Consider the following 72,089-nt stretch of genomic DNA (forward strand, 5'->3'; position numbering starts at 1 on the left):
GAGCATGGGCTCGCCTATTTCCTAAATGTCATAACCAACCGAATGAATAAATTCAGTGGTCTTATGGAAAATGCAAGTTAATGGACTACCTAATATTCCGGATTTTGTACATTTTGCCTTCCACATCATCTCATCTTATTGAAACTGACCAATGGGACAGAATGGTCTGATCAAATTGGTGATGTCAAGGGGTGTCACTCAGAAATTGATGGAGTATAATTCCCCAAAGTGCGGACAGGGGCAGTTCCTATCTTGCCCACTTTCTTGACCCACCTTATGGTACAGAGACAGATGATTTGGACTTCCAGAAACTAACGCGAACTGAGACATACTGTGTTTGCTGCAGGTTGGCATACTTGCGTAAGGGGAAGCTCTCTGGCTGGAAGGTTGCCAACAACATTTGTGGCATTTGATGCTGCTAAACGGACAGAGACAGACGATTATATTGCCAAACTGGAACTGGTCATTTGGCGATTACTGAACTTCCAATCTAGGGTTTCTATGGGTTTTGTGTACTTTAAATGCTGATTTTTCATGATTTAACCTCCCTCTTGGGACAGAGATTTCCTTTCTAAAACTTGATTCCTATAGCTTATTGATGCACATTAAAATCGATAAAACTGTATTCAATATGGCAATTTTTTCCTATAGCTATGATAAAGATACCAATTGAAATAACCACTCTGCTAATCTTGTTTCATTCATTTACTAGGGTCATTGGTGTCAGTCTGCCAACATCATTTGATCTGGAAAGCTGTTGCCCGATCTCAACCATTTTGGTATAAAAATAAAGCAAACTATTATCTTATTTCAAGTTCTCATATGGTAATCGTTCATCCCCTTAGTATTCCAATCCCTTTCAGCACAGAACAAGATCCATTGGAAGACCTAAGGGAAAATACTAATTTGGTAGCTGAGGTTATTCTGGGAAATTCATGCAGTAGTAAATTAGTATATGAGGCCCAACACGTTTGCTTTACAACTTCCACCACTCTTTCGTACTTCCTTTCTCTCTGCTCTGTCACTTGTTAATGTGGGATACATTCTTATACCCTTGATTACATTCTCCCACCATTTTCGTTACTGAATGGAAAGAGAAGGTCCTCGGTGGGAGAATATGGCTCTGTGCATATCTCCACATATCCAACCGTGAAAGTCTGTCCATGATATGGTGTACACCCACAAAGTTTTAACTTTCTGGGTGCTTACAAACAACTGCAATAATTTGTCATCACTGATTGTGCTTCTTAAACCCTTCAATGCACCAGCCTCGGTCGCGCTGTGCTGGTGACGGAGTGGTTCCGTCACGACCCGCTCGGCGCGCCTGCGTGGCGCTGATTTCGCGCCTACGCGGTGCGTTCCACTGAGCGGGCGGGGCCGTGATGGAACCGCTCCGTCACAAGCACAGCGCGCCCGAGGCTCGTGACGGAGCGGTTCCGTCACGAGCATGGGAGCGCCGCGCGTCCTCCCCTCTCCCCTACCGCTGCGGCGGAATTGCCGCCGCAGCAAAGGTGTTAACAGAATGACAGAGAGTGAGAGAGAGAGAGAGAGAGAGAGAGAGAGAGAGGAAATGTGTGTGTGTGTATGTTTGTGTGCATGAAAGTACTCATCTATTCCTGTAATAATGTATTCATTCAACCAGTGATCATTTGAGTATTTACTTGCCCGTCAATACACACACATTCGCCAATCAATGAAGAAGGGCTTTCAATTGCTTTTTTATTTTATTTTATTTTTTAAGAGGGGGTCTGTTGGCTTTATCAATGAGTTCTATGATGGTTGCTACTATTTAGGAAATAATTGTTTTCTGTCTTGTTTCAGTGCCTAGCCTATCTATCCATTTTACATTTTACGCGTAGATTTCAATAGTTGTTCCCAAACTAGCACCCAGGTGTTTCCGCTGCACAGCTGGGCCCCAGCTGAACTCTGCATGTGCAAAAGGAAAGTAAACTGCAAGCGTCCTGTGAAGGCTCCACCCCTAGTGAGCAGCGCGTGTGAGCAGGAGGGGAGGGCACAGAAGTGCCCAGGGATGAAAGAAACTGCTGCTGGATGTCAGAGAGTCGCATCAGGAGCTACAGGGAGGCAGAGTGGCGGTGACCTCGCGTTGTTCCTTGGAGTGCCAAGCATCGCTGGAGCATGGGGCGGTAGCTCCAGCCCAGCCGTGGCTATGCATCTAACGGTCCTTCCAGCCGTAGAGACTTGTTTCCTGTGGCGCTGCTGGGAGAGGCGACCTGCACCAACATATGGTGACTGAGAAAATGCCCAGTGGGCTGTCGGCTGTTAGGTAAGACTCCTATAAGGTATTTATAGAATGTTAATGAGAAGGTTTGCCTGGAAATCACGGAAATTGAATTACCGCTCAGAATCTGCGAGAATCTTGCGGTATATGGACTTAGTGGTAGAGGATAGTAAACTACCAGACGCGCTGCACGTGAGTATGAAGGCGCTTAAATGCGAAGATTGGATAACGGAATCAGCCAGAGGACCGCGCGCTGGCGAAGACCTCGCAATACCTTTGTAAAAGTATTGAGTAAACTATGAATCAAGCTCCAAGTAGCCAAGTAGTAAGCGGAAATTGGGGTGGTCCCGCTCACCTTTTAAGAAACTTGGGACAGATTTACAAGCCCATTGCGCCACTTTTGCGTCATTTTTACATGGGGAAAGTGACGCAAAAGTGGCGCAAGGGGCTTGTAAATTTGGCCCTTGGTACATAAGAGTCGTAAGACGAACGTAAAACGAATGAAGTGGACTGTTTTTAATAAACAGTGACACAAATATAAGTCCCAAAACTCCGCGAGCACTCTTGAAAAGTCGCAGTTGTGACTTCATGCATGCGTTCATGGGGCCTTATTTATGAAGGACTTGCGCCGCTGGTGCGTCACTTTTAACATGGGAAAAAGTGACGCACCGGCGGCGCAAGTCCTTCATAAATAAGGCCCATGGCTTTTCCATTATCACTTCTTTACCCTTCCTCCCTTTATTTCTCCCGCTTGTAGGTTAGTTACAGTGACCCTCGCCCTGCTGGTCTTTCGTTTCGGAAAAGGTATGTGTAAACCCTTCACTTGTGGTCATGTGCAGGCCCTGGGGCAGTTGTAGACACCGGCTAACGGTTTCTGTGCTCTTTCAAGGGAGTGAGAAAGAGAGAGCGGTTTCTGTGCTCTTTCAAGGGAGTGAGAAAGAGAGAGCCGAGGAGGCCGCCCAGGAGAGACTGAACTCGACACACAGGAGGCCGCAGCCAGCCAGGGACGCCGCCAGCTTTCTGGAAGCCTTCAACGACCTGAACCAGAGCTCGGAGGGGAAGAAGCCGCAGCACCAGGGGGCGCTGCTCCCCTTCACGGGCCTTACACAGAGTGAGTGCATGCGGCACCCCCGCCAACCGCGCGCGCTACCCGCTCCCTGGCGCTATACTGGCTGGTATAGGAGCTATAACAACAACTTTGCCGATACAATACTTTGGAGGGTGGCATCCGAAAAATAAATAGTCGCAACCTTTGATTTTAGTTTTTATAAAAAATCGTTTAATGAAAAGGAGAGACTACTTTATGCCTGAAAGAAACCAAGTCCCAATAGTCACAAATCTTTTAAACACGGTGACATTGGCGATCAAAGTCTTTAGCTAAAAAAAAACCATACTTTTTAGGTCTTGCACTTATCACATTTCTGAATTTCCTGATAATATTGAATAAAATACTATGTAGGAAGCATTATACATTCATAAGTTTAGGGAGGTACATACAGCTGTGATTCGGCAAACCTTCCAAATCTTGTACATTGGTGACGAGGGTTTTTTTGACATTGACAGATAAGGTACGTTTGAATTTGGCATTTACAGTCATGTGAATAGATAAAAAAAAATTCTGAAGGTGAAAGCTTGAAATTGGTCCTTTTCTATTTATTTACAAAAAGGGGCTGTAAAACGAGGGAGCAGACACCCCCAATAAAAATGTTCTGAAACTGGGTGAAACTTGCACGCTGGTGGCCCGCATATACAATCCGAAGGATGTAACTATGCAACCCAACCATTGCACTGATTAAAAACAAATCATTGGTCTAATTAATATATAACAGAACACAGGTTAACACAGAACACGAAACTGAAGAATGTATACCGTGGTATTGTTAATATTTCAAAATGTTATCATCTTTGATGGCAAACCGTCACCAACAGTGTCATCCAGGCGTAATCTAAAATAGCGCTAACATAGGGAATGCACGTAGTCTAAGCACTTTATAATAAAACGATGAACATATCACATTATTATGTAGTAGCAATGTTCTGTGTCCTCTATTGCATTAGCCCGAGGGTTATATTCTGAAAAAGAGAGGGAGAAAGGAAGTAGTGGAAATTCCAGTTGACCAATTACAAGTGGTTCGTATTTAATACTGTTGCTAGTGCACGCTGAACTGCTTTGATGAATCCTGTAGCAGCCTCTTGGAACTGCAGTGCTCTTTTTGACTTCTGGTGGTATTTTTTAAACATTAGAACTTCTTTGTTTCTGTTCGACAGAACGATTATAGTCTAATGTCCTAACGTCCTTGTGGTACACTGGACATAACAGCATCCACTTTCAACTGTTTATCTTGAATTTCCTCCATGGAAATAAAAATGCTGAGATATATCGACATTTCTGGGTTAGGAGAGTCTTTCCGCTGATTTGTAAGAGCTATCATGTATGAAAATACAGTTTTAGAACTTTATATCAAATGCAGGCCTAGCCTTGAACTTTATGTCAAAATAAGTCAAAAATGTGAAGCTCCCCAAAAGATGAGGAAGGGCTGGGGTGTTTCCTCTTGGCCAGTTGCTAATCCTTAGTAGTTTGTATTTAATCCTAGAGTAAACAAAGCTGGCTTAACTGAGCAAACACTTGTAACAGGCAGCTAATTTGATTGCGGCAGAGGGCAATAAAACAAGGCCTCTCGGGGAACCCTGGTGGAAGGGGTGGGAGGGGCTGCCAAAATGTCACTGTGATGCGAAGTCAGCACTGCCTTCTTAGTAAAGAGGAACACATTTTCTCTGCAGGCAACAAATTGAACAGGCACTGTTGCCAGAATGGGGGCACCTGCATCCTGGGGACTTTCTGCGCATGCCCGCAGCACTTTACGGGACGGCACTGCGAACACGACGAGCGAAAGAGGTACAGACATACAGTGCGTGGCTCTGTCTCCTTTAAATCTATGTTTGACCAGTGTAACCTGGATTGTTTTCTTCCTTGTGACTTCTCGGGTGTTTGGGGATACCAAGAAAGAGATTGCGTTCTTCACAAGAATTATATGATTTTGTGTTACATTTCTATGCGATTTTAGTAACTTTTGAATGCAATTATGATTGTTTAGGTGACGTGAGAAGCAGGCATTAGCAGCTAACTTGTTTATGTGAAGGCCAGGGCGCGTGCCAACCACTGCGAGCGAGTTTCCATCAATACTTGTTGCCCGTGGGGAGGGAGGCTCACTCTTCTGTGTAGTTCATAGTTTTTTCAGGCAGGTCACAAATTGTGTACTTCTTATACGTTTTCTTGTATAGATAGTTGCAAAGCCTTTCATCTTTGTCTTACAGGATGTGTGGAGCCAAGATTGAGCATGGAGCCTGGGTGTTCAAAGGTTGTCAGTGGTGCAGATGTGGCTATGGGAAGCTGTACTGCTTCACAGAAAGTTCTCGGGACAATTGTGGTAAGAAATGTCCTCCCTGATTTTTTCAAGGGAGTTGTGTATTTGCTATATAGCCATAACCAGAAAGACCCGTTTACTTACTAGTATAATTGTAAATGTGGGTGTACTTGTAAAGCGCACTGCGACTCCATGGAGTATCCTGGCGCTGAAGACCGCTGGGGAACCCGTCCTGGTTTTCCCTGTGAGATGGACCCTTTCTGGGTATCTCCAAGGTGAAACCAGGCATCCGCGGCGTCTGTGGGGGGCCGTTGTAGAGATGAGGCAAGCTTAATGCCCAGTTCCCTGGTTAGAGTAGGCACCGAGGCGAGAATTATCGAGTCTGTTTTGACCCTGGTCCACGACCCTGCCGCGTCGGGAATTGAACCCTGGTCCCGGGCCGTTCTCTGCTTACGGGTCTGCCTCCTCTAACCAGTGAGCCACACCTCTCCACATTCGACCATTGATTTATTACTTTATTGCTGGCATTGCTTGGAAGTTGTCAACATTTCCAGATTAAATAATTCACTGTTGCACTGTGGAGAAAATATGTTTTTGGTACCTGATTGTTACATGAACACACTCTGTAAGAGAGGCTGCAGCAACAGAACAGAGAACATAATGTAACCAAAGCGGTGCAGTGTTAGCACTGTGGACCCCATTTCTGTACCCGCCAAAGGGAGAAGCTTGAGCGGGATCCCCAGACACAGATTCCGAAAATATAGATCTCACTTATGTGCTGTCACCCATCAAATATTTCCAATCCCTGAGTTAAAGGTAGAGGATGGTAACATTGTATGATGCTTCCAAGGACCTCCACTTCATAGCCAGTTTCTTCCTGGATAACGATTCTGTGTCTCTGAAGTGCGTGTGATCCCACCTCTCACATCACATATAATGGTAACAGTTTGGAAGGCTAAGATGCGATTTCAGAAGCTCAGCAACACAGCAATATCATCCAAGAAGGCCCAAGCAATGAAGACTGTGGCACCCATGGTGTAAATTATAGCTTTTTAAGATGAGAGATTATAAAATGCATAGAATTATTCAAAATTTGGGGGTCTGTAGATGTGTGCCTGGTCTTGCGCCCGTCCACGTGTGGGTTTGCGTTTCGATCGTGAGCCTTCCCCAGCCTCCGTTTTCCATAGTCCCTCACTTACTGGCGTCAGAGCAGCAGCCCCATGGAAGAGCATCTCTCGTACATGTGTCCGGAGGGATTGTGTGTTGATCAACGAATCATCTTGACAAAAGGGAGCTGGTGGCAGGGTTCAGGCAATATGAACATTACAGTAGTAGTTCATGGTAACTGAAGGGGGTATTGTGGAATGGCCAGAGGTTCCAGAGGGTGAGCATGAGGCTGCTGTGCGCTAGAGGGTTTTTTGGGAGCTACACCAGGGTTTATGTTAGGGCATATTTACATAACTTCTATTCTTCTTGAAGCAAGGAGGGGTAACAGGAGGAGGAATGGTGACAAAGTAACAGGGAAGCCGGAAAAGAAGAGAGGGAATGAGTGAATATGAAATTGGAATGAGGGTATTAAATGCCAGGTTGATGTTTGTATGCCACTTTGACCACCTTCCTAAACACTGAAGTGGAATAGATTGGGAGAAAAGGAGGGGACTAGAGCAAAGAAAGGAGATATTAGTGGAGAGGGGCATGGTGTTTTATTTTGGTGTTTGTACAAGGCTTATAGAAGCACTGAGATGCTTAAAAGTGCCAAGAGAATTGGAAGGAGCAGACATGAAACGGGAAGAAGAATCAGTGAAGGTGACAATGGAATTATATTAGGTACTCAAGAAGGCACAAAGGTAGATATTACACATGACATAGCAATGATTTAGGCCAACGAAAAGTATGACTCCATTAAAAAAAGTTAGAAGTAGAAAGGAAAGTATAGCTCGGGATGCGGACAGAAATGCCTCTAGAACCAGGTCCCAAGCACTATATAAAATAATATATTGGGTCCTCTGCACAGTATGCACTTGGGAACAACGGGGAGTGGGGAAGGTAACCTGCATTCATTTCTTGACCCTAAAGACTGGGGTTTTGGTCAGGGTGAAGTTGATGAAATTGATTTACTCGGGTCACCTTGAAGAAAAAATAGCTTCATGAAGATGGTTACTTTTTAGAAGAAAACAAGAGGTGATCCTATCTAATTAAATTAGTTTTTTGTTCCATAGTAAATACCAGATAAACGTCTTTAAGCAAGAAAATCTTCCAACAAAAATGGTTGCTGAATAATTCTCTTCCAAACCCCTAGTGCAAAGGTGTATGAAGGACATACATCCCACAAATTCATAAGATGCAAAAAATTTATGATTGCTTGACTAACTTCTAATATAACTGCAGTGCACCACATAGCCATACCTGTCATCCTATTATCATTTATCACAGTGCCAACCAAGCACACTGATATACACACTGCATCCTGTCCATATATGGGGCAGGTGGTAAGTCTCTTGTCTGCCCATAGAGACTTCCATGATAAAAACACACAATCAGAACACAGTATCCAGAGGGGCAGGAAGCCAAAGGTGTAGTGTAGGGTTATATGACCCCCTACAAAGACTGGAGCAGCAGGAGGTAGAGATTCTAATTTGACTTTAAGGGAGAAACACTCTTGAGGTCAGATCCCACAATCAAAATAGAGGTTTTGCCACAAAGGTACAAGATAAAGCTGAGGGTTGCAAGTTCTAATCCCCAAAAGGAGTACTTTCTTCTTTGGCTCATCCCATCCACAGACTTAAACATCAAAAGTGCCAAAGTGCCTTTAGAAATGATGAATGCTCCACTATATAAAAGTTCTGTGACAACATAATGCATGAAGACTTTGCAAGCAGACAGGGCTGACTATAGCTTGTGAGAATAGGCTGACAGAAGGCGTCAGTCCCGCCGTCCAGTACCCAGGTGCTCTGCCCAGTTAGTCGCAGGCTCCAAACCTGGTAATGGTGGAGTTGGGCTGGAGACATACAGATCTGGAAAGAATTGCTTCGATGGTTTGTGTATGGCAGACAGTTGTGATAAGGCCAAAAACCCTTGCCAATTGGCCCCAAAAGGTGCTCCAAATGTCTAGGTCCCAGAATAGTACAGAACTGTGGAACAATACAAAGAGCTTTCAGGCAGCATAATCTTCTTGTGTGTAAAGAACTAACTTTGTCTTTACAGCATAGAAATAGACTTCTGCCCTATTTTTTCCCGTACTCTACCTATTTAGGGTTTACTGAGCTCGGGCTTTCTCCTCAATAAGTATTTTCACAATGTGCGCTCTATTTATTTGATAAGACTACAAGCTATTTCTTTTTAAGTTCATGCTCTTCTTTTAAAGACGTTTTATAGCACGAACTTGACCCGAAGGTATCTACCAGAGCGCTTTACATGAGCACCAGTTGCGTTACACAAGGACAGATCCATTTTTGTTAGGCACAGTGAGATTAAGTGATTTGCTCAGATTCACAGGCACATTGCTGAAGTACTGACCAGTGAAGTGCTGTGTTATACTTTTCCTACATTATATCATCGCTGTTTAGATTTATACCAGGAAGAAGGAAAATATAGGCTTCCTGGTTTACCTTACTGGTGATGTTCCTACCTCTGAAGGCTTTCCAAGGACCGTGGGCAATCCTCTGCTGCCAATCGACAGCAGAGGACACACCTGTATGTCTCTGGGCTCAGACTACGCCGGGGAGGTGAGTGCGCATGTTGGGAAAATGAAATGGCAATGAAATATTTTCATTTCCATTATATTTTTCCTGTGAGGCTTTAACAGCTTAAGTGAGTTTAGGCACGGTACCCGATGGTCTGGTAATCTGGGTCCTGCAAAAAATTAATTAGTAGTGCCTTGGCCTCTTCTGTCTGCGGCTTCCAGACAAAAACACAAATAAGGCTCTAAAAGAATAACAGGGAAGGGCTGAGAGACGAGATTAATGGGATGGAAAGTGCATCAAGTTTAGTGAAGGGGACTGAAAGAAATGAAAACGTCTATAAAGGACAGAGAGCAGCAAATATAATGTATTGGGATGAGGAAGGTAAGAAAGAAAAAATGTGAGGAAAGAAAGATTGTCTTTAGAAACTGGAAAGGAAGAAGGGAAGACAATCATTTCAATCATTGTTTGCAGACACGTGCTCTCTCCCACTGTTACATGTGCAATCTATTGAGGAATGTATTTTAAATATTCTTGCTTGGTCTATATGTCCAGGCCCATGACGAATTATTGGAAAGGAAAGAGTTGTATGCAAATACTGCACACTGGTAATGTTTGGCATGCCAACTCCTTTCACATACAGTAAAGCAATCCGGGAGTATGACTGAAAAATTGGTGGAAGGAGGTGTGACCTCTAGCACAAGGGCCAGAGGGCTGTGGCCACAGATGGCCCAGCTTCAAAGGGGCTGCCACCTTAGATAGGCAAATGTGCATCACACTGGAGCTTTCCCCTTCCCCTGTACAGGCAGACAGATGGGCATCTCTTCTGGAGGGATGGAGAGGAGGATTAATTTCAGAACTGGAGGTAGGCTAATTATAATGGACACACCTCAAGAGCATGCCCATGTTGTGTCCCAGGGAAGAAGGGTCCCAACATCTTGGATTTGGGTAGAGATGAACTGTGGGATAGTTTAGTGCCAACCCCACAGAAAATGATCTAAAAGCAGGTAGGGCTGACCCGTAGGAATGGTAGGCCAATTGGCTAATAAATCATTCCCACCCTCAAACTAGAAATTGGCATAACAATGGCACCCCTGGCTTCCAGCCTCAAAATACTGCTGGACTTGGAAAGAAGAAAAGAAGGAATGCACCTGCAGAACCAGTGGGCTACAGAAAGGCTGCAGCCGCAGAACCTACTGATCCAAGACAGGATTTCAGAAAGAAAAGGGCTGCACTTGCTGTTGAACCGATGGAGAGAGAGAGACCCCCAAGGGGCTGGACCTGCTCCCAGTCCTGCCAAAACATATTGAGTGGTCTCCAAGTGCTATCTGTTTAGCCTTTTGTTAATCTTCAGGGACACAAAACCTGAGAAAGCCTGCATCTGCAAAGTGTCCAGATGACCAGTTTGCCCTGGACTTGCCTTGGACTTAAAATGTTTAGCTGAGAGCTCAATTTCTTGTCCTTAAGAGGCCCCTCTCAGGTCCCGGACCCTTGGCTAGTGCTGGAGTGGACTCTTTCTCACCACAATCAATCAATCAGGACATTTGTTAAGCGCGCTACATATCCGTGAGGGTCTGAAGGCGCTGGGGAGGGGGGGAGGCTGCAACTGATAAAAGAGCCAGGTCTTGAGAAGTCTTCTGAAGGCCAGTAGATCTTGGGTCTGCCATAGGTTGGTGGGGAGGGTGTTCCAGGTCTTGGCAGCGAGGTGGGAGAAGGATCTGCTGCCGGCGGTCGTTCTTTGGATGCGGGGGACTGTGGCGAGGGTGAGGCCGGCGGAGCAGAGCTTGTGGGTAGGGGTGTAGAAGCTGAGTCGTCTGTTGAGGTACGCTGGGTCGGCATTATGGAGGTCCTTGTGTGCGTGGATGAGGAGCTTGAAGGTTATCCTCTTGTTGATGGGGAGCCAGTGTAGGTCTCTCAGGTGGGGTGTGGTGTGGCTGCGGTTGGGGATGCCGAGGATCAGTCACACCGAGGCATTCTGGATGCGTTGCAGCTGTCTCAGGAGCTTGGTTGACGTTCCTGCATAGAGGGCGTTTCTGTAGTCCAGCCTGCTGGTGACGAGGGCCTGGGTGACTGTTCTTCTAGTTTCGGTGGGGATCCACTTGAAGATCCTGCTGAGCATTAAGGGTGTTGAAGCAGGAAGATGAGACGGCGTTGACCTGTTTAGACATGGAGAGGGTGGAGTCGAGGATGACCCCCAGGTTGCGTGCGTGGTCGGTGGGTGTCGGGGCTGTTCCCAGTGATGTTGGCCACCAGGAGTCGTCCCAGGCTGAAGGGCTGAAGCCGAGGATGAGGACCTCCATCTTTTCCGAGTTCAGCTTCAGTCGGCTGTTCTTCATCCATTCAGCGACAGCCTTCATTCCTTCTTGGAGGTTGGTTTTGGCGGTGTGAGGGTCTTTGGTGAGGGAGATGATCAGCTGGGTGTCGTCGGCGTAGGAGATGATTTTGAGGTCGTGCTGTCTGGCGACGTGGGCGAGGGGTGCCAAGTAGATGTTGAACAGCATTGGGCTTAGGGAAGAGCCCTAGGGTACGCCGCAGATGATCTCGGTGGCGGTGGAGCAGAAGGGTGGGAGGCGGACGCACTGACTGCCGGAGAGGAATGATGTGGTCCAGTCCAGGGCCATCTCTTGGATCCCGGCGCTGTGTAGGCATGTTCGTAGTGTGCGGTGGCAGACCGTGTCGAAGGCAAATGACAAGTCCAGGAGGATGAGGGCTGCTGTTTCCCAGTTGTCGAGCAGGTTTCTGAGGTCGGCGGCGGCGGCGATGAGGGCGGTTTCGGTGCTGTGGTTGCTGCAGAAACCGGACTGGGATGGGTCCAGGATGTTGTTGTCCTCGAGGTTGCGGGTCAGTTGTTTGTTGACGATTTTCTCTGTGACTTTAGCCGGGAACGGGAGCAGGGAGATGGGATGGAAGTTCTTGATGTCCTTGGGGTCCGCCTTGGGCTTCTTGATTAAGGCGTTGATCTTGGCGTGCTTCCAGCTCCCCAGGAAGGTTGCTGTCTTGAAGGAAATGTTGATAGCTTTCCGGAGATGGGGAGCAATGATTGTGCTGGCTTTGTTGAAGACGTGGTGTGGGCATGGGTCAGACGGGGATCCAGAATGGACGGAGTTCATGATCTTTATGGTGTCGTCGTTGATGTTGGACCAGGCAATCAGGCGGCTGGTGGTCGCGGGGGTGGAGGTCTCGGTGGTTGGCGGGGGAGTCGTGGCATTGAAGCTGTCGTGGATGTCGGCGATCTTGTGGTGGAAGAAGGTGGCAAGTGAATGAATGAAATGGCATTTATCATGCGCAGCTATGCCCAATGGGCGTCAAGGCGCCTAAATCAAATAACTAGCTGTCAGTAGTCAGAAACAGAACTTACTGGTATGCTCCAATAAAAAGCCAAGTTTTCAATGACTTCCTAAAAAGATCAAGAGAAGGCAATGCTTTGATCTCAAGGGGGAGTGAATTCCACATCTGGGGTGCCAGAATGGAGAAAGCTTTGCTCCCCCATCTAGCCTTCTTGGCTCGAGGGATTACCAGTTGATTGAGCTCACTAGAGCGCAGGCATCTCTTCGGGACATATCTGGTAAGTAGGGATCCAAGGGCATCAGCCGGGCCTGCACTTAACGCCTTGTATGTTAAACAGAGAAGTTTGAACGTAATCCTTGAGGGAATAGGGAGCCAGTGGAGATTCTTCCTCGCCAAGGTCATAGATGACAGCCAAGGCAGGGCCAGGGCAAAGCGTGCTGCCGCATTTTGTATAACCTGCAGGCGCTGCAGAAGGCCCTTGTTGGCCCCGGCATAGAGTGAATTGCAATAATCCAGCCTTGAGCCAACAAGGGCGATCACCACCTGTTTCCGTGCCTGTAAGGAAAGATAATGAACAATCCTTTTCAGGGTCCTAATGACACCCCAACAGGTAGCCACCGTTCGATTGACCTGAAGCTCCATAGAGAGCTGGGTGTCAAAGATGACACCAAGGTTCCTGGCAGATTGTGTAGGTGTGGGGCAGATGCCTAACAGAGGAGGCCACCACTCACCTGACCACATGCCCTGGTCCTTGCCAAAGACCAGGACCTCTGTCTTGTCCCCGTTCAACTTTAGGGAGTTGGAAATCATCCACTCTGCAACAAGTTGCATGCAGGCTCTAAAGTTTGACGCGGCTTCAGTCACAGAGTGAGTCGCACAGGTGCTACGAAGGGGGGATGTCGTTGGTTTTGGAGCTGAGGTTGGAGAGTTCCTTCACTATGCTGAAGAGCTCTTTGCTGTTGTGTGCATTGTTATCCAGGCGGTCCTTGAAAGCGGTCCTCTTGGTGGTTGTGATGAGTTGATGGGGTCTGCGGGTGGCGTTCTTGAGGGCTGTGTATTTGTCTGCTGATCGTTCGCGGAGCCAGTTCTTCTCCGATTTCCGGCATGTACGCTTGGAGGCCTGGAGGTCTTCAGTGAACCAGGTGGCTTTCTTGCTGGGGTGTCTGTTGGAGGATGTCTTGAGTGGAGTGAGAGTGTTGGTGAAGTTGTCGATCCACTGTCGGAGGTTGAGGGCGGTGGTGTTGGGTTCGGTGGGGTCAGCTGGTGGGCTCTGAGAGAGAGTGGTGACTAGCTTCTCTTTGGTGACTTTGCCCCAGCAGCGACGAGGCATCTGTTGGGTGCGGTGGAGTGTGGTGGGTTTCCTGAAGGTGAAATGGACGCAGCGGTGGTCGGTCCAGTGGGGTTCGGTGGTGTGGTTGAAGAAGACGTGAAGGCTTGCAGAAAAGATGGGGTCAAGTGTGTGACCAGAGGCATGGGTGGGTGTTGCCACAAGCTGTCTGAGTCAGAGGTTGGCGAGGTTGTCGATCAGGGTGGCTGAGTTGACGTTGTTGTTGTTCTCGAGGTGGAAGTTCAGGTCCCCGAGGAGGATGTAGTCTGTGGAGGCGAGGGTGTGGATGCTGATGAGGTTGGCGATGGAGTCGCTGAACTGTGGTCTGGGTCCAGGGGGTCTGTAGATCAGGGTTCCTCTGAGGGTGGTGTTGGGGTCGGTGTGGATCTGGAAGTGCAGGTGTTCGGCGGTGCTGAGGGTGTCGTCGGTGTTGGTCGAGACTCTGAGGGTGTTCTTGTGGATGATGGCGATTCCACCTCCTACTCCATTGGTGCGGTCTTTGCGGGAGATCTTGTAGTCTTCCGGGATGGCTATGGCGATGTCGGGTGCTGAGGCGGGGTTCAGCCAGGGCTCCGTTAGAAAGGCGACGTCCGTGGCGGTTGAGTCGAGGAGGTCCCAGAGTTCGACGGCGTGTTTGCGGGCAGAGCGAGTGTTGAGGAGAATGCATCTCAGGTAGTTGGTAGGTAGGACTTCAACTTGCCAACTTAAGGCAAAAGATAATGATTCCAGATCTGAAGCTCAAAGACTACTGTCACTTGGCCGTTTTTGAGTAACCTTAACGTTGCTGAGAACCAAGGCTTTCCTCAGACACCTGGCTTTGTCAATCCATCAGCGTCAAACCCAAGGCCAGACTCAAGCTACCGACCTCACTGTCAACAAGAAATAAGAACCAGAAAAGTTTTTAAGTGCAAAAGTAAAATCTTGATGGTGAGAGTATACATTTCCAGAAAGAAAATAATTATATTTACTAAGCTGTTAGGCCCAAAATGTATTCCAGTGTCTGCTCAGGTCTCTCTTTAAAGACAGGAACTTATCAAAACCATCACAATGTTAGCTGTAGATGAGCAAGCACAACCATAAAACTGGACTTTTAGTAAGTAACTTTTTTGAAGAAAAAACAAGCAGACCTGGTAGACGTTCCTAGTGCCAGAAGCTAAAATTCTGGGATTAAACAGCAGGGGAAGATGGCCAAGAACCTTGCGACGAATAAGGAAATCAATGCGTGCATTTAACCCCTTCAGCACGGCGTGAATTGCGCTCTGTGCTGAAGGTTCTATTGAGCGGGCGGGGCCGTGACGGAGCGGTTCCGTCATAAGCACAGCCCTACCAGTGCTCATGACGGAACCCCTCTGTCATGAGCACCGAAGGGGTTAAGGAAATGAATGCATGTGCACATACATCACTTGCAAGTGTCTACTTATAGGTTATTCAAACAAGAAATGACATCACAGGAAAAGACTCAACTTCCTCATATAGAATTAATTCTCTGGACAGACCACAATCTGGGCAAGGGCAGTTTAACGGGCCTCTCCATGCCCCTTTCCTGAAAAGCTTGGATTCAGTTTGGCAAATGAAGAAGAAGCCCAAGTTTGAATCATTTGCCCAGTGCTAAACTCTGCAGCCCTGCCACTGCCCTTCAAACTGGTGCTTCCTATGGCTAACAGAATATCCTTTTGGTTGACCATGAGTGTGGAAACACGATTGCAGTCTAGGCAACAAGGAAATGTAACCACATGCTGAGTGTGATGTCATGTAGCATGTTGCCTGTCTGCATGAGGAGCACACCGTGTTTCTCCTGAACACTTGCAATCTCTGGTTAGCTCTCTGCAAAGATGTAACAAAACATTTGAATGAGACAGACAACTGAATGGTGAATTATCCTTAGGGGTAAGATGTGTCTTGGAACACTCAACAGTGGTGTGTTGCCTACACCCAGATGGACCAGTGCCCGTTCAACACTTTTGGGGTTACCTTCTGATAGTGATGGCTTCACTTTGTGGAGCCCTGTCGGATAACGCCAAATGATCTTGGTCTTCTTTGCAATGTGTGGACCGAAACAGAGTGTATCAATCTAAAATCCTCTAAACTTGGTAACCTGTTATTAATATGTCCATATTAATTTTACTAAATTTACTGGACACAATTCTGCTTGCAGGTTCTGTAAAAATAAAAATGTGAGTCAGGTTCAGCTTGAGGTAAGCAATAGACATCCAGGCTTGAATGCTTGTGGGATTGTTCTTCAGCCATTCAATGGCATGGTCAGTGATGCGGAGTGTCCTCTGCGTATTAAAGTATTCAGACATCCAAGGCCATTAGGATTCACACAGGCTCCATGTTCGATTGAAAAGTCACTACTAAGAGGATGGAACCTAGTAATGTGCCATTTGGTACAAGGAATGGGTTGGAACTGGGAGAACTAATCTGGACCAGTTGGACTTTGTTCCACTAGTACATCTCAACCCACGACAGGATGATGCCATCAAAGCTCATGCGAAGTGTGAGAGTGTCAAGTAGGGTTTGATAGAAAGTAGTACTGAAGGTTAGGGAGAAGTCACACAGGAAGAGAATACATTGCCATTGTCTGATCTCAAAAGATGTCATTGGTTACTTAGATGGTCACTGTCTCCAAGCTGTAATGTTATCTGAATCTAAACTCATAGTAAGGCAGGAGAGCATTGCTGTTAATGTTATGGAGCAGGTTTGCTATTTCTTCCCAATAAATGCCAGATTTGTTAATGACAGGTTGTTTGTGAAGTCAAAAGGATCCTTCTGGTGAAATCTATTGGGTTTCAAGATCTTCTTGGAAGGTGTCCAGGGAAAAGGACTCAATGATGATGTTCATTAGTGATGTTTATGATTCTCCAGATACTTCCTTTAAAAGTGTTTGCCGGGTGAAATCATTCTCATAGGGTATGGTCTTCATGGAGTGGGGCACATTTATTAGATCTTCTTTTAAAACACTGCGGAAGGTGGGCCATTTGGGTGTGGCTCATGGTAGAATTATAGTGGGGATGTTAGGAGTGTGTGTGTGCAGTCAATGTGTTGTCAGAATTTGTGTGTTTGGTCCTTGAAGAAAACAGATATCAATCGCTAAGAACTTCTTTCTGGTTTCAGCGAGTGATTGACTGTATTGAAGAGTGTCCTGTGTTTGCAGGAGGTTTCCCTAGTGGTCTCTTTAACACCATTCCTGTAACACACAGCTTTAGCCTCTGTGATCAGCTGCCTCTGGGCGGTATGGAGCTATTTCAAAGAAGTTATCTTCTTTTCCCTTTGGGTGCTTCTTCACTTCTTTTCTGGCCGTCCAATACTTAATTTAGAGTTGATTTCCTGGTTTTACCAAGGTATTACTGGTTTAACTCTAATTGAGCGTGGCTTTGCCAGCGAATGGGTAACCACTATTGCCTGTGAAGTGTTTTTAAATCCAAGCAGAATCTTGACATCTTTGTCCAAGTCAAGTGAAGCTGCCGGGGGTGTCAGGCCATTACGGAGAGTGTGTGGGGGGAGTTCCTGAAGGAGCTGCTCACCTTCATCGTGAGCTTGGGTTGTCCTCAGAGAGATGGGTAGGTGAAGATCAGGTCAATGGAGATGGTGATAATTTGCCTTGATATCACAGGAAGTTCACTGCTTGAATTCTGCCTGTGGTTGGTGAATGGTACAATTACTGTAATAAATTAGTTTGACTGGGTTTTGTTTGGGGCAGGGATTTCTCTGTGCATTACTATGTCCATGCCCTGATCACTAAAATGAATTTTACCTATTTCAAATTAACTATGAAATTCATTTTGGACACAATTAAAAGTATGGTTTATGTAAAAATAAACTAAGTGCATTAAAAGAGTAACATGCGTGCATGTTCTGGCTTTGGCGAAGTCACACACAGGGAAACCTAGTAAAATGATCCGTCTGTGATCTATAATAAGAAGTCTTGTGATAGTTCCAAAATGCTTGTCTACTCTGACTTGGTGGACGAGTCATATTCGTAATACAACCTCCTGGAGCATCATAAGCTTCAACTGAAAATAGGGAATACAATGGCTACTCATGACTTATTTTCTTTGTTTGCAGCATTTGTAATGTGTATGTTTATTTGCTGAACATGCTACATTTTGGCTGATTCCGTGTGCTGTGCATATTGAAGTATCGTGTGGAAAAAGTAAATTAATGATTATCTTGCGTGCATCAAATCTATCAATCTAATTGTGTTATGATGGGATTTCAGCATACTGCACTGCTGTTTTGTTGTAGATAAGACCATATGAAACATCCTGCAGAGGTGCTGATGGGTCAACTTGTGAATTTCAAAATAACCCAGAGTTTCCCTACCGCAGGATTACTTTAACTTGTAAATTTAGTGGGCCCTTTAACGCTAATGATTAGCGGGATGGGGGTAGTACTGGATCAGTTACCAACTCACTCGTAATAGGGTTCTTACTGTGGGAAGGAGAGGATTTTAGATGGGTGAGTAGGAGAATGTGTTTTGTTTGTAGGAAGCCCTTGTTTGCAGATGTTTTGGGGCTTTGCCTCCTAGGCAATTATCAAAATCTTTGAGGGCTAGCAGTTAACTAGCAAGGTAAGGTTTCTTTCCATAAGACATGGAAGTAGTGATTCGAAAACACCAGTGCATGTTCTTGATGGATCCTACAGTCTGCCCCCTCCCTAAAGCCAGTGTATGGCATCCTGATGGTGCAATAGTGGAGTAAGCAATCCTGCTGGATTTAGGCATCATGGAGGCTTCAGGCAGGATCACTTTGTTTACAACCCCAGGTGATTCTTGTTGAAGGGGAGCTGTTTGGAGTGGAGTCCGGAAATTTGATTGTGTCACGTTTACTGTTAGCATCAGAGTTGAGCTGTGTTTTTTAATTTGAATTTTACACATAAACAATAAGTAATGTGGCTCCCAGGGCACACGTCCCACAAAAACAAGTGGGGGAACTGACCAAGTTAGGCAGTATGCAAGTGACATCATGATGCGTGTCAACACAGCACATGACGTCACAACTTGTGAATGGCATCACAGGAAGTGAGTGACCTCACTGGAAGACTCTGCATTAGGATGAGTAGCACTATAAAAGAAATAAAATAGTGCTATTTATATTGTTATTTGGGTAAATTCTGGGACAGGCCACCCCATCTGACATTCTTACAGTGCCTTCACTTATATAGATGTAAAAACAGGTCAGGGACAACCAATATTTGCCCTGCGGTATCGCCTCTTTAACCCACAAAATATTAATCAATGAAGAGGCAGGCGCTGGAGACTGGAAGGCAGGAAACAAGGTTTATTCTCTCCGGAGGAGAACACATCAGTTCGGACAGCCAGTATCGTCACGAGGTGCTCTAACCGCATCTCTGAGGCCTGGCCTCTTATACACAGTTTATGAATTTTATTGCAGGTAACACATTCTTGTAATGCTTTGAAGTATGAAAGGACATCCTCGGAATCTCCCCTTCAGGCCCGTTCCCACACAAATTTACAGTTGAAGTCCCCACCCCGGTCACAATAGGTGATGATTCTCGCGCAGCTGGACATTCCGCCGATTCACGGAATGTGTGGGGTTGATCGGATCTCATAGGGTGGGGGCTTTGATCAATTCGAGGGAAGCTTCCTACTGTACGGGGAGGGGGGCAATAAACAATATCCGCAGGGCCAGGTGGCGGCCTGGGAACGAGGAAGACAAAACGGGCGCACAGGAAAAGGGGTTTGTATCAAAGGGCCTGGGACCATGAAAGGAATGAAGGGAGGTGTCGCGCTGGGAACAGGATGGGGTTCTGAGGTAGAGCTGCGCTGGAGAGGGGTTTATGACCCAAGGCATGTGAGAGTGGGGGGGAGGGAGGGGGGGTGGCCTGTGCGTGGGGGCTTGTGAGGGCGAAGGGCTGTGCTGGGGGCCAGGAGCATGCAGAGGGTGGTTCTGATCGAGGCACCTAAAATGGCGGGTGCGCACGACAAAAAGTGTGGCATCAGGGGAAAAGGCAAGATGGCGCAGATAATGTTTACCAAAACCGTACTAATTTTCCACAGTCCTCCCTTTAACATTTCCAAGACATCTTGCTGGCCTATTTCCTATCCATGTCTACTGTGGTGGTCATAAGTAAAGAAGTAGGTACCCAGGTGAAGGAGCTATAAACATAACATTTAAAATCTTTCGTCTTAGGAGGCGGGTCTATCGATAAGCTCGTTTGCAGGAAAGTCATAGTAATGCAATATCAGACAAAAACGATTCTGTAGTGAGAGCATTGAGTACATTTCATAGATGCTTATAGTCATTCGGAATGTGAACTGATAGGTTATTATATATGTAAGTTCTTTTCATGTTTGGTTGGAACATAATCAATACGATGGTGGCTGGGAGAGAAAAGAGACGTAGTAAAAACGATAATCAGGGGTGTCATTGTTCGAAGGGGAAGTCCTATTGTCATGGACCATTATTAGTGAGTTCTCAGCATTCTTTGTCGTCTTCTGTTGGCACTGTGGAGCACCGGCGGTGGAGCTATGTGTCCAGCTCTATTCTAGGTCCCGCGTTGCAGGGCATGACCTTTTCCTCGCTTTCCTGGTCAAAAAGGTCCTTTTCGCCCTGTGTCCTTTCGAGTCGATTGTCAAAGAGTTCAGGTGGGAGAAGAGAGCGTGTGAATAGTCCTTAGGGTAGGTCGGAGGAAAAGGGGATGGAGCAGGGCCAGATCGGGAACAGACCAGGGGGACGGAAAATTTCAGGTAGGCGGGCCCATGACCGAGTTCAGAGAGCGGGGACTTTTCGGCACACGTTGATCGTCGAGCAGGGGCATCAGGTCAGCCCTTTCCTCTCAGTTTGTCGAAAACAGTGCCTCGTCCTGCAGCTCCTTACTGTCGCGGTCTCGCCTTGGCCAATGTCGCAGATGTTCCACAATCTGTAGTCAGGCCGCGTGCTCCCACATCCGGTCTTTCTCTCCTCCGACAGTGGTACCCTTAAATGAGTTTGAAAAGACAGTCTTTAGAGAATTGGCAGAGGAAGGTAATCACATAAGTCTATTTCTCTCCCAGCTCCAAGCTACTGAGAAACATCCGTTACATTGGGGTTCACAACCAACATATAAATAATTGATGATGGGCTTTGCTGGATTTTCCTATGACTTTCCTTCGTAACTATTTCTTTGGTGTCTGTTGGTATTACATTCATTGTCTTGGTACGAGATCTGATACCTATTCATTGCATTTTGCTTATTACAGTTACGTCAGTTCTTCTGGCAGAGACCCACTTTCCTAGTACGAGCCTTACGAGGCTATACCGTTCTCCAGGGCTTTATATTTTACGAAAAAGTGCAACGTGCTATCACCATGGTCTGATAGGTATCTTTCTGAGGAACGAGCATAGGCTAAACATTTTCCATTCTATCAATGCATCCTACCTTTCAGCTAAACATTTTCTTTCACCAGGGTTCATTGCAACAATTTCTTCATTTCGGTCTAATCTTAACTTTGCAAACATCATTCTAATTCCTACATAGTCTCTTACAACCTGACTACTTCATTAAAAACCGGGGTCTTATGGAAAACAACTAGGAACATAGCAAACTGGGGTGAGGGACTATCGTCTTGCTTTGTGTCATGAGGGCGTTATCTAGCAGAAGGCCACAGTTCAGTTGGTAAGCGTTCAGTGACATTTCTCGAATTCTAAACTCTGTAGCTTGCTCATTGACAAATCATTTCTAGGAACAAGGGCTGGCCTGTGTTAGTTGCAAGTCGACCCATCTCTTACAACCGGGGGTGAGGGACATTTATTCAAACTCTCGTCCGGGGCAGCTGATACAAAACTGGGGCGTTCTGGGAAGATGGGGATGTTTCGATCACTTTTACTGTTTGGGTATTGAGACACTTCGGGACGGGGGGGTCGTGTTACCTGAGGCAGTTTTATCATAAAAGCCACTGACATGTAGTTCCCTTATTACGGGTCAGATTAGGGAACCTCAGTCGTCTTACCTGTCCTTTCCTTTTCGGCCAATTTTAGGTTTTCATCAATATTTAGTAGAAAGGAGAGGCAGTAACATGGCACCAAAGTGATTTTATCTAAGACAAATTCGTGCAAATACTTGCGGTATTTGGAGCCAATTGGGTGGATGTTTCCCAATTTGGAGTCAGTCGTTAGGGAGAGTGAGAGTGTGGAAGAGAGAGAGAGAGAGAGAGAGAGAGAGAGAGAGAGAGAGAGAGAGAGAGAGAGAGAGAGAGAGAGAGAGATGTGCAACAATAGGCTAAATAGTACACGTGCAACATAGGGAGCGGCCGTGTATTAAGATAGGCTATTCAGCGCATTAACCAACACGAGACATCACGGGTCTGTGTTAGAACTTTGAAAGCATGCAGTTTGGGACGGACGAGCATTAGGTTGGGTACAGGGGACATGCAATGAGTAAAAGGCACCATTGTGTCGCACTTCTCGCACTCTCGGTCCTTTGACTAGTTGAGTCAACGCTTCAGTCGCATAAAAACATTTTCTCATAGTTTCAGACATACGTGACATGTGCCCATTCACGCAACACGGATTAGGGGTGATCGTGTTTCATCGTTTCATACAACTTATTGGTCCTGTCGTTACAAGAGCAGTTTGTGGGTGTGCTTAGGTGCCACCTTGCAGCGTTAGTCCGCTCCATGTATCAGACATGGCGAAGTTTCAGATCTTCTCCATACCTCAGTCGTGATTCCAATGTAACCTGTAGAGGGAGGAAAAGAGGGGAAGGGAGGGGGACAACATTCGGGCATATCAAATGTACGGGCACGAAAATCCTTTACTTACCACCTACTCGTCTTATCTCCTCGGGATATAATCCCTGGGGGCTTGGTTTCTGAAGCCAGGGGGGCATCAGTGTGGCAAGGATGGCGGGCGATAGGTAGTTCATGAGGGAAACGGTCCGAGTGTGACATCATAGGCCGTGTATAGGGAAACGTTAAAGAAAATCAGAAGCGCTTAGTGCGAGGTATCTAGTTTGTAGATGTATCTAGCTATCGGGGTCCTTAAATCCCTTTCAACGCTGTGATGTCCTAAGGCACATCAGCTCTTCGGCCAACCCTGTTCCCTAGTGTCTTCGAGTACCATACCTTTATAACATTCTATCATTTACACCACTTCACTTTACCCGTCCTCAGAAGTCGAGGTCCTTCTCCATGCGTTAGTTCCTAAGCCAGTCGCATATTCGGGGGCAGAGTATCGTGCCTTAGATTCGATCCTCAATCCGGGGCTGAGCAACCGTCTTTTAATAACCTTAAAAAGAGAACAAAGCAAAGCGCACAGAAAAAAACTCTCCCGCTGATCCCATATTTTACAAAAAGCATGCAATACCCATTTCATAGTTTGGAAAACCTTTATTTGCACAATCGTTCAGCATGTAGATATGACAGTGCAATCGTATTTGGCCGGACACGGCAATGGCTAAAGTGCGTACAGTGGGGGGGCTATTTTGTAGCATTAAAAACATGCAAAAAGGTTTATTTCATTCATTTGCAGGGAACTAAAAACGTCTATCAATAGTTGAGGGATCAAGGGGCATTCATTTCATAATTGGAAGCACAGTCGGACTAGTTGCAATCAAATTTCCTATATGTATACCGTGGGCGTGTGTCATAAGCGAGGTTACGTATCGGTTACGGTAATATCATAATAGATCGTACATAGAAATCAACATTTTAACGGGATCCTTTTACATGTTTGCCAAGTGAAGTATACAAACGAGCATATACATATCTCAGAACATCAAGTTTTATTAGCTAAAAACACCACGAGGTGTTCGTAAGTTCCTATTGATACCGGCGCCATTTTGGACGAGGCCGGGTTAGTCCGAAAGTAGCATCAGGAAAAATGTTTTCCACAACCGGCGGTTGGACCAGAGTCCCTTTCGGCAGTTCAGAAAGACTTGTGCTAACAGAAGGAGTGGCTATGTCATGCTTATTTCGTTAGCGATCAAGGCAGTTGTTCCTCGCCGGAAGCCTGTAGGGGCCGAGGGCTCCTGGGACTTTTGTAGAATCTTCAAGGCTGTGGAGATGCTGTCGGAGGTGGGGGCTCGTGCCTCGGTGGGCAAGCGTCCGAGTTACACTGCTGGTCAGAGTTACTTTAGCGGCCTAGACCCGCCTTCCAGGGGGCCCGGACGCCATTTTGAGGCCCTGCAGCAACCGCCCTTCGTCGAGTCTGCAGGAGTGGAAGAGACCTTTTTGGGGTGAAAAGATGGAACACCGTGCCGTAGGAGCAGGACATTCGGCTAGGGTGCAGCTGTGGCGCCCCCACCTGGGGGGGCGAGGGAGACTCGTTCGCACCGTCTCCCTCTCCCGGTGCACTCCACGCTGCTCTATTTCATGGGCATGCATGATGCCCACTCCACATCCCGTGCTCCACAAGTCCCATGTCCAGTGCTGCGGAAGTATGGCCACCTGCGGCGCATGTTCGGTGCTGCGCAAGTATGGGTGCAGCCGTTGCATGTTCGGTGCTGCGCAAGTATGGGCGCAGCCGTCGCATGTTCGGTGCTGCGCAAATATGGGCGCCACAGTGCATGTTCCGTGCTGCGCAAATATGGGCGCCACAGTGCATGTTCCGTGCTGCGCAAATATGGGCGCCGCCTGGCTGGAGGATTTCGGCGCCGGGCCGGGGCTGGGAAACCTCCTATCCAGGGAGGTGGGAGAGGCCCGTCCGCGTCGCCTCTCCCTCTCAGCCCAACCTGGACCAATTTCAGCGGAGGTATTTGTGATGGCCGGACTGGGGCTGGGAAACCTCCTATCCGAGGAGGTGGGAGAGGTCCGTCCGCGTCGCCTCTCCCTCCCAGCCCACCCCACGAGGAAGAGGATGGGACAGCCATTTCATGCCGGGCCCGTGGTGCCTCCTGGATATCCCACTGGGGATTAGATCGATGGCTGTCAGCAGGCCCCGCCCCACACGTGCTGTGTGTTTCACCTTCCGGATGGGCGTGACCGGTGACCTGCGGCATTTCGGGAACTTCCGGAGTGGGGGTAGGTATTTTGTTTGGACAGGCATGTCTGGGTAATGGGGGGTTGTCTATGCTGGCCTGTAATTGCTCCCCTTTTTTACAGAGTGGGGGGCAGCAGAGAGTAATCAGTCCCATCGCACTCGAAGTTTGAGCTCATTAATGGAATGTATACTAATCTGTCCGAGACTACTCTGTGTATTGTTTCTGTAGGTTATCCGAAAAGGGTGGCTTTTTTTTTTTTTGTTAGGGAACAGTAGCGGTAGTACGGGGTTCGTCACCGGGTAACTTAGAGCTGGACTGGGTTTTCCGTCTTAGCGTTGTTCGATCTATGAGGACTCAAACATGTCGCTGAAATCGGTCTGGCGAAATCTGTGCCATCGGGCATAATCAAACGTGGTGGTTCTATCTGGCCTGTCCGTGTCAGTCCGATTCATCTTTGTTTCACGCCTTTTCCCTTTCTGTCGGCCTGTTATTTCTGTCGGCCCTCTGCTCTTACCCTCGTTCAGTAGAGTCGGGCATTGGGCTTTCCAGTGCCCGGAACATTTACAAAAAAGCACATTGGTTTTGCCTTAAGTCTGGTCGTCCTGTGTGTAGTGTCGGGGGATTACTTTCGGGTCGTTGTGTCTTGGGGTTGTCCTGTCGATATATTCCTCTACCTACTCTGACTTCGTCTCTTTTCTTTCGTTGCATTGCTTCTTTGCGCCACATACCGAGACTGTCGAGCATAATAGGCGTTGTCTTATTACTACAAAGGGCTATTTCCAACGTTTCTATTTTATCAAGATCGAAGGATCCTATCAGTGGCCACTGTTTCTCTTGATTTTCTTTGGTACACTTGTGCCATAGCTTACTATAGGCTATGGTAACTAATCCATATTTTGTGAACATGTCTTTATTAGGGGTGCCTTCCAGCGGAGCTAGATGGTCTACCTCTAATAAACGGTCCGGGCTGAACCAACTACCAATCAGTGGGGAGAAGACAGACATGACGGCTCGCAACGAGGACAAAAAGTCAGCACTGCCTATCTTATCACTGCGTGCAAAGACTAGACAGAATATTTCTATTCTACGTTGTTTGCAGGCAGTGAATACCTCATGAACCAATAACAAAACAATCAATAAACAACCAGTGGGGAGAATAAGTAGGCCCGCAAAAGGTCTGCGTCCTCTACCCTTTCACTATCTGCAAAGAGGAACCTGTTCTTTCTTGTTTGCAGACAGAGAATCTCCAGAAAACAATCCGCGAACAGTAGTTCGGGGTCAAAAACAGTTAATCAGTGTGGGAGAGGGAAATCTCCCGAAAACAATCCGTGAACAAATAATCAATCAGTGGGGGAGAAAGATAGGCACGCTGGCTGCGTTACCTATCCTTCACTGTTTGCAAAGAGAAAGAGCCTGTTGTTTCTCCGTTTGCAGACAGTGAATCTCCAAATAAGTCAACAAAGAGTAATACTAGTATTTTCTGAACAATTAAACAATCATTTCGCAATTCGTCGTGTCTACGCGACCTTACCCGGACCGTATGGACAGTTTCTTATCTTCCGAATCCAGCGCCCGATCGTCCTCTTTTCCTCGTATTCCTCGCGGCACTCCTGATGGTTCCCAGTCAGGACCGTAGATCACTCGAGAGAGGTCTGTTCGGAACCAGTGAAGTTCGGATGATCGGCTGCCAGGCGAGGGTCTATTGGGCAAGAGCTCTCCCGATCGTTGCAGTCGTTCACTCCGTCGTCAGGACCACTCCCACTGGATCCACGAGTCACTGATGGGCCCCACGTTGGGCGCCAATTGTAAAAACAGGTCAGGGACAACCAATATTTGCCCGGCGGTATCGCCTCTTTAACCCACAAAATATTAATCAATGAAGAGGCAGGCGCTGGAGACTGGAAGGCAGGAAACAAGGTTTATTCTCTCCGGAGGAGAACACATCAGTTCGGACAGCCAGTATCGTCACGAGGTGCTTTAACCGCATCTCTGAGGCCTGGCCTCTTATACACAGTTTATGAATTTTATTGCAGGTAACACATTCTTGTAATGCTTTGAAGTATGAAAGGACATCCTCGGAATCTCCCCTTCAGGCCCGTTCCCACACACATTTACAGTTGAAGTCCCCACCCCGGTCACAATAGGTGATGATTCTCGCGCAGCTGGACATTCCGCCGATTCACGGAATGTGTGGGGTTGATCGGATCTCATAGGGTGGGGGCTTTGATCAATTCGAGGGAAGCTTCCTACTGTACGGGGAGGGGGGCAATAAACAATATCCGCAGGGCCAGGTGGCGGCCTGGGAACGAGGAAGACAAAACGGGCGCACAGGAAAAGGGGTTTGTATCAAAGGGCCTGGGACCATGAAAGGAATGAAGGGAGGTGTCGCGCTGGGAACAGGATGGGGTTCTGAGGTAGAGCTGCGCTGGAGAGGGGTTTATGACCCAAGGCATGTGAGAGTGGGGGGGGGGTGGCCTGTGAGTGGGGGCTTGTGAGGGCGAAGGGCTGTGCTGGGGGCCAGGAGCATGCAGAGGGTGGTTCTGATCGAGGCACCTAAAATGGCGGGTGCGCACGACAAAAAGTGTGGCATCAGGGGAAAAGGCAAGATGGCGCAGATAATGTTTACCAAAACCGTACTAATTTTCCACAGTAAAGGTAAAAAGCATGCATCTCTTAAGTATCTGTGAAGAGATAACAAGCTGTGTGCCTTTATTTCCTCTCCTGTGCATTTGCATTTGAGTGAGAGGTTCTAAGCCGCCTCCAGTCTGATTCTCGATCAAAAGTAGGCCTGATGCCCCCTTAACCTCTGCCTTCATCTTTGGCACAGCTGGAGGTGTCAAAAAAAGCCCCCTAGCTGCCTGCAAGTTGCTGCCGAGAATGAAAAGCAGAAAACGTGCAGGAGCTGATGAACGTGTCCCAGTGTCTGAAAATGACACTGGGACAAGTTCAACATATTTCTTTGGGGTCCAACTTCTTGGCAGGGGGGACGGCATCCACCCTGTGAAAATAGTGGGTGGGTGCCGTGGACCCGCGTGTACCCCGACTCATGCCCTGGGGGCTCCTAAAAGGACTAGAGGGAAATTAAAATGTTGACATGGTTTCAGGTCGTAGGATGTCGGCTTTGTGGAAATGTATCTTGCTGTTAGTTTACCTGCAGCGGCTTACTGGCTTAGAAGCTGTGAGCATGCTACTTCTGTATTTTCAATTATAAATGTCATTATTGGCCTGCCTATCCTGTTTTATATTCCCAAGCCCAAGCAGAGCCACACAGGCCTTTTGTTCCACCAGGCATTTCCCCATTGGGCAGTAGCCCTTGGAGACTGGTTTTGAAAGTCCAGGGCCGCTCCTGGTGCCTCTGCTGCTTTCCACAGCTCCCTGAGGCTAACTGCAGTAGGCACAGGGAGGCTTCAAGAGATACATAAAGAGAAGGAGGTAGGGGGAAGGTAAACAGAAAGTCATTAGAGAGGGAGAAGCAAGAGGAGAAAGGAGAGTGAATGGATGGATTAAGAGTGAGGTTATATGAGGTGACTAAATACGCACAGCTGGTTTTAGCATTTGGGCCAAAATGCTTTTGGTTTCCCTGTTCAGCTAGCATTTTTGGGTTCCACATGTATTAAGGGGTGGGGAGCGCGAGGTGTCAATGTATATAGGGTCAGCAGACCACCACCTCTGTGATTGCTTTTAAATAAAGAAATCTTTTTTTTTTATGCAACCTGTTTTTCTTTAAAGAAAGAGGGTTGCGTTTTTTGCTTTTCATTTTTCTAATAGCAGGTAGTGGTCCGTGGGACCGCTGCCTGCTCTGAAAAAAACATTTTCGCTATCATTCCCACTAGGGAAGGGGTCCCTTGGAGACCCCTTCAGTTTGCAAATGGGTTACCACCAACTTGAAGTTGGTGGTAAAATGCAAATGTTTTGCGACTGCATTCACGGTCACAAAACATTCATACATAACTCTGTGATTCGGTATTTGGAAGGGACACCCTAATAGCAAAATAGGATTTGATACATTGAAAATGCTTTTTTTGAGTTCGTAAACGGGCCGATTCTGAGAATTGTCCGTGTGCGAAAGCAAAATTGCTTGATACAAGTGGCTCTGAGACTTTTACACCCTGCTCATTCTGTGCATGGCAGTCATTTAGGAGCCACAAAGGACAGCCGTACCCTGGCACTAGGCCTCACATGCTTCAGGGATGATAACTTCAACATCAGAAACAGGTTTGTTTTTGTGCTTTCAACCGGTTGCCCTTTACCTGTGCTCTCATGATGAAATAGAAGATAGTTTAATGTATAAGGATGTTGTATGGGTTCAATCCTTCTATGCCGTCAGGGTTAAAGAGTGTGTGATGTCACTTTTATTGTCCCAGACATTTTGATGAATCAACACAGCTGACAAGGTACTTTACAAATTGTGGCATCTCCAGCGCGTTCTTTTTGTTGGGTAATGGGATTCAGTATCAAAATGTGTATCATTTTGATACTGAATCACTCATAATTGCAGAATAATTAAACTCATAATTGCAGAATAATTAAATATTGGAAAGTTATGGTCTCCTCAACCTGTTCGGCACTATTCCCAAATGCATTACATCTTAGGAAAACACATCATATGATATGGGGTGGATGGTAGCCTTAGAGGGTGATGGGGCGAGCAAAGTGCTGCACCGCTTCCCAAAAACACCTCCCTCAAAAAGTCAAAAACACCCAACCCCTCCCTCCAAAAACCTGCATAAAAACAACCCCTCCACCCAAAATCCCTAAAAAAACATAAACACTAACTTAATCACAACACTTACATGCAGTACACATTCCTAATACAGAAAATAAAATACAATTGTACTTACAGACGATCTCCACGTCCTCCTCGGTGTTCCTCTGCAGTCTGATGCACAAAGAAGGACCCCTAACCAATCCAGACACTAGTCTCATGTTGCTAACCAGCATGAGAGCAGCGCAAAGATTTGATAGAGTGGGCTGACTAGATGCTCCTTCAGGCCCTGGAGGTCTGTGCTTGATCTCCACCCAGCTATCCAAGACAGCTGGGCGGGGAGCTTCAAAATGTGCTTGCCACATTGGCCGGTGCAAGACAGCCTACCAAACGGACAGGAACACTTTGGAGCGTCCTGTCAGCCACTGTTCCTATCCTCTGCGGCCGGACATGCCCCCATTTACCCTGGCTCGGGGGAGACTGGCCGCTGTGGGACTCCGTAGTGAAAAATAAAATGGCAATCATTTCATTGCCATTTTATTTTTCACGTTTAGCCCGGCTATGCTCTCCCAGCCCTAATGTAGAAACCACTGGTGCACATGATCCATAATGTGCATTAACGTCAAAGGAGAGACTATTTTTAGAGTGACTACTATTAAGACCTTATGATTTGAGCAAGGGCCTTGAAAATATTATGTAGGTAAGAAACCCATTTAAACGAATTAGTTAGAGATAAAAGGATATTCTAACAGTGTGCAATGAGAAAGACACATTACAATTAGGGGTGGGTGTAACTCGTATATTTTGCTATATCGTAATTATATGAAATGACAGCAAAATAACGCGAGGTTACGTGAAACTACACAAGGAGCATAGCCCAGCATTTAGCACTATTTTCTTAAGGCAAAATACACCCTTGCATCCAAAATTGACCCGAGGAGGCATTTTACAGTAAGAAAATAACACGAACAGCAGCAGCTCACTCAATTTGGGGTTCCTGTGCTCCTGCAGTAGGATTTTTTTAGCAAAATTACTCATAATCACTCAAATAGGCGCACTTGTTGGTAATTTGATGGGAAAAGAGTAACGTTAAATTACTGAAATTGTTCCAAATTCTACAGTTTAATTAAGATTTTGACCAGGTCTAATTACAATACTGTCCCACAGGTACCTACCTTTACGTGACTATGTCACAGGGGTTGTAATTAGCCCCTGTAGGTGGCCCTACTGTTTCCCACCTGAATGAACTAGTCACAGGGAGCCCAGCTGATCTGGTACAGCTCCTAGCCAAGATAATGGCACACTAAAGCCAGGCCTATTGGCTTTGTCAATGTTTGTTTATGATTCCTTGTTTTCTTTTTTAGCAGTTAACGGCGTGTAATTACCCTCTGAGGCTCTGCAAGCTTTTAGCTCTAGTCTAGTATCGAGTATGACCCGAGCTGTTCCAATTAGAGATATTCCCGCCAGCGAGTCTAAAAGTGTATTTAACAAGCAAGCCACTTCCCACGAGCATCTGACAGGTGAAGGTATTCACTCCAGATAGTGGCAGATTAATGTCTCCCTGGGTTGATAAGTGCTATCAGCTGCTTCTCATATAAACACTGAGGTAAAGCAAAGCCTTTCACTGTGACAGCCATGCCCCTGATGTGCTCGCACACGCGATAGGGCTAAGAGAGCGACTGTTCAGTCTACCTCACAGAAAGCATTTGTATGTATATCCAGAGACATCCTTGGGAAATGTTTTTGGTGCAAAAAATATATATAACAAATAGAATCTGACTCCAAAGATCACAAAGTAACAGAGTTGCCACCCACTGACTTGTGTTCGAGTGTACCTTCGTCTGTTTGTACACTTATTGGAAAAAATAATTACATAATCAGATAAATTGCAGTTTGGGCGGGTTTTGCAGTTATGCGCACATAGGTGAAGTTTAGCCTCAACAGAAAATACGGTCAAAAAAGGTGATTGGTGGAATGCTTCTCAGCCACTGGTAATTACCTCAAGGGCATTCCAACGTGTTTCCTCTTTTCTCACACACAGCATAGTGCCACTGCCACCCCATCCTTATGTAAATCAGCATTGGTCCTGCTCCAGCGGGAAAAACCCAGTCTGAATTTCCAGGCAATGTCCCCTCTGGATGGAAACAAAGCAGCCTCAGACTGGTCTCAGCCGCAATATAAAAAGCAAACTGTTCACATCACAATTTAGCTGGGGGGGGGTGGGGGGTCATTGTGTCTGCACGTGCTGTGCAGATTTGTCCTCAATTTCTGGAGGACGTTAAGGTTATGAACAAACACAGTGACTTACTTTATCTTTCTGTGCTTTTCGTTCAGAATCCAGAGAGGAGGAGGATGACACTTCAAACGAACTTCATTCGAAAGCGACATCACTGCGGACTAGTGCGTTCTTCCTCAAACACCTCGCCTTCCTCTTCCTTGCTCTTGCCTACGCTGCCTTGGAGATGCGATGAACCGGAAGGACAACTGAAGGGGCTTCAAACTGGAAGGCGCTCCAGGGCACCTTATGGGAGGCGGGCCGGTCTGCATACCGGTCTACAGAGCGGGTTCATGTGACCGCCTTCAGGACTCCCTTGCTTCCCAGGCACTGACTGTCTGATCTGTGAACACTACTTCTTCCAATGGAAGAGTTTAAGAGTTGAGCTCGCTATTTATAATTTATAAATATATCATCGAAATTGTATATATGTCTATGGTTTCTTTGTAGTAAATATTTTATTTTAAATAAAGCCCCTGCTTCTTCAGATGGTTGTACTTCTTACATTTGCACTGAGCCTTTGCTGAAGAAGCTTCAAGGGGAACAGGGTCAAGACTGATTTACATATGGCTGGGTTCAAACTGGAATGGCATGGGGAGCAAAAAACGATGGATTTAGGTCCAGATCTCTGTACTGGGGTAAATGTTTGATATTGTTGAACATGCTGTCCATCTTCTCTTTGCAAGAAGCTTTTACAGCCTGCTACTTGTTGTGGTCCAGGTTCTGCTCAGTCGGGGCCTGGACTCCCCCCTCATAGTGAGAGTTCCTGCTGTGTAGTAATATTTAATGTATATGTAAATAATATGCATCTGGCTTTTCTGAGTCAACTGCAGTCCCCTTCAGTCCCAGGGCTGTTTCTAAATAAATTCACTGTTCATGTACCTTGCTTTATTCCTTCTTTCTGGGAACTCTATTTCTGTCTTTTTTCTGTAATTTATTACCAAAAGTAACTTGCATAAATGTAGTTACTATTTCTGGATTTGTAAACTGTCTCTCTTGAGCTTGCCTGGCTGTCTTTGATGTGCATTTAATGTGCCCACTGCTTCCTGATGTGGAACAACACTGCACTCTGTGTTTTTTATAACTGAGCATAACTGAACTTCCAGAATGTGAATTTTACAGATCCTCTCTGATTTGAATGGAAGTAAAACGGCATAAAAATCAGGATAGCTCAGTGAGCAGAACGCTCACCGCTGATAAATGACTTGATCGAACTGTGACAAGTTCTGGTGCCAGCACGGCAGACTTGGTCGGTAAATTTACTATTATAAATGGGTAACTTTATCAGCAATTATTTACAGTGCTTGGAAATGGGCGAATCAGTACCTAACAACACATCTTACTACTGTGATAATGCGTTGGTGTGTTCCATTGAGAGGAAGTGATTGTAAGTTCTACTGCGTAAAGAATCTGGTCATCAACAGGCAAATACCTCCAGTACTGCAGGCTTCATATTTATGTAAATTCATTCACTTCAGTTACTGAAAAGTGTAAATTTAATTAATGACAATAAACACATATTCTATGTCCTGCAACATAAACATGAGTTTATGACTAGAAAGGTTGCAGCCAAGGCATCTTCAGAACTAGATAGTGGGCCTTAGATCCGAATGGAGCTGCTTGAAATGAGAGACTCTGAGAATTTGGAATATCAATGCCCAGTTGACCCTGGTTCCTGAAACCGGAAACAAGACAGCTAGGAGCACCTATTGGAAGCAAATGGCGCCCTTCTGGGTGGTATGTTTTCGGGGACTACCTCACCCCTAAACCCGACTCCCTCCACACTACTAAACTGACTGCAGCGTGAAATGACACTTTAAATAACTGACGCCCAGGAAACCGTGTTTTTAGAATGCAAATACCACATATGGGTCTTTATTTCAAGGCATTGTATCTGTTCATGGCGGTTAGGGCGGACGGTTTCAGATTAAAACTGTTAATCACAACAAAAGGTATCCAGCGACTTGGTTTTATCGCAGGACACGCCTCACGTTTTATCATCTTTCATAAGAAAAGGGTGTTTATAATTAAAAGAAATACGGTAGTATTACTCTATATTCTTTTTTGCGCTTTGGACTACCGTTGCTGCGTCAACCGTGTACTAGCACCAGACGGTAATAAATCGTAGGCTCTGTTTGAACTTTTCCTCACAAACAACTGGAAAATAGCAGAAAAAAACCGAAAGAAACGACGGAATGCAGGCAAATTGAGGCTGTCTCCAGTGTTATCAGCCTCCAGCTGTTCGGATCAGATAAGAGCCCCCCTCGCCCTCTGCCGCCCCTCACGTAATCAGGACGGGCCCTTCAACCGAGCAATCACCAGCACTTGGCTGCAGCCCGCTGATGACAAACGCTGCCCTTTACTCCTGTAGAAAAGAAGGGACTTTTCAGACCACTCAATTTAAACATTCATTAGCCTGGCAGCAATGCCACCGTGGGCAGCGGCTTGCCCCCTGCTCTGCGGTCTGTGGATAGGAAGTGAGCGGTGGGCACGGATGCAATACAGATGGTTTTGAGTTATTTAGCACAGCCCATGAGGTCGCGCGTCCAGCATGGCGCAGGGTTCCAGCACGTGCGATGTGATTGGCTGAGTGCACACCAGTCTCGCGCCTGAGTGCAACGACCCTCGAACGGTGCCACCCAGGGACAAACAAACAACACGTCACGCGCGTTACCATTATTGATGGGGAATGCAGACGACACGGACAGCAACAGAGCGAACGCCCATTTGTTTTTGATCTTTTAGGGCGGCGTGGGAGGAGGCATGCTTTTTCCTGACAGCATGCATGCAACAGAAGATCTGTAAATGCGCAACAATTGTATCTAGGAAATGATTGGCCCCACTGCTGCTTTTACAATTGGAATTACTGATAGCAGCATCTCCGGTGATTTTAAAATCTATTATCTTTTCTTAGAATCTTTTTATTTGAATATCCATATTGAACAATCTGAGATGAAATGGCCACTTTAAAGACAGCAACGAAACCACTAAAGGAGATTGCATTTGTTCTGATTCAGAGCTTTGGTGAAACAGAGAATACACCCTACTGGGATAGACTACACCACCACTAAAATGTAATTCAGGCCTAATGTGTTAGGCCACACGCATTGCACTGTCGGCCATTTCGTTCTGTGCACTTGTGGAATGGCCTCTGTTGATCTGCGTTCAGCAGCTCCTATGTTCATGTTTGTAAACTACTGTAGATGGGGATTTTTTTATCTCAGAACTGTAGATATTATTTGCTCCGTAGAAGAAGTGCGCCACCTACTGCCAAGAGGCCATGTTCATGATTGTTTTACATCGCAAAGAACCTATAGTATGACATGAACTATGCTCGTCTAAAGATAACGTTTTCTGTTGTTAAGCATAATTTTCTACAGTACAATGCATTAAGTAGTCTTATAGTAAACCCTTTATTCAGTAGTGGATGGTTTTCTTGTCTATCTCAGTTTCCTTCTTCAATGGCTTTCTTAGTCTTTGTCTCAACCTGGAATTTATTTTACACCCTTTTTATTATTAAATGGATATGTTATGTTATGTTATGTTATCTTAACTTATACCGCGCTCAGCTGCCCCAGCAAAGGGGCTTCCCGGCGCATTGCAAGGCACCCAAAAATATGTTGCATCCTTCCACTTCTGACACAAGGAGACCGTTTATTTTACTTTTCTTTCCCCACTACATGAGAATGCTTACGTTTTCTCACCACTTTACCACCCCCCCCATTTTTACCTATTTATTTTTTCACATTGACCTGGCCACACTTTGTCCCCATTAGAATGCAGATGAATCTATTAATTTTGCTAACCAGGGTTTGAGACAAGCTAGTGAAATTGTTCAACTGCTATTTTAAATATTCATTAAAAGTCCAATTCAATGGAGAAGTTAGATTTTTGATAAATGTGTAGGAAAAGTAACTACTCAAATGTTACCTTTTCCATGCTTGAATCTTCTGGGTGCTAATTTCCATTAGCCTGCCTGCAGTCACCCCAGCCAGTGCTTGATCTTAATGCAGTGCGACAACTGCTCTCAGAGCAGAGACAATGGCTAAGGCCTGTTGATAGGTTGGGTTAGGGATGAGGTATGTGACTCCTGTCAGCCCAGGAAGAGCAGCTGGGATGCTTCAAATAGGCAAGGATTAAGCCTGCCCATTCACAGTCAAGTATAATGGAAAGCTTGAGGAAGGGAAGTCTTTGATCTTTAGGCCCTCTGTAGCAGATTAGGTACCAGCCTAATGGGAGGTGGAGCGTGTCCTAGAACCAGTTTGAAGTACCCGAGGTTGAGGGCACTGCTAATTTCCCCAAACAGCCCCTGGTTGATACCTAGACTCCCGTCAGGGGCTGAAGGCATGGGGTATCTTGGATTTCCCTTAGAAATGGGAGTTTAGGGATAGTTTGGTGGAAGGCAAACAGGGTGTGCTGAAAAAGTGTGGAGGATTTCCGCCAGGAACCTTTTTCTCATTGGTTAGGAAGTATCCAGGAGTTACTAAAACCCACTGGCTACTGAAACCTAAAAAGCTGGACCCTTTCTCACAGCTCAACAGAACAATTTCTAGACGTGCTGGACAGCAGAAGAGAGCTGGACCTGCTCTCTGAAAACTGCGGGGAGACCTGAAGGGTTGGATCTGCTCTAACGTATACCAACATCACAAAATAAAATGATGGACAGAGTGTTAAAACTTTTCAAACACTCTCCCCCAGTCACAGATCTGGGTTTAACCCATCGCTATTTTGCTTTCCACGTCCCCCCAGTTTGGACCCAACCATATGCAAATCAGTCTTGGCCCTGCTCCCCATGGAAACAATCCAGCCCGAACTGCCAATCCAGGTCCTCCCTGGACTGGAAACAAGCATCCTGGGTCTGGATTCGGGGCATCACCCCTCATCTGCCAGATTAGCTTGAATACAGTTGCGCAGCGAGCAAGTGACCCATGTCTTGGCTTACCCTTAGCCATTAGGGCACACATAGTAACATCACAAAATAAAACTATGGACGGAGAGTTGAAACTTTTCAAACACTCACCCTCACTTACCCCCAGTCACAGATTATTTGGACTTCTAAACTTCCTGAGGGCCAGTATCAACCAATCAAGTCAATCTGTCAAGGTGTGACCTTCAGGTTAATCCTGCTCAGAGCTTTTTGCTCCCTGAAAATCCAGTCCAGCATACCCTCGTGGCAAGCCTATCCATCATCAGTGCAACCTTCTCGAATACAGTCTGCTGTCTTGACCCAATGGAGGGATCTAAGCTCCAAATAAAAGAGACTAAGGGGTGATTACAATGGCGGGTGGATCACCACCGCCCACATGGCGGTGGCGATCCGCCCGCCATAACCCACCGTCTGCCACTCAATTCCCCCACCATATTACTATGGCCACCAGTTTTCTGCCCTGTTGATGAGTCGACCGGGCAGAAAAGGTTTTAATATGGTGGCGGTGTCTGGTAGACACCGCCATCAATATTAGGATAAATGCGGGTATTTGCCTTTCCGTAGCGGCATTGCTGCCACGGAAAGGCATGCGGTCCTACCGCCTGCCGCAATGTTAAAAATGCGGGATGCACCCACCAGTGTGGCGGGCGCATCCTAATTGTATGTGCGGGACCGCCGCATGCATTGCGGGCGGTCCAATTTCCAGGGGCTATGGCGGGCGGACATAGTCCGCCCGCTATGCTAATCAGCCCCTAGGTCTGAAGGTAGAGGTAGAAATCTTGACTAGGCGAAGGCACTAAAAGTATCCAACCTATGAGAGGATTTCCTTGGGCATGAAATTTGACTTTTCCAGCTCAGAGCTTTTCCTGCCAAATCCAAGTGCTACAGTGGGACCTCTCTCAATGCCTATCCAATTTTGAATGGACTTCGTTGGGTACAGCCACTTTACCTTGCCCTCCTGGGGCCATATTATGGCTGTATGGCTTTGCGCCCTGTGGCACTTTGGTCTTACAGAAGAGGCCGCAGAAGCTTATGCGACCCATTTTGTAATACCAATAGCGAAGATCTTCAGAGGGCATTCCCTCATTTGCATGGGGCCACACCCCCATGCAAATGAGGGAATGCCCTCTGAAGAAGGGCATTTATTTACCTCTGTGCCCATGCTGTATTATAGATGCGGGTGCAGAGGCAAAGAAGCTGTCAGAAAGAGCACTGACAGTGCACCACCTAGAAGGTGGCGCACTGTCAGTGCGCCCCCTCAGTGCAGCCCTCCGGAGGGGGGAAAGGGGATCCCATGGATCCCTTATACATCCCCTTGCAGGCAAGTGCAGTCACTCACTGCACCCGCCTGCAAGGGAATCTCTAAACCCCTTTAATAGTGCAGGCGGGTTGCCGCCTGCACAGTGAAACACGGAGCGGCTTCAAAGAAGCTGTTGTGATTTTCACCTGAATGTGCTGCCCCAAGGGCAGCACATTCTATGTAATGGGGTGCACGTTCCCTGTTTGCACCCAGAGAACGTGGCGCAATGGGCGCAAACAGGGAAAGTGCGCCCTTTGCATAATATGGCCCCCCCCCGAAGGATTTTGACTTTGATTTCAGAGACTATGTCAGAAAGTAAATGCTTTGAACTGCATGAACCTGCTTGATGTATTTGACTCATGCTCTATTGCGGTCAGACTCAAATCACACCTACGTCCAGGTCACACCGTCTTACTCTTTCTTGGTGCCTTTTCTCTTAAATGTTTAAAAAAATCATATCTCTTGTTGTCCTTATTGATTTTTGTCATGTTGGTGTCACTTTGTTACTAAATTTGTACTCAGTATTTTTAAATTGAAGTGGAGTTTTTGTTGTATTGTGTTTTTGCCTTAACAGCTTTGGTACATCTAAACGATTTACACATTTTCTCTAAGTTAAGCCTGTCTGCTGTGTGCCACAGCTAGACGAGTTAAACTCAGGTTAAAATTATTGAAATCTTTTGTTGGATCGAACAAGTTGGTGACTTTATTACTTGTGGTAGACTGCCACCTATTCCAATTAACAATCTACCCTATACTGCTGATCAATGGAAATCATAGAACTGTGCTATAATGGCAACCGGTCCCAGAAAGTGCTAGAGTGCCATATAAATGGAAGAAGGCACATTACACATGCTGATAGCATAGCAAGATTCGATCCTGTGATTACCTTAACTCAATGGATAATCCATAATAAAACTCTTTTGCAAAATAAAGCACACAACTAAACTACACTTTTATGGCCATCCACTAATATTCTGCAGCAATAAGAACATGACCTTTAACTACACTATCTTGGCTCAAAGCATGGAGCCTTGTGGGATCGACCCCCAGTTATCAGACTGTAGTTTCAAGGTAACTGCATAGTTTCATTTCTCACACTCTATAAAACATCCCAACCAGCACTCCTGTATTCAACACTTGATCTGTAATTGGGTCAATCAAAGTGAAAATGAATCTGCCGCCGTATAGGCCTGGGCGTTAAATTAGCAGAATTTTGGTAATTTTGCGTTCTGTGGAGAACGCGGAATTGCCAAAAATGTCGCAGTCCGCAGCTTCGCAGAGTTTTTTGCTTGTTCGTGCTTTCAAGATGCTTGTTCAAGAGATATTTCTCCCCGAGCACAGCGCTTGCAAACAGGACGAAAGCATCGCGAACACGCGGAACAAGCAATTCCGCGCGTTCGCGGAACTTTTGCGTGCTCGCGGAGATTATTTACCATTTTGCAAAGCTTTGCGTAGCGCGACTACGCAAATTCCGCCCACCCCTCCTACCGGTAACCCAAAAACAAGACCTGACTGGTTGTGGTCAAGTTCACTTAATTCACTCACTCACAGCAGTATCACTTATTTCTTCGCATTGTCATCGCAAACATCCAACTTGCATGCCAAAGCTTTCAGTCACAATCATCTTGACCTATCATTATAACACGCCCCCTCTGAGTCTCACATCTTCTGTACAAGACACATGTAAAAAAAATAGTGACAATCTGCCCAAGCAGAACAAAAAACTGGTCAGTTCTCCATGCAGCCATAGATCAAGTGCACTGAAACTTTACAGGAAGGTCTGTCGTGGCCTTCTCCTCACAGCTGTATGACCAGCAGGTAGTCATCTGGCGATCCTGAGTAGAATTCAGGGAGTAGCTTGGTCACCGGTCTGCTCTCTGGGAGCTAGATATTGTGACCTGCCCCTCGTGTTCCTGCCCCTCGTGTTCCACTACCCTTTGGCTAGGCTTGTACTGTAGAAGTATCACAAACGTACATACATACAGCCACCCTGTTTACTCCTTCAAAACAAAAGTAGGGCATGTCTTAGATGTTCCCGAATCCATAATGTTGGTCCACCAGTGTGAAGCTTCCATCTGACACAAAATGTTAGTTCATTCAGCTTCTCTACCCATTAGCAGTGATTCTGCTCAACATTGTTGAAAACACATCCTAGGAACAAAGGCATCTTGGGTCATCCTATTTCTCTTAGCTCATGCCTGCGCTCCTTCTCCACTCCGTTCAGATGAATCAAGGCATTGAACCTGTTTGCCTTGCTTTATAACAGACAAACATTTTCCATGTAGCTGATGGCTATTACAGGCATGTAAGCGAAGGATGCTCCCATTTGTGAAAAGTATCTCATCGTGGGTATTTTATTCAGTATCCTGTCCAAGCAGTTCTTTAACTTGCAATTGCTGATCTTATGCTGAATATGAGTTAAATATTATTATGAGGCCTTGATCCCTCTAAACTCCAAAATCGAAGCAGTGTCTGCAGTAATGCCAGTTCATGCTTCTCTGTAGTGCAAACTTCTATCTTCCCCAGCTTTGGCCTCATCAGTTCTACCTCTTCCTCTGTAACTGGCAGGAGGAATGGTACATCCCAGATGCATTTCATTGTGTGTCTTCTTTCTTGAGTACTGAGTGGGACCCCCGTCCTGAACATTTAAGGGCACCAGCTTTTCTATATGGTACACATGAAGGAATCTGGAAATTGCTTACATGGCATGCAGGTGTCTAATGCATCGGTGGGGCAGGCAACTAAGCGGTGGGTGGGTGCATGCATGCAGGCAAGGCAAGTGGCAAATAATAAAAAAAAAGGTCACTTACCTTGCCTGCAGCACGTCCAACATCCTCCTCGGTCCCTCTTCTAGTACCTCTACAGGCTCCAGCTTCCAGGAAAATCCACTAACCAAACCTGGTGTTACTCTCTACAGCATGAGAGCACCGCCAGGATTGGATGGAGAGTCCTGGCTGGAGGCTATTTCAGGCCCTTTAGACCTGTGCTTGTTCTCTATGCAGCTGTCTTAGACTGCGGGGTGGAGAGCTTCAAAGTGCGCATGTCACTTTGGCCGGCACAAGACAGCTGGCCAAAGTGGCATGCACACTTTGGAGCATCCATTCAGTACTTAATTAGAGGAACATAAGACGGATTGTGCCACAGACAATACCCTGAATCTGTATTTTTCGTTTTCTTTTTGGGAATGATTTTGTATATTTGCTGATGGGGACTCAATTCTACAAGCTTCCCTTAGATGCCCCTACACCACTACAAACTACCTGACACTACTCCCAATGCTGCAAGCTTCCACGCGTCCCTCACGTCTGCAAGCTTCCCTTGGCTGCCCTGCCATCCCTGCAAGCTACCTGACACTACTCCCAATGATGTGAGCTTCCATGTGTTCCTCACTTCTGCAAGCTTCCCATGAATGCCCTTACAATACTACAAGCCACCCGAATCTTCTTCTAATGCTGCAAGCATCCATACTTTCCAAATTCAGCTTGATATCACCTTTCACATATTCAGAAATTAGGCTATAATTGAACCACCCAGGATAATGTGCTGCATGGCCAGGGCCGGACTGGCCATTACGGGCACTGTGCATTTCCCAGGTGGGCTGCCAGGGTTGGAGGACGGTTTTGGGCCCCTGGGGACCGAATTTGTTACAGGGCCTTTTTTGCAGCATAGCTGCAATATCGACCGCTGTAACAAAATTGGCCGAAACCGGCCGTGGCAAACAGCTCGGCCACACCCCTAATCCCTCGGGGGGGCTGGCTGAGCACTTTGCCAGGGCCCGTTTTGGTTCCCAGTCCGGCCCTGTGCATGGCTCAATACTTATAAGGTTCCAAAGGGGACACCTATTTGCTTTGCCAATGCTTGTTTCTTAGACGACTGCGGAGCAGGAAAGCCATCAGTACAAGCTGTCTCCCTCCCCCATTTTCCAAAGGGTGCTGAAGGCGCGACTTTATACAGAACATTTTGTCTTTAAGTAGCTAAACCCATTGCATTTGTCCAAAGGACTCTTGATGAAGAATAACGAAGATTATGAGTGCCTAATTGGAATGTTCACAAACAAATTAATTTGCCTCTACATCACCTCTTATTATGTCTCAGAATGTTCCCTTTTCCAGGTCTCTCTAGCTGCTGATACTGCTCCTCACACCGAAAAGGCTCTATAATGCGTTCACTGAGGAAAGAAACAAAGGTGGAACAACAGAAGAAAAAGAATGAAAATAGGTCGCACTAATTTTCCAAGTATCAGCCGCACCACACTCACATCCTATTTGGGCAGCTTTTAATGGCAAACAATGCTGTTACCTTCAGACACATTCTGGGTCATTATTACAGTTATACATAATCCAGGAGGCGGTGAGCGTGGAGAAGCTCAAGGCCTTGGCAAGAAAAAGGTTTCTTGCTTTTTCCATTTTAATTCACATGGTATTCAGTTAAAAGGTATTTAGTTAAAGAAGTTATTGTGTAGGCAAGGAAGTGAGCTTTTGTGTGAACAGTTGTCACAGTGCCAGTCCTTCTGAATACAGAAAATGAACCAGTGGTTTATTTTCCTAGGCATAAGGTGGGGGCTAAGGGGCACATGCATCATTGAAAATTGCATTCGCAACTGGTGCCTTTAAGGAATCTCAAATTGAGATTCCTTAAATGCAATGCATCAAACTTAAAAAATTAGAAATGTTGCTAATAAGGGGAGCAAATTACCATGAAGTTGACCTTCATGGTAATTTGAGAAAACGTAGAAAAATGCACTAAAGTACATTTTTCAAAGTTACATTTTACACACACACATGCCCTTTGGGCATGTGTGTGTGCAAGATGTTCTTATAGGCATATTTCAGGGGTGCAACAGGGTGTCCTTTTGACACCCTCGCACCCTTGAAATTGCATCCTCAATTTGTGATTCTCTAATTGAAAATCGCAAATTGAGAATGTCTTCCCATTCATTCCTATGGGCCACTAGGCCCATAGGAGTGAACGTGGAGGTATTCCTTAATTGCGATTCGCAATTTGCGAGTCGCAATGAAGGAATTTTAAGAAATCGCTATTTTTTTGCGATTTTTTCATGCATAGCGTTTTGCAATTCCTTATTAGCGAATCCTTATTTTTCGCTAATAAGGAATCGCAAATGGCATTGTTGATGCATGTGGGCCTAAGACTTTATTGAAAATATATTCGGTGGAATGACTTCGCTGCCAATTCTACTGCTGCCTTGTTTCTGGCTTGAGCTCTAGCAGCATTCCATTAATCAGTGCTTAATTTTAGCCACTGGTTTAATTGCCAACAGCAGCACTTATAGCATGAATTCGACCCAAAGGTATTAGAGTGCTTTTCACGAGCAGCAGTTAAGGGCACATTAACTTTTTGTAGGCATGGGAAGATTAACAGGCAGATGCATCAATATTGCATTTTGCGATTCCTTAATTGCGAAAAATAAGGAATCGCAATTAAGGAATTGCAAAATGCAATGCATCAAGAAATCGCTAAATAAATTGCGATTTCTTAATATTCCTTAATTGCGACTCGCAAATTGCGAGTCGCAATTAAGGAATACCTCCCCATTCATTCCTATGGGCCTAGAGGCCTATAGGAATGAATGGGAAGACATTCTCAATTTGCGATTAGCAATTAGCGAATTGCAATTTGAGAATGCGATTTCAAGGGTGCAGGGGTGTCCAAAGGACACCCTGTTGCACACCTGAAATCAATCTGTGCACATATGTTATGCACAACATGAAACTTTAAAAAAATGCACAAAAGTGCATTTTTCAAAGTTTTCGCAAATTACCATGAGGTTCAACCTCATGGTAATTTGCTCCCCTTAATTGCGAAATCGCAATTTTTTCAAGTTTCATGCATTGCATTTAAGGAATCGCAAAATGCGATTCCTTAAATGCAATCGCAATTTAAGAATTCTCAAATATTTGCGAATTCTTAAATTGCGAGGGCCTTGACCCTTCATGCATTCCAAAACCAGATTTTGCGATCGCAAACGGCCGTTTTTTGCGATTCGCACCGTTTGCGATCGCAAAATCCTTTGATGCATGTGCCTGTACGTTATTTGTCCAGAATCACAGGATGTTCGGCCTATGTCGAGACTAGAACTTGGTGCCCTAGCTCGAAAGTCGGCAGCTCTGGTCATTATGCCACATCCTCTTCCCACTTGTAGGGTTTCATGGTTAGTAGTTAGGTCTGTTATAGGCAGAACTAATAGGAGCAATGGGCTGTAAAAGCTGCCTCCTGACGAGAGACCCAGCACAAATTGACCACTGCCCATAATTCAATTTCTGACCTGATTCCAGTCTCCCACAGGAAGGCTGACCTAAGCGTTTATGACTATTTTGTTTACTCAGTGTGCACCACATCATTTAATAGTTTCTAGGTGTGCACTTGAGAAAGGCAATATCTAGATTGCACTTCTTGCCTCTCCTCCCAGTGGCTGGGATGCTTGGCACAATGAACTGAAAACTAACAGCTTTCCTAAACTCTGCAGTGCAATCTCTCCTGCAGAGAGACTGCCCAGCTGGATTAGCAGTGCAGGAAGAACTGAACAAGGTTCTGATCAGTGGATCATAGAACCTCGAGCTGATACACTGCACAGAATCCAGTGCTCACCTACCTTGCTGCAGCCTCTAAACCCACCCTTCCCCAACTAGTCACTGAGTGGGGTGGGGTCACAAAATCAATCAATCAATGAATCAGGAAGTTTTAAGTGCACTACTCACCCGTGAGGGTCTCAAGGCATTGGGGGGGGGGGGCAGCAGTTTCGTTCAGTCGAAAAGCCAGGCCGTGATAGCCTTCCTGAAGCTATTCAGGGAGGGAGCACGTCTGATGTCGATAGGGAGCTCGTTCCAGGTCTTGGCTGTGCTAGAGGAGAAGGCTCTTACCCCTGTTCTGGCTCTGTGGATGCACAGGGTTTCAGTGAGGACCAGGTTGGTGAAGCGGAGGTTTCGTTTAGGCATGTGGAAGGCGACTCTCTCGTTGAGGTATTGGGGTCCTGTGTTGTGGAGGCATTTGTCGACGTTGGTGTGTATCCTGAAAGTGACTCTCTTCTCGACGGGAAGCCAGGGGAGCTTTCGTAGGTGTTGGCTGATGTGCTCGTGTCAGGGGATGCCGAGCAGAATGTTAATGTTAATGTTAATGTTAAGCAGAATTTATAGAGCGCACGGCTACTCAGCAGAGTGTCCCGGCGCTAAGACAGAGGAGGCAGAGGACTTAAAAGCTCAGAGATCGGAAACAGGCTGATACATTATGGCAAGTGTTGCAACATCCAGGTTTTTAGCTGTTTTCTAAAAGCCAACAGGGTCATAGCCTGCCTAAGTGATAGTGTCTTGCTGTTCCATGCACGAGCAACTTGCACTTGAAAGGAGCAGCCACCACAACGAACTCTACAAAACGTGGGTATCTTAATTAGATGATGATGTGCTGATCTAAGCGATCTGTGTGGGGTGTATGGGAGAACTCTTTTTCGAATGTAATGGGCCCCCAATCCATGCAGTGCCTTAAAAGCCAGAACTAGGGCTTTAAAAGGGATTCTGGACCACACAGGCAGCCAATGTAATTTCTTTAAATGATGCAAGATTCGTTCTCTGGTCCCTAACTTAAGGACGGCTCTGGCGGCGGAGTTTTGGACAATTTGAAGTCTGCTCAGTAAATGCTCCGGAAGACCCAGATAAAGAACATTGACATAATCCAAATCGGAGACAACGAGTGACTGTACCACCATCTTTCTATCCTGAATTGGTAGCAGGTAGAGTAATTTCCTGAGCATTTTCAACAGTCCAAAACATGTGCCCGCCACTGTCTGCACCTGAGATTTCATGGATAGCATATCATCAATCTTTACTCCCAGGTTTTTGACCATATTAACTGCTGTCTGAGGAGGTGACGTCTCATCTGGCCACAAATGCTTCCAAACGGATGTATGACGTTACCACGCATACTTTTAGCACGCATACCTTTACAACGCAATTTTTACAATGCAGGATCCATTACAACGAACTACCATTACAACGCATTTTTTTACAACGCAAATACCTTTACAACGCATACCATTACAACGTAAGTATTGGTAAGTATATAATATTTTAAAAAATGTAAGTTATTAAATTTAATATAATTTAATTTAATTTAATTTTAATTTAATTTAATTACATTTTTTTTAAACCCAAACCTAGCCCTGAACCCTAAAAATACCCCTTTACCCAAAAACCCAAACCTAGCCCTGAACCCTAAAAATACCCCTTTACCCAAAAACCCAAACCTAGCCCTGAACCCTAAAAATACCCTTTTACCCAAAAACCCAAACCTAGCCCTGAACCCTAAAAATACCCCTTTACCCAAAAACCCAAACCTAGCCCCGAACCCTAAAGATACCCCTTTACCCAAAAACCCAAACCTAGCCCTGAACCCTAAAAATACCCTTTTACCCAAAAACCCAAACCTAGCCCTGAACCCTAAAAATACCCCTTTACCCAAAACCCCAAACCTAGCCCTGAACCCTAAAAATACCCCTTTACCCAAAAACCCAAACCTAGCCCGGAACCCTAAAAATACCCCTTTACCCAAAAACCCAAACCTAGCCCTGAACCCTAAAAATACCCTTTTACCCAAAAACCCAAACCTAGCCCTGAACCGTAAAAATACCCCTTTACCCAAAAACCCAAACCTAGCCCTGAACCCTAAAAATACCCCTTTACCCAAAAACCCAAACCTAGCCCTGAACCCTAAAAATACCCCTTTACCCAAAAACCCAAACCTAGCCCTGAACCCTAAAAATACCCTTTTACCCAAAAACCCAAACCTAGCCCTGAACCCTAAAAATACCCCTTTACCCAAAAACCCAATCCTATAACATTTTTACTATAATTATATACTTACCTATACTTACGTTGTAATGGCATGCGTTGTAAAGGTATCTGCGATGTAAAAAAATGCGTTGTAATGGTACTTCGTTGTAATGGATCCTGCGTTGTAAAAGTTGCGTTGTAAAAGTAGTCCGTTGTAAAAGTTGCGTTGTAACGGTTGTTTACCCTTCCAAACATCAAGTGAAGGGGTACCTTAGAAGATAATTTCCGACTTGTCTGGATTGCATTTCAATTGATTGAGTTGGAACCAGGCAATCATTTCTGTCAGGCAGTTTCTGATCTTCTGTCCATTAAAATCCTCCCCCTTCCTACATGTAAACAGCAACTGAGTATCATCCGCGTAGAATATTATTTTCCCCTCACCAGCTTCTGCCAAAGTGGCCTGGGGGGCCAAGTATAGATTAAATAATACAGGGCTCAAAATAGATCCTTGGGGGACCCCCACATTCAGAGGAGGAATGCTGACCGCGAAGGGAGCAGACCCGACCTCTTGTTTTCTATCCTTTAAAAAGGAGGAGAACCATTTCAACACCGTGCCACTTAGGCCACACTCCTGTAGCCTATGCAATAGGCCGTTATGGGGCAGGGTGTCGAACACTGCAGAGAGGTCTAAAAGAATCCATACCGCTTTTCCTCCCTTATCGAAGATCTCTTTGATGGTTTCAGAGACCTCAAGAAGGGCCGTCTCAGTACTAAAGTTTGAACCGAACTTGGACTGACTAGAATGGAGAAGGTTGTTAACTTCAGCAAAGTTGGTAATCACCGAATGTACATATTTCTCTAACGTTTTAGAAAAAAACAGACGAAGAGAAATTGGTCTATAGTTTGAAAATATTGTTTGGTCAGCAGAGGGTTTTTTCAACAAAGGAATCACTTTAGCACTTTTCCAATTAGCAGGAACATGGCCGTTGCAAAGGGACAAATTCAGGATACAGTTGACTGTAGGATTCAGTACCTCAGCCATTGAGGCTAGAAATTTTGCAGGGCAAGGGTCTGATGGGGAGCCAGACTTCAGGCCCTTCATTATTCTTAATGATGTTTCTAAGGGAATATGGGGAAAGCAAGAAAGGAAAGCCGTTGCTGTCTGAGTTTGACATTCATGCGCAGGGGAATCCTTAATCACAGGTCCGTCAAACGCTCTAAAAGAAGGGTGAGTCTGTTCTGTGTCTTCCGGAGTTTGCGGAGTAGAGACTTGCTGATGCCGGCATAGAGGGCTTTTCCGTAGTCCAATCTGCTGGTTATGAGTGCGTGGGTGACTGTCTTCCTTGACTTGGGGGGATCCATTTGAAGCTCTTTTGGAGGATGCGGAGGGTGTTGAAGCAACTGGATTCGATGGCGTTGACCTGCTTGTTCATGCAGAGGGAGAAGTCGAGTACGATGCCGAGGTTTCTGGCGTGTTCCATGGGGGTCGGAGGGCTTCTGAGTGCGGTGGGCCACAAGGTGTTGTTCCAAGCTGACAGGGTGGTTCAGAGTATGAGGACTTCTGTCTTCTCTGAGTTGACCTTCAGGCAGCTGTTGCTCATCCAGGATGAGACGTCTTGCATTCCTTCCTTCCTGGAAGTTGAGTCTGGTTGGGTCCTTGGTAAGGGAGAGGATGAGCTGGGTGTCGTCGGCGTAGGATACTATGCGGAGGCCATGCTGTCTGACAATGGTGGAGAGGGGGGCCTGGTAGATATTGTAGAGGGTTGGGCTGAGTGATGATCCCTGGGGTACTCCGCAGTTGATTTCCGTGGGTTCGAAGAGGAAGGGTAGCAGTCTGATTCTTTGGCTTCTGTTGGTGAGGAACAAGCGGATCCAGTTGAGGTGGTTCTTTGTAAGCCGGTGTTGTGTAGTCTGGTGGCGAGTGTGCAGTGGGAGATGGTTTTGAATGCTGCTGACAGGTTGAGTAGTATCAGGGCTGCGGTGTGGCCTTGCTTGAGGAGGGTGCGGATGTCATCTGTGGCGGCGAGTAGCGTGGTCTCATTGTTGCGGTTGCTGCGGAATCTGGAGTGGGAAGGGTAGAGGATGAGGTTATCTTCGATGAACTTTGTTAGCTGTGCGTTGACTGTCTTTTCAGTGACTTTTGCCGTGAAGGGGAGGAGAGAGATGTGCCGGTAGTTCTTGAGGTCCGTGGGATCTGCTGAGGGTTTATTAAGCAGGGGTCTGACTTCTGCACATTTCCAGTCATCTAGGAAGGTGCCTGTCATGAAGGTGGTGTTGGTGGGGTCAGTGAGGCCCCCTGACCCCACCCCAGTCTGTGACGAGTTGTGGCATGGTCCACACAGTCTGTGACGTGACATGGTCCACTTTTTGAATGATGTGAAGCCCCTGGTACTACAGAGCTTTACCATGAAGTGCTCAGGGGCAAACTTTAAACAAAATATCATCAAGAGTTGGATCTCAGCTCAGGAAGCAAGTGCTTTACTGGGCTGGTCTTCTCACAGGCCTTAGGGCTGTGAGATCATCTGTCCCACAATTTGATCAATGGTAGTGCAAAGACAGGCTGTGCAAAGTGCACATGCATGCCATCCATAGTCTTTGTGACTGGGACAGATGGTGAGTGCTGTGCATACATGCGGGTGTATGAGAGAAGTTATGTGGTTCAGAGTGACTAAACCCATGAGTGAGTGATATTGTAAGCATGAGTGTGTATGTGTCCTTTTTTTTATCCTCAATTAAAGAATTGATGGTGCACTTGCACCCCAATGCACAGTAGAGGGAACCACTCTTGCAATTTCCTCATTTTCCAACAGTTGGCTTCTTCATTTTTAGAATCGGTCCAATTTTTATAAGTGGCAAACAATGGAAATAACATGGGCCCTTATCAGACGCTTTTCGAGTTACCGAGCCTCTATCCGTGGTTTTGAGTCCAGGTACTGCCGACGTCGAGGGGCCTAGCCTACTATAGAAACAGGTAAAGGAACGAAAAGTAAAACTAATTGCACTCTACTTTCAGGGTAACAAGGCAAACAATCCAAGGATTACCTTGAGTAGGGACTCAGAACTCAACAAAAGCACCCAATAGCACCTGTTGCAGATGGGTTCCCTCCATTTAGCACACTTGGATTTTTTCCATTTGATCATCTGGTTTTTGGACCTTTACTGTGGGTGTGTCTCACTACTCGAGTTTCACTCATAGTAATTTCATGGAATATGCATGTTTACCACCAGTGTCCACCTTTTAAGATAAGGCCACTGCGACACAGATTCGGAAAAGGGACACTGGGCTGGTTGCAAGTGAACATGTGTGCAAACACATATGCGTACGTGTGCGAGCTGCACATGAGGGACAACAGTCATGTGCAGCTTGGTAGATACAAACACGTAACCTTCCTCTGAAAGCTTTAAACTGCAAATTTGACATGTCAAAGCAGCCCATTTTTGACAGCTTTAAACCTTAAATATTAATAAGTCACCCCAAAGTAGGCATTGTTGCCCATAAAGGCTGGATGCATTATATTTACATGTACAACATGTAGAAATTAATGCTAAACATGTTCATATAGTGAAGTATGCCTAAAATGATTGTTACTGTAGCAAGGCTGGCTGCTACAATAAAGAATCATTAGGGTATATTGTTACCTCGGATTAGTGCAAAAAAAACATTTGATGGACAGAATGCAGAACAATGTCATACATTCACCCCAGTACAGAGATCTGGGCCTAAATCCATAGTTTTTTTGCTCACCATGCCATTCCAGTTTGAACCCAGCCATATGCAAATCAGTCTTGACCCTGCGCCCAATGGGAACAGTCCAGCCCAAACTAGCAGGCCAGGTCCTCCCTGGACAGGAAACAAGCATCCTAGGACCAGTTTCGGGCTCTCAGCCCTCATAAGCCAGGATAGCTTAACTCCAGTGAAACGGAGAGCACAGGACCCACATCTGGGCATACCCATCCCACTCGGGGTGACAATTGCAAAAAGAACATTTGATGGACCGAATGCAGGACAATGTCATACAGTCACCCCAGTACAGAGATCTGGGCCTAAATCCATCGTTTTTTTTTTCTCACCATGCCATTCCAGTTTGGACCCAGCCATATGCAAATCAGTCGTGACCCTGCGCCCAATGGGAACAGTCCAGCCGGAACTGCCAGGCCAGGTCCTCCCTGGACTGGAAACAAGCATCCTAGGACCGGTTTCGGGCTTTCAGTCCTCATCAGCCAGGATAGCTTAACTCCAGTGGAATGGAGAGCACGGGACCCACATCTGGACATACCTGTCCCACTCAGGTGACAATTGCAAAAAGAACATTTGATGGACAGAATGCAGAACAATGTCATACATTCACCCCAGTGCAGAGCTCCAGGCCTAAATCCATCGGGTTTTTGCTCATCATTCCATTCCAGTTTGGACTGGAAACAAACATTTCGTCCATCAATCTTCGGATTGGTAGCAGGTAAAGAAATATTTCTTCAACTCATTTTAATGCTTCTTTTAGAAAGTCGGCATTTTCTTGACTAAAGTTTCTGTGGCCTTTCTGTGAGTGGCCAGCTGCCTAGGCTGGTGATGGCTCTCCCACTGGGAACTATATATGGGGGCCAGTCAGGAGACAAAGTGGCCTGGGTATAGAAAAAAGTGAGAAATCCACAAAGGATGGCTGGGAGGAGCCTTGTAATATCCTGACTACACTTCAAAGGAACTTGTCTCCAGCACACGCGAAGGAACATGACACCAGGCCTGCTTCTACCTTTGTTTCACTAGCCAGGCTGGTGCAAAACTCAAGGTAAAGGAAGGAAATGGCCAGAACCAATTTGAGGGTAAGACAAAGGGGTGTCCCCCGCCCAGAGGCTGACACAGGGTATAAAAGTGACATCCCCAGAACTTTAGTGCAGACCAATACACTGGACCTGGATGGCAATGGTGGCAACATCATGGACAGCTGCAAAGACAAGCCACCTAAGGATTCTTTCTGCAGCTTACCCTAGGAGTAGACAGGTCCCTCCCGGGTCAGTACCCCTAACCCCTTAAACCTCCCTTAGGACCTGTAGTTGAGAGGCCTGGCTACCTGTGCACAGCAAGAGGAGAGGAGCCTCAGGAAGCAGGCAAAGGGGAAAGCTGGTGCAGAAGCTAGTGAAGCCAGAATGTGCCCCCCTGGAGACCAGGAGGCGTGGTGGAATAGCTCCAGGTGCCTGAGCCCGAACCAGGAGCAAAATTAGTCCAAGATCTTTGAAATTGGCCCATCGGGCCTGAGTCATGACATTTTAAAGATTCTGCCCTTTGACCTCTTTTGAAGAACGGAGTGCATAGGGCTCCACCACAACTACTTTTTTTAAAATTACCCCACAGAGGGCCTGAAGTGACGCAACACTCTTTTATTAAATTACCAGGGCCGGTATGTGCATGGGGCCCTCTCCCCAGACACTTAATAGGGCATTGGACCACATCCAAAACCAGTCCTGGGCTGCTTGTGATCTGGTTCAGGAAGGACCTGCCCCAACAGTTCGAGCTAGGTTATTGCCATTAGAGCAGTCAAGTCTGATTTGCATATGGCTGATCCAAACTGAGGTGGCATTGTTTTAGAAATAATGATGGACTGCGATGCGGTCCAAGTAATTACCAGTGGCTGAGATTGATTCAAGTATTGCATCCATCATTTTTTTGTAATCAAGGGAAAATCTAGACAAGTGTTGCTCGCTCTGTGCAAGTTTAGTGATCTCAGTGCCAATCTCTATTTCCAAAATGTTTTTGCATTAACCTCTATATCCTGTCATGTTATTTGTTTGCTTACAAGTCTAGCCTTTTGCAGTTATCCATTCCCTAAGGGGGCATGTGTACCAAGCAAAACAGCTTTACCTACTGTCGCTGCAACTGGGACCTCACACATGAAGCTGTCAGTGATAGATTAATTTCACAGTCTAATACTAACCATCCAAATCCTCTTGAGGGCTTTGAAGGAAACAACAGTCAAGTAGGGGAGTGATTGAGATGCTTCTCAGGACCAAAGCAAAGCCCATTACCCAAACAAGGAACACAGCACACCTGCACAAGTTCGAAGGTATTCTACAGCGGAGTCTAGAGTTTGCACTATTGAAATTTTAGGTAGGGATCACTGGGTCTTCAAGGCACTCAATAGCGTAGCGGTAGTCAGTCAGTCCCTGGAGCTCTCAGGCCCATGCGTCACACAGAACTCAGATCTTCTCAACCACACAATGTGATTCCGCTTTTTACAGTGCTACATGCTAAATGTGAGGAACACAATCACAGGCACAGTTGTAAACAAGGGCTACTGTCTTGAAGGGGCCCCTGTTGCAAAGTCATCCTTGTGCCCTGGGCAACCCTCATGTTTTGCTGACAGGTACTGGTGGTAACTGACTCTGGCCCAAGGCCAGTGCTATGCTGAAAGGACACTTAGAATAAAGTGAAAACACCTACATAGACTAGGGTTCACTGTGGATTAGGGTACCCCTATGATTGGCATGACCTCCCCTATAAGGCCCTAGTACATAATAGCTACATATAAAGGGGTCCCAGTTGCAAAATCTCTTTAGCACAGAGAAAAAAATCAAATGAAAGATCAAAATCAAACTAATAACACTCTATTGCATGAGTGATGTTTTTATTCACATCCTCAGTTGTAGACCAGTTACGCATACATTTTTTCGAATTTACAGAAACATATACCAGAAATAGGCCGTTTAGCTCGGGCTAATGATGCTTTAACCCCTTCGACGCTGATGACGAGCTGGGCTCGTCATGAGGTAGCCTCCTCGCACGCTCATGACGAGCCCAGCTCGTCACGTAAAGTGCGCTTTCGCAAATCTCAGCGTACGGGCGGAATTCCGCCCGCACGCATGCGGTTAAATGTTTAGTCGATTGCCAAGGGATTCGATCGTTCAACGTATCTGTGTTCTGGCTGGCCAACTTTTCCTATGATTAATGGATGCCATCTGGTACACCCTATGTACATGGCTGTCATCAGGGTTTGTAATCTATGTGGCGCCGCGGCTAGGGCGACTGACGCTGGAATCTGGGGATCAGGGTTCGATCCCCGGCTCCGGCAGCAGGTTAGCCCAGCACCATGTGACTCTGGGCAATAGCTCGCTTAATCTTCCCGACGGCCCCCAGCGCCTAGAGACCCTTACGGGTGATTGTGCGCTTTACAAATGTGGATTATATGTATATCTCTTGTTTGATGTGATTGGCTGTGTGGTCCTCTTCTATGTGGTAATTACTCCATTTTTAACCCGGCTGGGTAACCTTGATGCTTTTCCATTCCAGCTCTTTTTTGAGCATTTAGGCAATAGCATATGTGGGACGTACCTGATTTAAATCCACCTTTTGACAGGAACCTAATTCCTTTTTTGGTTGCAGCTCTCTTGATGTCCGGAGCCCCAGAATGTTGAAATCTAGTTTGTGAACTGAACATCATCTGCGCCATCTTGTCCATTTCCTCAGACTCACGCACAAGTATGCACAGCAGCCATTTTAGGTGCCAGGGCCACTCTGCCTACTGCAGATAGCCAGCGCGTCTCTCCCCCTCACTCCCCGTCCTCGCAAGCACCCCCCCGCGCGCGCCCTGACGGCACCCGGTCTCTCCTGCTTGGGCCCTAAACACACCTCCAGCGCGACCCTGCCTCCGAGCCACATCCCGTGCTGAAACCCCACACTCTTTCATCTCATTCATAAAACAGGCCCTTTGATAACCTCTTCCTCCGTGCCCGATTGTCCGGCCTGATCCCAGGCCATCATTTAGCCCAACAGATGCAGTTTATTGCCCCTACAGTAGGACCTCGCCTCACATCAAAGGAGCGGGGATTAATCAATGCCCTCACACCCCTAGATCCGACCGATCGCCCGCATTTCTGTTCCCAGCGGAATGTCCAGCTGCGCGATAGCCATCATGCTGAGATTAGGGGTGGGGACTCCTACTGTAGATATGTGTGGGAACGGGCCTGAACCGGGGATTCCAAAGATGCCTTTTCCGTACTTCAAAGCAATACCACGGATGTCACAAATGTAATAAAGCCATAAAACTGTGTATAAGAGGCCAGGCCTCAGAGATGCGGGTAGAGCACCTCGAAACGATACCTCGTTGTCTGATCTGATGTGTTCTGCTCCGTCGGAAATAAACTCCTGTTTCCTGCCTTCCAGTCTCCAGCGCCTGCCTCTGTATTTGATAATCGTGAGTTGGGTGAGAAGGGGCTAACGCCGGGCAAACCTTGAAAAGGGGTAATCGACCTGATCTGCCTGAACCCTTTGTTTACAATTGGCGTCCCAAACGTGGGGCCCATCAGCGACACGTGGATCCAGTGGGAGAGGTCCTGACGACGGAGTGAACGACTGCAACGATCGGGAAGTGCACCTGCCCGATAGACCCTCGTCTGGCAGCCGATCATTCGAACTTCACTGGTTCCGAACAGACCTCTCTCGAGTGATCTACGGTCCTGACTGGGAACCATCAGGAGTGCCGCGACAGAAGATAGAGGACGATCGGGCGCTGGAATCGGAAGACAGGAAACTGTCCATGCGGTCCGGGTAAGGTCGTGTAACACGACAAACTGTGAAATATTTGATTGATTGATTGGAAAATACTAGTATTACTCTCCGAATTGTTGGTTCTCTTGGAGATTCTCTGTCTGCAAACGGAGAGGAATAGAAAGTATTCTCTCTTCCTTTGCAGGTAGTGAAGGGTAGGTAACGCAGGCCTTTGCCCCCGTTGTAATCCGTCGTGCCTATCTTTCTCCCCCACTGATTGATTGGTTGCCCGAACATTGTTTGTTCGAGGATTGCTTTCTCGAGAATTCTCTGTCTACAAATGGGGAAGGATAAAAGTATCCTGTCCTCCTTTGCAGATAGTGAAGAATAGGTAACGCAGGCTTTTGCCCCCGTTGTAACCCGTCGTGCCTATTTCTTTCTCGCCACTGATTGTTTGATTAAACGGACATTGATTGTTCGATATTGGTTCTTCGGAGATATTCTCTGCTTACAAATAATGTGGAATAGAGATATTCTGTCTAGTCTTTGTAAGCAGTGAAAGGGTAGGTAGCGCAGGCTTTTGCCCCCTTTGTAACCCATCGCGCCTATTTTATTCCTCATTTGATTGATTGATTGTTTGTCCGAACAGTGACTGTTTGGAATTGGTTCTCTCTTTGGGTATTCCCTATTTGGAATACTGTAGAATAGAAATATTCTGTCTAGTCTTCGCAAAGTAGTGAAGGATAGGTAGTGCAGACTTTTGTCCCCATTGTAACCCGTCATGCCTATCTTCTCCCCATTGTTCAGTAGTTGGTTCAGCTCGGACCGCTTATTAGAGGTGGATCATCCGGCTCCTCTGGAGGGCACCCCTAATAAGGATATGTTTTTAAAATATGGACTAGTCACCGTAGCTTATAGTAAGTTGTGGCATAAATATACTAAAAAGGATCAGGAAAGTCAGTGGCCACTGATTGGATCCTTCGATGACGCAAAAATAAGCGTGCTGGAAACAGCCCTTTGTAACAATAAAACAACGCCCACTATGCTTGATAGTTTTGGCATGTGGCGCAAAGAAGCAGAGCAACGAAAGAAAAGAGAAGAAGCAAGAATAGGAAAAGAGTTACGAAAGGCAGCCCACCTGACCGCTAAGAAACTAGAAGAAGAAATAAAAGAAAGAAAGGAGGCCAGACAAAAGCAGGAATCTGAGTCGGCAGGCCAATGCCCTGTTAGGACCCCCTCTACGCTCTACCCTGAGCTGCCCTCCAAACAACGGGCGAACGATGAGTTACTGCTAGGTCCTCCGATCATCTACATGCCCCCCCATATGCCCCCTCCCAACCTCTAGTACAGCACCTGCCAGCTCCGAGTGCAAATGAGAATGACCTTGGAGCTAGTACCCCAGCCCTCACGGCCTCCGCACCGGCCGCATTAGTAACGACATCAGATGAACTCGAGACTAGCAAGCAGCCACCAGCCAGACTGAATAGATTGAGCAAAGATGAGCGGGATGGAATTGACAAGATAGTAAAGACACTGGTAGAACAGAAGGAGAGCGAAGAATACACGATAGATATGCACAATTCACATGCCGGTAGCCACAGACGGCATTTCGTTTTACGGTTTAGCTACCACACCCTGAACGCATATGAGGATAGGTATCAGAATCAGGGTCCTGCTAAACTGACAGCTTTATATAGAAAAGTCAATGTTGGAGACGAGGCTGAACACGACGTGACGGACCTCTTCATGCAAACGCTTGAGGTCTTCCGCCACCTCACGGAACAGAAACCAGAAGTTAAGATTACAGTCCCTGACACGACTGGGTCCTCATCAGAAGTAGCCAACACTATGATGCCTATCAGAGAAGCCGCCCCCTACTGGGTTCCCCCGCGAGGTCAGGGAACAAACGACGATATCAACCACGCAGATGCGAAGGGGAGGGTTATGTACAACTGGGTTTATCAACCATGGGATCGGCAAGATATTTTAACCTTTAGGCAAACCCTGCCCGATTTGAGAAAGAACCCGACAGCATTTTATACCGAACTAGGTACAGCCTTGGGTTCAACAATAATGACTCTAGCGGACATTGACTTGTTTTTCGGGTTATGTCTGCCGGCTGACGTGTGGAAGCAAATCCGGAAAACCGACCACACAGATCTGTTCGGACATACCTGGAATCAACTCAGTGAACTAGATAGACAGCGAGAACCCGGAAAGAAACCTGTAAAAGACATACTGGAACTCCCGGACAAAATAGTTCAGAAACTAAAGACATTGATCCCAGAGAAGAAGGTAGACTGGTCGATAGTCACGGCTTGCCGTCAGAAACCCCAGGAAGACGTATCAGAATACTTCTCCCGATTTGAGACGGTGTTCTCCGACTACAGTGGCCAAGACATGACCACTGCAACCGGACAACACCTATTCGTGCAAAACTACGTAAAGGGACTATCGCAAGAGGTCTCCCAAAAGTTACAGACGAGCGAGAGTAGTTGGGGGGCCTCCAAACCTGCAGCTATCCTTCAGATGGCTCAGTACTACGAACACCAAAAGAACGAGAACGATAGGGCGACAGAGAAAAAGAAAAAGGACTTGAAAGAACGAGTGATGATTGCTCAATTGCAAGGAGTGACGACAGGAAGGGAACAGTATAGAGGAAACTACCAGTCGAATGCCCCTAGAAAACCACCCCCTAGAGACCGCACACCCACACCCGGCGCTCCACGAACAGACCTCGATGAGAACCAGTGTGCGTTTTGCAAAGGATTTGGCCATTGGAAGTCTCAATGTCCGGTTCTTCTGGAAATTATTAAAAATAAAGAGACGAGGGTCATGACGAATGGCCCCAGGATTAGATGCGATACTCCCAAAACTCCCACAGTATCGGATATCGCCCGGAGGTGAGAAGGCATTGGTAATGATAATCCAGTCTCTGGTAGAGGCTGGAGTGGTAGAGGAAGTAGTCAGCAATATTTGCAACAGCCCTATCCTACCCATTGTGAAGAAGCAGGGCGAGGGAGATGAGAAAGCGTACCGCTTCATCATCGACCTTCGAGAGGTCAACAAGGTAGTTGTACCTCAGTACCCCGTAGTCTCAGATATCGCCACCATTCTGACCCTGATTCCTTCCACAGCCACCACCTTCACTGTAATAGACCTCAAGAACGCTTTCTTCTCCATCCCCATCCACCCAGACAGCCGCTACCTTTTCGGCTTCACGTTAAAATCCCACTCATATAGATTTTGTAGAGCTCCCCAAGGTTACACAGAACGTCCCAGCATCTATAGCCAGGCCCTCAAGAGGCAGCTGGACGCCGTTCAGCTACCGGAGGGAGTGGTGTTGATACAGTACGTCGATGACATCCTTTTGGCGGCCGACACCACTCCACTTGCAGTCACAGCCACCATCCAACTCTTGCACTTCCTTGCGGAAAATGGCCACAAGGTCTCCAAGAAGAAGTTGCAATTCTGCCAACCCCAGCTCACCTACCCAGGCCACCTCTTGTCCAAAGACGGGAGAAAGCTTACACCCGATCGAATTCAGGCCATTCTAGAAACCCCTGTCCCAAAGACCCAGAAACAAGTCCGCTCCCTGGTAGGCCTCACCTCCTTCTGCCGGCAGTGGTTGCCAAATTTCAGCCTCATTGTAAAGCCACTACTTTCCCTACTAGCCAAAGATGTCCCCTTCCCACTCTCTTGGACCCCCGAATGCCAATCTTCCTTCAAAGAACTTCGAGACGCCCTTTGTTCTGCGCCAGTCCTAGGAACCCCTGATTACACCAAGCCCTTCTCTCTCTACACTCACGAAAGGGAGGGGTGCGCTTTGTCTGTCCTGACTCAAACTATTGGCCCCAAGCAACGACCCTGTGCCTATTTCTCTGCCACCCTTGACCCCGTAGCGAGAGCCTTGCCTGCCTGCCTTCGAGCCGTAGCTGCCGCTGCTCTCTCTATCCGACAAAGTGAGGGGATCGTACTCTCGAATTCCCTCACGGTATTAGTGCCCCATGCTGTTGACACCCTCCTAAACCAGACTAAGACGCAACACCTGACTAGCGCACGACTGACCGGATACGAACTGACTCTGCTTGCACCCCACATCACACTGAAAAGATGCACCACACTGAACCCAGCCACCTTGTTGCCTCTGCCCGAAAACGACCCAAATGTCCCCCCTATGCATGACTGTGTGACCCTCACAGACGAACAGACTAGGAGTAGAGTTGACCTCCGAGACACCGCCTTCACAGACCCTGACGGAGAGCTATGGGTAGACGGCTCTTGCATAAAACTCCCCGACGGCACCACCTCAGCTGCCTATGCAGTTACCACAACCCGAACTGTAGTTGAAACCGCCCGCATCACGCAACGATCCGCACAGGTGGCAGAACTGATTGCCCTCACACGAGCATGTATTATAGCGACAGGGACTACGGCAAACATTTACACGGACAGCCAGTACGCCTTCGGAGTGGTTCACCATTTTGGACTCTTGTGGAGAGAAAGGGGATTCCTGACGTCCCACGGAACGCCCATCCTCCACGGAGATCTAGTCTCCGCCCTGATTGAAGCAGTTCTCCTCCCCAAACGATTAGCTGTAATCAAATGCCAGGCACACAGGAAGGTGACAGACTTAGTCGGACAGGGAAACGCGCTGGCCGACATCACTGCCCGAACCACAGCTGAGAATAGGACGACGACACGCATGTATGTGACCAGGTCACAAGCAGAAAAATGGACTGACGCTAGGGAAACGATTAGGGACATCCAGATGGCCAGCTCACCACACGAATTGACTGAATGGGCACGGGTGGGATTGAAAGACGATGAAGGCTGCTGGCGGACAAAGGACACTAACAAATGGCTGCTACCCAATTCATACTTGATCCCCATACTGACTATGGCTCACTCCCCTGCACACATAGGATCTGCCCCCATGATCGAACTCATCTCCAAGGTCTGGCACAACGACAAAATCCCCGACTCAGCCAGACGCCTGGTCCAGCAATGCCTTATCTGCCTGCAATACAACCCTGGGAAAGGAACTGTGGTACCCCGGGAGGGTTTGGGGTCCCCGACCATCCTTTTGAGGTCCTCCAGATGGACTACATCCAACTAGAAAGATGCCAAAGCCTGAAGTATGTATTAGTCATTGTGTGTGCCTTCAGCAAATGGGTGGAAGCCTATCCAACCCGTGATAACACTGCCATGACCACTGCCAAGGTACTACTGAAAGAATTTTTCCCTCGCTACGGTCTTTGTCGAATTCTATGGAGCGACAACGGCCCCCACTTCATAGCTGAAGTTATCCAACTAATCTTGAAAGGGTTGGGTGTAAAACAGAGGTTTCATGCAGTCTTTCACCCCCAATCTGCTGGCTTAGTTGAGCGACACAACGCCACTCTGAAACTAAAACTATCGAAGATAGTGGCCACCACAGGACTTAAATGGCCAGATGCCCTCCCACTGGCATTGCTATCGATGCGCTCCACTCCCACTAAACACCATTTGACCCCCTACGAGGTTGTATTTGGGCGACCGATGAACCTCTGGACTGCCCCTAAATCGACCTCCATTCACGACATCCCGGACGTCCTGCTGTCTGATTACTTGTGCAAATTGACTAAAACATTGTCTGTCATTCATCAGCAGGTGCAGCAGGCCATCCCGATGCTTCCAGGGGTCCGGGTCACGATATCCAACCGGGGGATTATGTGCTGATCCGAAATTTCCAACGGGCAAAGAGTCTGGAACCCCGGTGGACGGGCCCCTGGCAAGTACTGATCACCACCCGGACGGCTCTTCGAGTGGAGGGGAAACGACACTGGCTGCACGCACACCACTGTAAGAAGGTCTCCTCGACCCTGGCCACGACAGAAAACGTCAGCACCCAAGAAGAACTACTGAACAAAGACCGGCCATCACTGAACTGTTATCCTGATACCGAGGCACTCGAACTTGCAAAATTCTCTGATCCCACTGTGCCATCCAGGGAAGGGTATTTCCTGCGTCGAAAGGAGGGAGCTTCGGCTAAGTAGACCACAGACTAAGTTGAATCTCAGAACGGTAGCCTAAACACAACCAAGGGTTACCCGGAGAGAAACTAAACGAAGTCTGCGGTTCTGCCCACTACCGAGCACCTCGAAGATGATGGAAGCGCCAGATAAGAAGATGATGGAAGCAACCGGAAATACCCACTACCGGAACCCAAAGACTGACAGTATGCACAAATCGAAGACAATTGCCCTTTTCATTGTCCTCCTCTTTTGCCTCCTCCTCATGACTTCCTTCTGGATCGTGGAAGAGAGCGCACCCGCTCATCAGATATTGCTGACCACCGCACAGCCAACCACTATGAAAGAGCATCACCTGATCTCCCTTTCGCCTCAGCTCCGAGAAAGGCGTAAGGAGTTCTGGAACAATTCCTTCGTGCAACTGTTGCACCAACACAACCTTGCCGCCAACGCCACAAACTGCTGGATATGCGGGTTGCTCCCACATGCCACCGGACACTCCATCCCTTTCATCCCTTCCCCTTTCTCAGTTCACGGCTCCTGCCTTGCCTGGTTTATCCTCTTGCAAGAGAGCTACAAGGACAACGCCACTTCTGGTCAAACAGTGTCACACTTCTACCATGGGTTCTGGCTGAACAAAACCGGAAGAACATCTGCTCCCTTTTGTCCTTTGACCTCTGGTTCCTCCTTCCATATGGACATCCCTGCCAAGGAACGAGTTGAAATGCAGGTGTTCCATAATCCAGCCAGACCCACCTTCTCCTACCTACGGAAACGAACTGCTGCCACTCTGACTGTGGCTCTGTCTGTTATTAATGTCACGGGCCTCGTGTGCCTCGAAGGCCTGGGAACACAGCTGGTGGGTCACAGTTCCTGCCACATCACCAGAACATTGGACTCAATTGATCCCCCCTCCTTTGTTGCTTCTCCGAATATGTACTTTGTTTGTGGCACCAAAGCTTACACTTGGTTTCCAAAAGGTTGGGGGGGTACTTGCTATATCGCCTTCATTCTCCCTCCAACGTACGTGGCCCCAGCAAACCATCACCGGCAGAAGCGCGCAAGAGACATTGAACAAGCCGACTCCACCGGAGCACAGTTCCTGGATGCAGTAAAGGGACTTGTTCCTCTGTGGGGCCCAATGGCAAACAGCCGCGCCATCCGACACCTGACCCAGGCAGTAGAAACGACCATGAACATCACGGCTGGCATCCTCACTAACAATACGGCCGAGCTTCAGGCAGTCCTGGTGGCTCTTCAGAACCGCCTTGTTTTAGATGTGGTTCTAGCTGACCGTGGAGGAGCATGCCGCATCATCGGGTCCAGCTGTTGCACCTACGTGCCAGATAACTCGCCCTCAGTCTACAAAGCAATCGAGCACCTCCACAGACTTTCCTCAGAGGTTCACCAGGAGCAGGAAGGATGGTCGCTTGGGAGCTGGTTCTGGGGTACTTTGAAGGACTGGGGATGGAGGTTGTTTACATTTATATTGATACCGGTCGTGGTACTGTGTGGGTGTTGCCAGGGTATTCAATGCTTGCCACCTTTGTGTTCACTCATTGCCAACTGCATGTGCCCTAAGACTTTGGACTTCGGAACTGAGCACATGAGTCCCCTCTATGAGGTGGCCTTATGGGGATAGATCCGAATTGACAAGTTGGCGAGACATGTTAAAAGGGAGAACTGTTGTAATCTAGTTTGTGAACTGAACATCATCTGCGCCATCTTGTCCATTTCCTCAGACTCACGCACAAGTATGCACAACAGCCATTTTAGGTGCCAGGGCCTCTCTGCCTACTGCTGATAGCCAGCGCGTCTCTCCCCCTCACTCCCCGTCCTCGCAAGCACCCCCCCGCGCGCGCGCCCTGACGGCACCCGGTCTCTCCTGCTTGGGCCCTAAACACACCTCCAGTGCAACCCTGCCTCCGAGCCACATCCCGTGCTGAAACCCCACACTCTTTCATCTCATTCATAAAACAGGCCCTTTGATAACCTCTTCCTCCGTGCCCGATTGTCCGGCCTGATCCCAGGCCATCATTTAGCCCAACAGATGCAGTTTATTGCCCCTACAGTAGGACCTCGCCTCACATCAAAGGAGCGGGGATTAATCAATGCCCTCACACCCCTAGATCCGACCGATCGCCCGCATTTCTGTTCCCAGCGGAATGTCCAGCTGCACGATAGCCATCATGCTGAGATTAGGGGTGGGGACTCCTACTGTAGATATGTGTGGGAACGGGCCTGAACCGGGGATTCCAAAGATGCCTTTTCCGTACTTCAAAGCAATACCACGGATGTCACAAATGTAATAAAGCCATAAAACTGTGTATAAGAGGCCAGGCCTCAGAGATGCGGGTAGAGCACCTCGAAACGATACCTCGTTGTCTGATCTGATGTGTTCTGCTCCGTCGGAAATAAACTCCTGTTTCCTGCCTTCCAGTCTCCAGCGCCTGCCTCTGTATTTGATAATCGTGAGTTGGGTGAGAAGCGGCTAACGCCGGGCAAACCTTGAAAAGGGGTAATCGACCTGATCTGCCTGAACCCTTTGTTTACAATAACCCACTCTTTTTTCTAGACAGTGCCACACTACTCACTGTGGTCCTCTTGGTAATTATTTGAAATTGTTCCGCCTCTCTTATGAATTACACTAGGAACTTTGCATCTAGCTCATTTCAATGTTTTTACTTATAGGTGCCCTCCCCCACTCCCCCGAATTCCCCTCCTCACCAGTCTCGATGAAGACCCCGCAGTAAGGTGCAAACAAGCCTACACCAGTGGGGTCGAAACGTCGACATATTATTTGTTTGTCCTACCCAAATGCAACAGATCATTTTCGGCTGTGTTTAAATAATTGGGATAGGAGTACATATATATATGTTTAGAAATGTTTTGATAGCAATTTGAATATGCCCATGTGATGTCAACTTACAATGTATTTATGTGACCACATGTGACCTCTTTTAAAACTCTCTCTATACCTACACAACCCTCACCAATACTATACCCCTTTCGCCTTTTCCCTCCTTCCCACGCCTTCACTTTTGGGCAATTATATGTTTCTGTAAATTCGAAAAAATGTATGCGTAACTGGTCTACAACTGAGGATGTGAATAAAAACATCACTCATGCAATAGAGTGTTATTAGTTTGATTTTGATCTTTCATTTGATTTTTTTCTCTGTGTTAAAGAGATTTTTCAACTGGGACCCCTTTATATGTAATACTGAACTACCCAGGTCCCAGCGCCGTTGGGTTAACCCTTATTCTGTAACCCTAGTACATAATATGGCAGGGGAAACAAAACTACCTCTAAGTCCCTAGTATATAATAGGGCATGGCAGTTTGGAAGCCAGCAGATCTTTCTGCACTTGCGTGTGTGCACTGTGAAGGCCTGAGGTCAGTTTAAAAGCAGCTCTGTGTTGCAGGACTGCTTTTAAAATGCAAATTGTGCCCAAACTTGACTTTGGTGTTGGGGGCGCCTACAAATTAATAAACTACAATATTGTGGCATGATATGTACCCCCAGGCTCTTCCCGAGGTGTTCCAGTGGTGAGGTCAGGTATTTATAAGGATGACCCTTAAAAAAATAGATTTATATGCCTTGGGTTTAGTGAAATTGCACATTTCACTCCCCACATTGTAGTACAGTGCTTCCCAAACTCGAATTTTGTGCTAGGAGCACTGTGGAGTGTGGATCAGCAATATTTAGACATATTCAGAACCCCTGAAGTCTCCCCTAGGTGTTCCAGGAGCCCTGTAGATATAGGCAGGGTCATTATAAAAGATGTTTTATAAGCCCTGACGTTGGAAACATTGCCCAAGTAATTTTCCCCATTCCAAATCCACAACCATTTGGTTAACATGGCAAGAAGTTATTAAATAATAACTAACATCAAGGATGTCATAAAAATATAATTCAAGAACTTCCTAGAATGGTATTGATAAATCCAACAATATGCTATTGTTGAATTTTTCCTAAAATGTACAGACAAGAAGTTATAAGACTTTCTTATCTGTACGCCAAAATTCAGTCTTCCAGTGGTCTGTGCTGATTGGTCAGAGTTAAGTGGATTAGCCAGGCTGCTTTGATGAGGTGATAAGTAGCCCCTGGGGTTAGTGAGCTTTTCAGGCAGGAGAAAACAGTTTCATTTACACCCCTACTCTTTGAACCCAGCCAGATGATAGGATTAAAGAAGTAATGATCAGATGCAAGGGGGAGAGACAATATGGAGACGAACCATCCTGAAAGTTGGCTTAGCCAGCTCTTGTCTCTGCTGAAAAATCAGCCATGTGGAATTTTGGAGAAATGGTGCTCTCTGGGAGACTATAGTGCCACACTTTGGAGGATATGGTCATACTCTGGACTTTTGCCCTGCACCTCATTGGACAAGAGTGCCCTACTGCTTGACCCAGAGAACTTGGAATACGTATCTGAGAGGGTAAATAGCCATTATTACGAATTTTTTACTTCACGATACCATTACAACGCATGCATTACCAAGCATGCGTTGTACATCGCAAAGTAAATTACTACGCATTTTTTTAGAACGCATGGTCATTTACCACACATGCCTTTACAACGAATTTCGTTGTAAAGGTATGTGTTGTAAATGAACATGTGTTCTAAAAAAAATGTAGACCATTCACGTCGTTGTTAGGAAACAAAGGCTGTTCCGTTTCCTGAGAATGACGTGCATCGCCCATCAGAGACGATGTGAAGCAGGAACAATGAGGAGGAACCATGAGGAGAGAGAGGTAAGGGGGTTTGGGCATGGGGTGGTGGGTTACTTTTTAAAGATTTAGGGGGGTCGTGCTGGGGGTAGTGCTATAGGGTTTAGGGTAGTGTACTGGTGTTTGTATATTGTAGGGGGTCATGCTGGGGGTAGTGTTTTAGGGTTTAGGGTAGTGTAGTGGTGTATGTGTAGTGTAGGGGGTCGTGCTGGGGGTAGTGTTTTAGGGTTTAGGGTACTGTAGTGGTTTATGTGTAGGGTTGTAGGGAGTCGTGCTGGGGGTAGTGTTTTAGGGTTTAGGGTAGTGTAGTGGTTTTTTGATGTGACCAACCAGGCCCTGCAGTCTGACTGAGCCTGCTACACAATCTGTAACCACAGCACTGTGGATCAAACCTGCTTCAAAAGGACTAAAGAGCACACTCCCTGAAAGCTACAGGTTAACGGAGCTCACCTGGACCTTCACCACCAAGAATTCCCAGTCTGGAGTACTACAAGTGGGTTTGTAAGGGTTTTGCCCAAGTGGATTGTGGGTATTGAGGTCCCAGACTTTCAAGGACCATCTTGATGCTTCCAGACCCTAGGAGTAAGTTTTTGACGATTTGCGACTGTCAAATGAACTTCCGGTGGAGGTTCCAGAAGTTTGAAGACGTTTGGAGCCACTTTTGAAAAAAGCTACATCAGTGGACCGACTCAACCTGGCCAGCCGGCGACTCTCAACTGAGAGCCGGCCTACCGTCTAGGTTTGTCCCGGTGAAACGCTCGGGAGGTCCGACTTCCAGAATTTGACCAAGATTTGATGGAAACCCAAGCCAGTGAACCCTCACCGAATCCCGCTTGGTGAAGAGCATCGGGAGAACCCGGGAAGAAAAGCTACCAAAAAGTTTCTAAGTCAGAAGGTAAAAACTTTGACGGAGACCTACCGCGAGGGGTATCCGTGCAGAGCTCCATTGAAGTCGGCCTGAAACTTTTACATTAGGCCGGTCTAGCGCTACCAGTTGTCCCAATAGGCACTATAGGTTTCTATGTGCTATATAATGCAAAATATTTTTTTTAATCATATCTCAAGTTCCCTACATTTCATTTTGGTGTCATTTTAAAGATAAAAAAACTTCCTATTTTTATAAATTGGTGTTGGATTTTTATTGTGTCTTGTGTCTTTATTTACTGGATAGGTATTTTTAACTGTTTAACATACCTGTCTTTTGAGCCTGTTTGATCTCAGCCAAGCTACCAAGGTTTGAGTATGGGAATAATTTTCTAATACCTATTCTGAGCCCTATATTGTGTTAGTGACCTTATTCCCAGTAGTAGACACATATGTATCACTACTAATAATCCACTTTGCAACAGCCACCTTTTGGGTCCCTCTCATTGGTGCACTTTTGTTTTTTCTCCAAACACCCTCCTGATCATTCTCAGACCAGTGGTAGGGCTGAGGTAATCCTCGAGGCGCAATGGGGGCAACCTGTGGCACACTAGGGTAGCAGAGGCTGGTACAGACTCTGAGTAGTGCTGCTGCTATGGTAAGTGTGGTGTCGCTGAAATAAGTCACTTAGTCCACTTCCTCTGGACAGCTCTACTGTAGGCATCTATGGCCGTGCCGCTCTTCAAGGTAGGCCCCTTCTTGCAGGAATTACTCCAGCACACCGCTCTCACCAGACCAGGCAGAGCCCTATTCCAAGCACATCCACAGCTCCTCATGAAGATTGTTGCGGACTCCTTCAGGTGATATATCCTCATCCTATGGAAGCTGCCTGTCAATGATACCAAAGTTAGACCTCAGAATATTTCTCAAACACCCGGTAAGGTAGCACCTACACTGGTAATTGAGACGTTCTGGACCACCGACTGGTAGCTTCCGTCATTCCCTTCAACTTATTTCTCAGACATGGTGTCCTACCTGTGCCATCCTGGAATCAGTTTGATTGGGCTCCATCACTCTGTGTATTCCTCTTCTTCCAAAACAAAACTCACTTGTCTCCAGGTAAAGACTGGCAATAGGGAGTCATCCTGGGAGTCTCCAATGGGAGAAACCTACAATCACAACACTTCTAGCTATCTGGCACAGAAACGGGTGCCTTAATGCAGCAACAGAGCCTCCAGAAGTGCTAGTAACCTCTTACTGAAACCACAAAGATTCAGCAGGAAAAAAACAACAACCGAGCCTTCTCGGAGATGGCACCCAGGATCCGGAATGACCTGCCCACAGAAACTAGACTAAATCCCTCTACGTCATCTTTAATACGTGAAATCGCTCCTCATGGCTAAATTCACATGACCTATGTTTATAAATGTTTTTACGACTCTTGATTGTACAGCACAATACGTTATTTACTATATATCTGTTTGTCCCCCTATATTTACCCTGTAAAGTGCTCTGATACCTGCAAGGGTCTTGTTCGCGCTATATAAAACCTTCAAAATAAAAATAAATAAATAAATAAAATCTGAGGGCATAGAGGACGGAAGACTCCACACCTGACACTCATAATCCTTTTGAGAGCTACACCACTGGGAAAAAAAGGGGCAGACCTTGTCAAATGGGTAACCCTGCACTTCCTACGAGATTGCTCAAGACTCCTCACATCCTCCAACTAAATTAATGGAATGTGCTGCTGGAAGGAGCAAGACTGGACACAGCAAAGGTCGCTTCAGCACCATTATCGGAGCTCTCTCTCCATCCTTCCCACACTTCAAAGTCTGATAATACCGAAAGTTTAAGGAATGCGTGCAGCATACACTGCTACTCTGGCAGGTTACCTCCATCTTCTACAAACTGTTTTTATTGGCAGTCCTTGGTGGATTTAATTGAAGTCCCATGCACACATTGCACACAAAGTACATACCACCACACAAGTCTAATATCTACATGTGCAATCCAGGCACAAGGGATGAGCAGAGGATCTCGCTATAGGCGATTAGGAAGGACTTCAGGGAGACAAGAGTGGGCCACTCACCCAAGAGCAAAGAGCAGCAAGGCCTACTCAGCGACTATGATTCAAAAAGACACACTACCTCCACTACCAAGCTGATGTGAACCAACAAAGGGACAGTAGTGCAATTTAATTAGGAAAACACACATGGTGCTCACCTCGAGACAACTGAGGCCTTCTCTAGGACATTTATTCCATTTAACGAAGCAATCCCCAGAGTACACATAGGATGATTGTGTGTGCTTAAGCTGCAAAGTGAAGAAAAACATCAGAGACCTTCACTTGGGCAGCTGAGGGCAAAGGTGCATTCTCCCAATATGAAGCAGGGGATATTCCCATCCCAACAGCATGGTACTCAGTGACTTTGGAGTTGAACCTTTGGGGCAGACATCCAATGGGGCACGCATGATACTCAGCAGTAGCATCACCAGACAGGAAACAGGAAATGCAGAAGGTAGAAGACTCCTGCTAGTCTTCTAAGATCTGGAATGCTTTCCTAGTCGAGATCTGGCTGGATCGGCCAGGAGATCAAAACACATCTCTTCAAGCAACAACTCTTCACAATGTGCCCGGGCCCCATCTGGAGAGTAATTATTTCCCCTTCATAAGCCTTGCTCGGACCCGAAGCTCTGCCTCATGATTTATTCCTTCAACTCTCCCTTTAAGCCACACATTAAAATAATACCTCTCCACTGTGACCACCTGCCCTTGTTGCTGTTTGCCCCTGCCCTCCCTGTCCCCATTCATCTACACTACCTGTAGTAAAACTCCATTGGAGTACAGACTGCTTTGTAGCTAGGTTCAGGCAACATAAGTCCCATGTGTAGTGTTGTGGGCCCCGGTCACACATGCTACATAAATAATGCACACAGACACATGGCTACTGTACTCGTAACTGGCTCAGGGCACGTGTGCCCGGCCCCTTTTATTAGCAGGGTCGCCTGACCGGTGATGCCTGTGAATGGGTGGATTTAAAACAAAGTGGAAGACTAGAACGTGTCTAACATGACACTACAACATGCGCTCATACCATGACATAGAACTACAAATTGGCCAGCACAGGGACTCTTGAAATTCTATCACGCCTTCTGGTGTTAATAAGAAAAATCGTCAGCACCGCGTTTTTAAAAATAGTTGTGTTTTGTTATGTAATCAGTCACGTGTGCTAATAATACCGGTTTAGTGAAGTGCTATGCATTAGGTCACGTTAGAGGTAGAAAAATTAGCAGGGGCTTATTTACAAGCCCCTTGCGCCAGCCTTACGTCATTTTTCCCATGTTAAAAATGACGTAAGGGGCTTGTAAATCTGCCCCACAGTTTTTTAAGATGACATTTGCACTCATGGCACGTCACCATCTGTGTCACGTTTCTACGTGCTGACATTCAATGGTCCAGCCGCGAAATTTCGTGGAATTTACTCACATTGCACAACGAATTGTTGTGGGAGAGGTGTGGCGCCGCGGCCAGGGCGACTGACGCTGGAATCTGGGGACCACGGTTCGATCCCCGGCTCCAGCGGCAAGTTAGCCCAGCACCATGTGACTCTGGGCAATAGCTCGCTTAATCTTCCCGACGGCCCCCCAGCGCCTAGAGACCCTTACGGGTGATTGTGCGCTTTACAAATGTGGACTTTACTTTACTTTTACACGATATTCGGGTTGCCTATTGTTTACTCCTGGTTTGCTTTAGCACTGGATTCCACGCAAGGCCAGGTCGCACTACTTTAGATCTGACATAGCTTTGAGTCCTAGGTGTGTTTGCGCTTTTTCCGCCCCATTACGCTCTTTCCATTCATTAGCAGAGATTTGGTGCTACGTGACGCAAAAGCATTTGACGCGCTGCTTGTGCCAAGGCTAGGTCCTATAGACCACGGTCTGTTCAAGTAGCCGAACTCTTGAAGAACTTTCAGAAAATGTATATAATGCATGCCATTTGGAGTTGATAGTTACGGGCCGGTAGCACATTTTACTCTCTAGAAATAGCGCCAAGAGGTAATTATGTTTGCAGAGTGCACTCCACAAAGCCATTAGTATTTAATCAAATAAATAATCAGCTTTATAGATTGAAGTGAGGCTCGGCAACATTAATCGCGTAGCAGGCGCTAACAGAGCATGTGCAGCTGAGTTATGGACCGTACGTGACCCTTGCGCGGTAAAAACTTATTGGCACGGCTTCTCTCGTCAGTTCTTTTACGCTCACTTCTTGACATGGATGATGGTGACCTCTAGTGGCCATCTAGGAAATCTAAAAAAAAGGTTTGTTTGCACGGTGTATTCAAAATGATTGTTTTTACTACATACATACCAAGCAATTCCTCGTTCTCCAAAAGCGTCTTTATAAAAAGAAATGCTGTGCTCATAGAAGCGAGGAGTGCGGACAGAACACATGAGAAATGAGGCAGGGTTCTCTTTGTGAATAGCATCCCCTAAAGGTGCTACGAATGGGATGGAAGCTTGAGAGTCACAACAGACCGTCATCTTTGCAATTGGTTCGCAGAACACCTACTGTTAGAAGTTCATCCCCAACTGAACAAGGGCTGCAATCAAACTGTAAAATAGCCATTTTCTGAATGTCATTAGGGAGATGAAAGCAGAGATCCAGGCGCAACGCCATTGGGATAAATGAGCTTGTGCATACATGCAAACAGAACCGATTCAGTCTGGAGACGCACGATTTTTGCAGACAAAACTGTTTTGTTACACTATTATGAGGTTCCATCCTGCAACTGAGAGCTCTGTGAATATGAAAGCCATTACTTTAAAAGTGTATTACACACAATATGCGAAAGACACTCATAAAATGTACAAAGAGATTTAGGCTCAGAAGTACCATACCTTTGTGTCGCCTTTGCTTCATGCAAGGTGACTCAGGGCCTGGCTTATCTGGGATTGGTCTGGCCCTGTATTACTTTGAAAACATTTTTAACACAATGCAGTTACTTGCGCTACGTTTTATTACATTTCGATTTGGGAGGCGTTCCATGGGTGTTCCCATGCATCCACCCTAAAGCTAGTAAATCTGGGAATGCATCAAAATGCTACACCTTACTCAATGAAGCTAAATATGGAGAAATATCTTTATTTCCTCTTCCCCTCCGTGCTGCATTCTGCAGCACACATACAAAAGGGAAA

At 46.7% G+C, this 72,089-nt stretch overlaps 1 protein-coding gene across 1 annotated transcript; it reads left to right on the plus strand.

Moving 5' to 3' along the window:
- The first annotated feature begins 2,225 nt into the window (after nucleotides 1-2,225).
- Nucleotides 2,226-32,566, plus strand: LOC144819547 (cryptic protein-like). Its single transcript, XM_078677387.1, has 6 exons — nucleotides 2,226-2,284; nucleotides 2,997-3,043; nucleotides 3,168-3,350; nucleotides 5,021-5,135; nucleotides 5,555-5,667; nucleotides 31,859-32,566. Exons 1-6 carry the CDS (start codon nucleotides 2,244-2,246, stop codon nucleotides 31,993-31,995), a joined length of 636 nt encoding a protein of 211 aa, XP_078533513.1. The 5' UTR covers nucleotides 2,226-2,243; the 3' UTR covers nucleotides 31,996-32,566.
- The last annotated feature ends 39,523 nt before the right edge of the window (nucleotides 32,567-72,089 follow it).

Source organism: Lissotriton helveticus, chromosome 2_1 (genome assembly GCF_964261635.1).
Source record: "Lissotriton helveticus chromosome 2_1, aLisHel1.1, whole genome shotgun sequence".
NCBI lineage: Eukaryota > Metazoa > Chordata > Amphibia > Caudata > Salamandridae > Lissotriton > Lissotriton helveticus.

Excerpts from the sequence above, each read along its gene's own strand:
- LOC144819547 (XM_078677387.1), top strand. The coding sequence starts at position 2,244 with ATGGTGACTGAGAAAATGCCCAGTGGGCTGTCGGCTGTTAG. Across the intron at positions 3,044-3,167 it reads GGTCTTTCGTTTCGGAAAAG|GGAGTGAGAAAGAGAGAGCC; the intron begins GTATGTGTAAAC and ends TGCTCTTTCAAG. Across the intron at positions 5,136-5,554 it reads GAACACGACGAGCGAAAGAG|GATGTGTGGAGCCAAGATTG; the intron begins GTACAGACATAC and ends TTTGTCTTACAG.